Source organism: Rhinolophus sinicus, chromosome 3 (genome assembly GCF_057876585.1).
Source record: "Rhinolophus sinicus isolate RSI-liver-muscle chromosome 3, RSI-T2T, whole genome shotgun sequence".
In the NCBI taxonomy this organism is placed as follows: domain Eukaryota; kingdom Metazoa; phylum Chordata; class Mammalia; order Chiroptera; family Rhinolophidae; genus Rhinolophus; species Rhinolophus sinicus.
The window spans coordinates 46,436,781-46,508,869 of NC_142503.1; the positions used below are offsets into that span (position 1 = coordinate 46,436,781).

The following is a 72,089-nucleotide window of genomic DNA, read 5'->3' on the forward strand; positions in this document are numbered from 1 at the left end:
GAGTGAAAAGGCAGGTGATAAACAAGCATAGCCTAATTCCATTTATGTCACATTGCACACATACCCATTTCCATCAGAAATGTTTGGAAGGATATTCATCAAAATGTTCATGGTGGTTTTCTTTGGATGGTAGGATTTCAGGTGATTACTACTTTGTTCTTTGTACCTGGAGGAAGGCGCAAGGGATCTTCCTGCATCCTCTTTCATGGCAGCACTAATCCCATTCATAAGGACTTTGTCCTCATGACCTAATCACTCCCAAAGATACCACCTCCTAATACCATAACCTTGGGGGTAAGGCATAAACATCTGAATTTTGGGGGGAGACAAATATTCAGACCATAGCACACATCAATAGGGACTTGGATAGTAAAATGTGATATATTCATATACTGAACTGTTACTATATATGTGTATATATATATATATATATATATATATATATATATCTGTGGCAAATCTCAAAATATAACTCCAAGTCAAAAATCAAGTTCAGACGTCCTTTATGTGTATATTAAAAGCACAAAACATGATATATGATATAAAAAGGACTCAATGGAAGCACCCCACATTCCTATGAGCAGATACCCCAGAGCATGAGGGGAGGGGCGTGTGTGAAGCAAATAGGGCTGAAGAGGGTGGTGGGATCTGGCTACGTGCTTCAAATGTGACCGAAATGTTTTATTTCCTTTATAAAAAGAAGATCTAAAGCAAATGTGACAAAATTTTAACAACTATGAATCTTGGCTGGTGGGAGCTGGGGTGTTTGTTATTTTTTTTTGTCCAGCTCTGTATTTTAAATTTTTCTCAAGAAGAAGCAAGAAGAGGAAGAGATAGAAGACCAGTCATGGAAAACATAAATACGCAGCCATATGCAATTATTGATGTATAACCACATACCTCTTGGCTCCAAAAGAAAAAATTTATAAGGAGGGTGTGGAGAAAATGATTTTTTTAAAGCACCATTTATCCTCTCTGTTTTGATGAATATAAGGGGTCAGTAACTTGCCTGTAAAAGGACAGGCAACCCCTGAATCTCAGTGGCTTAACACAACAAAAAATGTTTTCATTCATGAGAAGTCCACTGCAAATCCAGGTGACTCTCCAGGCAGCAATCCTCCAAGTGGCAATTCAGATTGAATTCTGTGACTCCACTATCTGGGCCCAAGGCCTCCATTGTAGCTGCAGCCGGGGAAGAGGAAAACTGGAGAACCACACAGGGGGTTCACTGCCTCGGCCCAGAAATTAGACAGACATTTCCATTCACATTTTATTGGCCAGGCACATGTTCCTGCCCAACTACAAGGAGTTCTTTTAAATGAGAATAAAGCTAAGTGTTTCTTTATGTTGCTATTGTTCTTTAAAAGTGGTCATATGTAGCTTTGTCTAAACATCTGAAATCAGATTTGCAGTCTGCTTTTAATTGTTTTTTAAAATGGGTTAAATGGTCTTGTGATAATTTCTGGGTCTGTTTAATACGCTCATTCTTATGCAAATAAATTACTCAGTAAACTACTTTATTTGCCTAAGAAATCATTTCACTATCTCAGACAGTGGCAATGTGTAGGTCTGAAACTGTGGGAAGAAGGCATATGACTCCACGTTTTCTTTTACTTCCACATAATACTTGTACATAAATTCCTGGTAGTCCCAAAGAGTAAAAGTTCATCCCAGCCAGCACATTCCCCAATTTCTGCCTCCACCTAATGCCACAGAGTCACTCTTGGCTTTGTTTTTTATTACTAATTTTCAAGTTGAAGTGTTATTAAAACATTCTGCATATACCTGCAAGGCACCCTGCCCTGGAGTGGCTGAAATCCCTGGTTTATTTAAAGAACCCAAGTTTCACATATGGTTCCATGTCCTGGGCAGAGCAAACAGAAGGACCTCCCTACCTGGAAAAAGTAGGAGCTCCCCAGAATCTGAGCACCCTTCAGGGAACACAGTGCCAGGTGAGCAGAGGGTCTTGCCTGCAGTATTTGTCTTTTAAGGAACGACCAGAACACTCTTCCTGGGAGGAAGCACAGTTGAGATGCCCTATATGGAGAGCCTGCCTGCCACCCACTAGAGAGGACGGATGAACACTGAACTTGTCTTCACCTTTCAGACCAGGGTTCCTCTCTGCCTCATCTCTCCCATCTTGGAATCGGCCCTTCCCTGGCCCTTATCCAGGCTCTCCTCCTTGCATCTGCCCCTCTGCAAGTGTTTCTGGGCCAGTCTTCCAGCCTCCAGTTTGTCCCACACCCAAAGTCCTCTGCCCCCTGCTCTCCTGGGATTCCATAAACTTCCCTCAAAATTGCAGCGGCTCCCCCTACAGGACAAAGGAGGAAACTCAGTGGGGCCCGACAGCCTTCTCCAATGGGATCCAAACCATCATACCTATTTTCTGCACGTTACCCTGCACAGGTCTTCAGTCACACTGGGTCTATTATTGGGTGGAGGGTAGAGAGGGTGAGCAGGACTGCTGTTTGACTCCAACCCCATTTTCACAAAGAGCCTCAAATTTAGACTTCTGACATTATATATACACAGTCCCAGGGATAAACTGTCAGAGGTTCCCATGCAACTTTATCTTAGGTCCTGTTACCGGTCCACATTGCCTGTGGGGAACTTAAATCAATATATTTTTAATAAAATCTGTAATTTTTTATGAATGGTACAATTATCTACTGTGTTTTTGTATTAAAATAATTTAACTGTTCAATGTAAACATATTTTTTTAATTTTTCAATTACAGTTGACATTTAGTATTATTTTATATTAGTTTCAGGTGTACAGCATAGTGGTTAGACATTTATATAATTTAAGAAGTGATCCCCCTGACTAGTCTAGTATCCACATGACATTATAGTTATTACAATATTATTGACTACATTCCCTGTGCTGTACTTTACATCCCTGTGACTATTTTGAACTACCAATTTGTACTTCTAATGTAAACATATTTTAAAATGACCACAAAGTTTGTCATTCTCTTGAGCATTTATTTTTCTTATCATTTTCTTCCTTCTTTCCTTTTTGTGTGTATGTGGGGGGTTGAATTAATTTCTTAGTATACAGATTTTTTTTTTTTTTTTTTTTTTAATGGCCTGGCTTTCCTTATCTCTGCCCTGGGTATGGCTTTCTCCTCTTCTCCGCCAAAATATCACCAAGCTCCCCAACCCAGAATTCTCTCCTTCCTGCCGAGCTCAAGCAACGCTCCTCCAAGGCTCGGCTCTCACCTCCCACCTTCTCGGCCCTCCTGCAACCCCTGACACTTCATGAGCTGCAACACATAGTGTCAGCCCTTGTTTGGGCTTGGCATAAACTACCTTGACTTCATATTATCTTTTTGCTTGTGCAGTCCTGTCTTGTCCACTAAACTGGAAGCAGGATTGTGTCTTATCCTTACTTCTTGCATCCATAGCATCCCCAATGTGCCCTGAAATCAGGGACCCCACAATAAGTGCCCCATAAACCCTTACTCAGGCTGCTGAGGATCCAGCTCATGGTGTCTGTTTGTGGACTCCCCTTAAGGGACGTCCTTCAGAGTGGACATTCTTAACCACAGGTCCCTGGACAGGCTTCAGGGTGCTCCAGGAAGCCTCTGAAATTGTGCAAAATCTTCTGCACATGTGCAGTTTTATGGTGAGAGGGTTTATGTCTCTTATCAGAGTCTCAAAGGGGCCTGTGGCCTCAGAAACATGGTGACCTCCTGCTATGAGATGCTCCAGTACGAAGCAGAGTAATGAATGAAAGAACTCATCTGCAAAATAGGAATAATGATGATGGGTGCCTGCATGTGAGGGGTGCTCAGGAAATGGCAATGATTAGTGACCCTGACCTTACGCCAGAAATGCCTCTCAGGAAGGGGTGTCTCCTACCCCCAGGGGTGGGCCTTAGGTCAGGGAATCATCAAAATCACCTGGGAATTTTAAAAATACAGGTTTCTGCTCTCCATTCTAAGACCAAAGGAATGACAATCTCCTGGAGAGGACCTGGAGATCTGCACATCTTTATCAAGCCTCGTCCCTGGTGTTCTGATAAATAGTCAGGTCTGGGAGTCGTTGCCCTGAGTGTTGTTCTGTGCTCCCCAGCCTCTCACCCTACTGTACCCTCTGCGCCCCACTCCATGAGGTATTCTCACCCCTGCCTTTGCTCATTCTGGGAGGTACACATGTTTAAGGAAACTGCCTGAGCCTCTGAGGGAACAGTGGGCTGCAAAAATCTTTCAGAACAAAGAATTAAGTATCTTTATAATTATATCCAGGCCTATATGTAGGCCATGGCTCATATGGCCTCATGAACTTCAAATAAATACCTTTTCTGGTCCTTGTTTGAACAGGTGTAACAATATTGGGGAGACTAGATGTATCCAGGCAGGAAGGCAGCTCCCCCAGCTGTCAGAAAGCACACTGCCCTTTCATTCCTCACAAGAGGAAAAGCTAATTATACTGTCATAGAGCAAAATAAACGTCCAACTTCTACCCCGGAGCTCATTGAGCCACTCAGGATAGACTTACCTCTGGGCTGCTTGCTGGCAGGATTCAGGGTTTAGAGGCCACTGCGGTGGGGCTCTTCTGGGCTGACAAGGCCCAGAATGTCTACACTCTCACACAAACTCACCCACACACACTCTCATAAACACGGACGTACATTCTCTCATACACTTGCACACACTCCCACACACTAATGTACAACTCTCTCACACACACTTCTGCAACACTCACACACACTCACATACTCTCACACACATTCACAAAACTATCTCACACACCCACACACGCCCCTCCTTTGACCCCATAGTGCCACCACCCAACTATGAGAGTTTACTCCGTGGAGCTCAGACTTCCAGTTCCCTGTCCAAATGCTTGGGACTTTCCTGATTTTAGCGCGTAAAATCTCACATCTGGGAACACCCCTCTCCCCCAAAGTCCTGGGCAAACTGTGATGGCTGGTCACCCTAAAACACACTAATGTAGGGAGAGGCCCGGAACACTTCCTCTGCCACACAGTGTCCTGTGAAGGAGGTTCTCCAGGCTCTTCTGACAGGCCCTCATGTTTCCTGGCTCAGCAGAGCTGACACATCCAGACAAGTACGCACAGTGGCAGCAGGCATCTACATATTTCAGGAAAAGGATATAACTTGACTGGTGAGAGACCCTGCCTGCAGTGGGCCTGGCTGCACATTAGAATCACCTGGGAGACTCTGAACCTTGATGCCCAGGCCCCACTCTATAAAGTGTGGTTTAATTGGCTGGGATGGTCCTGGCCCTTGACAGGTGTCCCTTGCTAGTGTATCCGCGACTAGCACAGGCCCTGGGAAGAAGACATTAACAGCTATTGGGGGAAAAAGAAAATGAATGGGGATGCGCTTTTATTCTTTGTGTTGTACCAGAGTGTTCCCATCACATCCAAAAGAAGGTATTCTTTTCTCAAGTCATGTAATTAGGTGAATGGAGAATATTGATTTCCTGTTGCCGTTGTAATTACCACAAATCTAGTGGTTTAAAGAATGCAAGATTTTAAACTGACAGTTCTGGAGGTCAGAAGTCTAAAAGGGGGTTCACTGGGCTAAAATCAAGGTGTTGGCAGGGCTGTGTTTCTTCTGGAGCTCCAGGGGAGGATCCACTCCCTTGCCTTTTCCATTTTCTGGAGGCTCCCAGCATTCTTTGGTTCTTAGCCTCTTCCTCCATCTTCAATGCCAACAGTTGAGCATTTTCAAATCTTTCTGTGACTCAAACTCTCTTGCCCCCCTTCTGTCATTAGGAAAAGGACCCTTGTTTTATAAGGACCCCTGTGATTACACTGGGCCCCACCCAGACAATCTAGGACAACCTCCCATCTCAAGATCCTCTCCTTAATCACATCTTCAAAGTCTCTTTTGCGATGTAAGGTAATGCGTTCACAGGTTCTGGGATTAGGCAGTGAGCATCTCTAGAAGGCCATTAATTTGCCTGCTACAGAGGGAGATGTTCATCGGTTTTAACCTTTTTCCTTTCCAAAAGTTTGTCTTTATCCTTTGACACCTGCTCCCACTTGACTGGTAGCAAATGCTGGCAGAAGGCTGAAAAAAAATAGTGAGCAAATTAGCATTGACAGAATATTCCGAAACTGGCAATCAGGGAAGTCAGTAGTTTCCTTTCTGTGTGTGTGTGAACTTGTTTACTTGTGATGGTGATTTTATAGTACATGCCTTAGCAGGGTCACGGTGTTTTCTTGTAAAATTGTTCCTAGCACATTGGAGGGGACTAACCTGTGACATGGTGCCCTGCAGAGATGATGGTGACTTTGCAGGCCCTCTGACCTTGGACAAATCTGAGGATGGCCCCTGAGGGCAGCCGGGCTTAGAATTTTACAAGACCACTCCTCCCTAGAGATGGGTGCCCTTGGCAACCCGAGCAGGAAGTGGGTGGGGAGGAAGGCTTGAATATGCAGCCAGCTCCTACGTTCTTCAAATGAGTGGAGAACTCAAATCTGGAGTTTGGAAGGGAAACTGGAACTCAGTGGGAGGTCTGTAAGGGTGGAGGATGGGGGGGTGCTTCCAGGCTTTCAAAACACAAAACAGGTGGTTTTCAGTGGTGCTGGCTGGCTAGGGGAGACGTGGGGAGGGGAGGAGTGAATACAAAGTAGGCAGGCTTCTGGAAGGTTGGGGCTGGCACCCGAAGCCTGGGCTGACTGCCTGAGAGGAGTGACAGGTGAGGGCTCTGAACCTCCCTGCATGCCACTCAGGGAAATCCTGAGACTGCCAAGAGTGGCAGGGAGAAACCTCAACACTGGACTGGGAAATGCTTTTCTCAGGCACAGAGGCCATGGGGTGAGGGGGACACAAAAGTGGGAGTCCAGCCAAGCTGGCCTCCCCGAAGAAAACCAGGGAGCAGAATGGTGGGTACTAACTTCCTCTGATGAAGCTGCAGTGATGTGTGTGACAAGGAACCTGAAGCCACGAGCCAGCCAGAGGCAGGATCAGCCAAGTCTGACAAGCTTTAATTATTTTAGGGTAAGAAATCCGTGCTTTGTAAACATGCCAGATGTCTATGCCTTTGTATATTTTGATTTTTTGTTTGTTTTATTTTTTGTTGTTGTTGATGATGTTGTTTTAGTAAAACTCTAAATAAGGAAAGGGTAATGGGTTGTTTTCCTTGCCTGGGAAGGCCCCGCTGGAGAATCCAAGACTCCTTGTGCAGCTGAGGCCCCTGGTCAGGTGAATCATAAACAGGTGATAAATCCCAACCCCAAAAGTGGCTGCTCTTGCGTCTCCCAGGGAGACTACCTCTTCCACACTTTGTGTGAATGAGGGAAATGGTGATTTTAGGGGCCCATTAGGGATGGGGACAGGAAGACCAGGCATCAAAATGCACACCTTAGCCATGCCCCACCCTGCTCACACAGAAGACTGGATGGCAATGCTTTTTAAAGTAGTTTGGTAGATAATGCAAAATGCCTCCTGGCTCACCAAAGGGGAGCCAATTTTCCCTGTACCCTCTCTACCCCTTATTCAAATGACAAAATAAATAGACGTCTCCAGTCTTCACAACAGACCTGCCTGACATCGATTAACTCTAACCTCTGGGAAGTGGCAACCTCAAAGAAGCTCCAAGATGTTTTCATCCTAAAGATTTTAATGTGTTCTCTAAATGAGTATTCTAATGGCCCTTTTCCTGACAACGGGTTCAAGATGGTAAATGGTGACACTGTTAAGTGATCCTACAAGCAAGGGATAAATCTGTGCACAGAATAAGGTCCAAGGGCCCCAATTCCCTGCCTATTCCATTAGACATTCACAATCTCTCAGTCAAGCATGGAGCAAATGGGTGTCCCAGGACTGGCTACTGACTGATATGGCCCAGAGCTCTCATTCCAAGCTCTTGTCCAGGGGGAGTGGCAGCTGAGAGAAGGAGCAGATAATTTATTCAGGAGCCTGAAGCTGAGAAATAGATTTGGTAAGCAAATATTTCAAAGCCCACTGGAGAACTCCCATAAAACACAGACCCTCTGCAGCAACTGGGGAGTGATTTAAATCCACTTGGAATTTCTAGGGGGAAGGAGTAAGACTTATCAACTCTGTTCAGAGTCTCATGAATAATTTCATCTGACATGGGACACTGAACCAGCAGAAATGTGGGATGCACAAAGGAAAATAGGTTTCCAACTAATCTTTGTGACTCCAGTCTTATTCCTAAGTGGGGAACCAGGGTGGGTGAGGGAAGCCCAGACAGGAAGTTCACCATTTTTAGACACATTACATTTTGTCCTTGTGCAAGAAGTGTTGGATGGGAAACACATTTTTTGGCAGCCAAAACCTCGCTGGCTGGATTGGCTAAGGGAAAGGCCAGGCACCCGCATACTACCAGGATGTGGAAGTCACTTGTAACTCCCTCTGTAGACTCTAGTAGAGGCAACCAAAGGGGGGACTTAAAATTAAATAAACACCTCAGCACGGATCTCCAATGGTGGTGGCTGTGTATTCTTGTTGCCTTAAACCCCAGGCTGCGACCCCCCCCCCCACCCATCTCCTACCTCCACTCTGCAGATCCACTGCCCTCCCTCCGTAGATCATCAGGTTGTCAACGAAGCAGTCAGCCCCGCGACGGGAAAGGGTTTCCCACTTGCTGTGGATAAACAGCCTTAGATGGGCGGGTAGAGGGGGCGGTGCAGAATTGCCTGAACCGTCTTGAAGATCGCAGAAGGTCTCGGTCGTGTAGGAATCACCATAGCCCCCCTCCGAGAGCAGCTTTTCCTGTCCCCCCACCAGCGCGGCGCACCCGCGCGCGACCCAGGCGCCCACGGTGGAGGTGGCAGCAGCGGTGGCCCTGGCTGTCCTGGGCCCATGAGCGGCCGCGCCGTTTTGCCCCCGCTGGCCGCAGGAGGGCAGGAGAGAAGGACTAAGGAAACTGGCCAGCCGAGGAGCTGGCCGGGCGCAGATGAGGTCCCAGGGCGCTGGAGCCCCGGCGGGAGGAGGGCCCGGGAGCCGCCCGGAGACACCCATCACCGAGGCCCGCGGCGCCTCGGGAACCGAAACGCTGGAAGTGGCCGCATCCTCCCGCCGCTGCCCGTGCCTGCGCGCGGGACTCTCGGGAGTGACATGGTTGTGTCGGCCTAGAGGCCCTGCTGCCCCAAGAGCCGGGGGACAATCATTGCAGCTTCCGAGAGAAAGGCCGCTCTGGGAAGAAAGGTGACCGGCTACTCCCTGCGTCCCTTCTTTCCTAAGATCCGAACCCAGCTTCCTAGCATCTGGCGACCGGGTATTATCCCCTGTTTGCACATACTGAGATCTGGAGGTGGTGTAAGCCTAAAGGACATCATTTAGAACATAAATCATAAGTAGGCTAATTCTGAACTCTGTGATTCAGAAAGTTTAAATTCAGGAGCCAGCTTTTTTTTTTTTTTTTTTTTTTTTTTGTCTAGTTGGCTGGAAACTGGTTCTTTTTCAATTTCCCTTCCACACCGGGACCCCCATTTCAGCACAGACTTCCACACTTTCCTTCATTCCACCCCAAGAAGTTGCGATAAACCCGGTTTTGTCTTCCCTTCATCAGATCATCTCCAATTCTACTTTTTTTCCCATTTCCAAATTTAATTCCTGATGCATTTGAATCAAAACTAGCCATAAATTCTAGTCCGGAAAGCTCCAATATAAACGGAAATAGCACAGGAAAAGGAGAAAGGGGGAGAAATAAGCCTACCAAATATTAAATTGCATCTTTGTGGGTTTTTTTTTTTTTTTTTTACAAAGAGTAGGCATGAACTTGTCTAATAAAATAGTCTCATCTTTTGAAAAACTTTATAATAACATGGCTCCCATCGACTTGTTTCACTGATGATATTCATTTTGACATTTCAAAAGCCTTACAGGCCATGTAAAATTTTTATGGTCATTAAAACTAGACCTGGTTTCAAAAGGATTGTGAAACATTTCTGTTCTGACGTTAATACAACAGTCAAGTTAGAAAACCTAAAAAGCACCAATAGGGGGGAAATAATAAAGTGAAGGTCAGTGGAATTTATTAAATAGTCCTCAAAAAAAGGTCTTTGTTTTCCTTTTCCTTCCCTCCTCCTGCTGGTAGATGGTGTTCAACTGGGAAGAGTGCTTGGATGGGTCCACCATCCCTGGTCCTTTGTGCTGTGATCTGGGAGATGCATGTCCAGATTACAGCATGGCCTTGCTCACCTTGGATGAACTCACACAACTGGTCCAATTGGGCAGACGGCATTGATCTAAGCATGGCAGCATTGCAAAGTAGGACGGTGCTGCTCCTGGAAACTGCAGCCCAGGACTCCAAGGCACGGGCACCCGGGTGGTGGCTTCTTCACTCTAGGACTCCAGTGCCTCCCAGTCCTCAGCGTCTGCTTTTCTAGCCTGGCAGTGGACCAGGCCCCTGATTTTCCACTTTCCTTTCGGTTGGCTTTGTTTCTGGCAGTGTGGCCAGTTTATTAACATCTCCACCAGAGAGTGGGCAGGAACACAGGGAGCTTGGAACTCCAGCCTTGCTCTTAGTAGTCTTTCCAGTACTGGGCTTAGTGGGAAAAGAGCCGTGCTGTTGGCTAAAATGAGATTTTGGGATTATCTGTGGATTTAATCTGGCCTTCTTACATCTACCATTTCTAGTAATTAGAGATTACTAGATACATTCAGAAGTTGCATTAGCCTTAAAGAATTTGTAGAAAATCTAAATAGGCTTAAATACCATCTTGGAATCCAGAATGTTAAGCACTATGCTCCAGTTAATTAACATTTTTAAGGTCTTTCCCCTGCTGGGGGTAAATTCACTCCTATGTAACAATTTACTGAACACATTTTAAATATGTTTTGCAGGAAAGATGAGCTGAGTAGAAAAGCAGTTGATGCACTACTGGTGCATTAAAAGAGAAAAGGCCAGACAGTGCTGGCGACTTGAAACTTCTCTTTTCCCCAAAGATATATGCTGATCCTGGAGGTGGTGAGAAGAGCTTTTATGATGAATAAGTGTGAAAGACCCGAGGGTGGAGGGCAGTTCATGGAGTCATGTCCTCTCTGTGAGCAGAGTGTGCTAACTCTCCTACTGGCGAATACTCCGGACACAGACTATCCATCAGGAGAAGTGGGCGATACTGAGAGAGGGAACATGGCCCTTCCTCGTGCCCAGAATGCTCCTTTCAGAGAGCTTGAGGGGAGGCAGTGGCATACCTGTGATTATTCTCTTACTAGTTGGAGACCTACATTAGCACTGACATGAAAATGTTATCCTATTATTGCAGGATGGTTGAGAATATAATAGGACCTTGTGCTCTGTAGTGTCTGACTGTTTTCAAAGCCATATTATATATGTTCTCTCATGGAATCATCATAATAACTGTGAGATAAGAAGGACAAATATTATCATCTCCGTTTCTTTTTGATGGGGCGACCTAGTCACAGTCAGAAAGCTAGTAAGAGCAGAGCAGAATTAGCACCCAGGCCTTCTGACCACCCCCCCCTCCACATACCATTAAAGTTCTGTAATAACACATCATCGTTTCTTTTTTGATTACATTAGCACGCCTGCTGTATGTTCTTTAAATGGCTGCTACACTCAAGCAAGCTAGTTTTACACTGGTTTAATTATATAAATTATACTTATAAAAATTGCATTTTTAACACTCTCTTTTGCATTTCCATTATTGTAATTCAGGCTGTTTGTGGTATTCTCTCCCTCCCTGATAATCAGCAAGGCTTTAATCTAGTCATGTTGGCAATTTTCCCAAAGCTGCCTAAATTCGCTTTTAAAATATCACCCAGTATTCACTTTATCCCACTGATCTTCTTCTCCATCCCTATAATCCAAGTGCACACTGAGATATTCCCCAAAGAAATGGATCAAGATCACAACTTACCAAAAAGACCCTGGCACAAATAAAATGTTGAGTATATATAATAACTATAAATTTTTATATCTATAGATATTTTTAGAAAGATGATAAAAAATTCTCTGACAGACCCCACATGGTGATCGTCCAATTCATGCTTGAAAAAGCATTCCAACTTTTTCCATCAGCACCATTCATATCTTAGAAGACCGGCTTTGCAGGGGCCTCCCAAAGTATTTCCTTAAACTTCTGCCAACCTGGGGAGAGAGGGAGTAGAGATATTACATAAATGTCAGCATCAAGTTCTTGTATAGAGTTGCATGATGGCCATATATGGTGAAAGGTAGCTTTTCCCCTGTGACTATATTCGTGGAATATGTTAAAATGCATATGTCTCCATTTCTGCTCCCAAGAAGCTGGTGTACAGATGTTAAGTATTGGGGTGGTAGAAATGCTGTTGTCTACAGTTTACATGATGTCTAATAGGCCTCTAGAATGTGCTTAAAAGGCTGTGTTCAGAATTAGGCTCCTAACCTTCTTTGACGTAATTGTCTTTCTTTGGAGCCACATCTTAAAGGAAAGGATGACAATTTGGAAAGGGAATTAATTTTCTCAACCAGACTTATTATTTTTTCCCCTTGCACTTTATAGTAATCCTTTAAACTCAAATAAAAGTCAGCTAATTATGGATTTCTACCTGAATAATGCTGCCATTGGAGTGGCTGCACGTCACTGTTTCTGGTTTCTAACCTTCTGTCAGGCCAATTCTGTCTGATTTCACTCATGTGCTGCTGCTTTTTTATAATCTGAACATTATTTCCACTCAAATGTTTTCAGCTTTGCAGAAAACCAAGAATTTGAAAGGGGGTGGAGAGCCCCTTACAGCTGTTATTTGGACCATTATCACTTTGAGTTCTTCTGATTTCTGCTGTAAAAAGAATACCCTGAGAGAAACATTTGAAAAAGTTAAAAGCTAACTTTAGTTTAACAGCTAAATTTTCTACTTCACATTTTTAAAAATAAGACTTAGGCAGTCTCTCTGGTAATTAAAATATGATTTCCCCTTTACTTCCTATGTTCAATAAACTCTCTTACAATATATTTTAAAATGTAAAACATTGAGTATAGGGCATTAAACAAAGAAGTTAAAAGGCTTTAAGGAGATTTTTAAAAATCCAGTTTCCTAATATGTAAAATGGAACTTGGAAAGACTTCATGGTGTTTAATATGTTTTTTCCCTATCTTCTAAATGCAATAATCTCTAACCACCATTATTAGAGATTTATATTCACTATAATTTATGTCAACTTATATCTGGGACTCTCTTTTTTTTTTTTTTTTACAACTTTTGGCAGCCAACTGCTGGTGGAAACTAGAATGTTTCACATTAGTCAGCAGCCCTCTTAAATTATTTCTATGAAATAATTTACTGTGGATTACAAATTCTTATATGGCATTTAAAGTTAATGATTAGGCAGAGATATATATCAAAAATATGATTAGTCACATATGTACCTGACTTGCATGGTTTTAACTCTGCATGTTTTATAAGAATTACTTTTTAAAAATATGTTTTAGGGCTCATGTATTTTTCCACTAAATTTCTTTTTCCATTTTTAAAGGAAAAGAAAGATAGAAAGATAGATGCACACACTCTTATAAACTCTCTCCTCTAACTAAACATCCATAAAATTATTTTCTATTTCATGATGGCCATTTAGAGCACAGGTATTGGTGTGTGGTCTGAAACGACAAGAACTGACAGTAAAGATCTCTTGCCGCATCATTTGAAGTCAAGATGTAGAAATCCTAACAAAATAGGAGATTTTCGATGAAAGTTGTGATGTCTCATTTTCACTGCAAGGAATTAGTAAGGAAGTGATGTGCCGCCAACAGAGGAAGAAATGAAATGAAACCCAGAGCTCCTCATTCAAATCTTGGAATGAGCTACTTCCTAACTTATTTAAATTTCTCTCCACAGTTATGGTTAAGGCTTTTAGATTTTTGTTGCTGCTGTTGTTGTTCCATTTCATTTATCACCCAGGAAAGTAAGATGTAGAAGGATAGCCCTGATAGTTGAAATTTTTATTTGCCTGGTAGCGTCCCCCAGAGCATTTCTTTTGTATCTCAAACAGATATTTCTTTTTCTCTTCCCTTCCCCTCTCTTCCTACTTAACAGTGGTTGTCTTCACCCAACTATTTATGATTCATTTCATGAAAGGCTAGGTTTTCTCTGAGGGTACTAAAAAGTCTTAAAGGAGTTTTAGAGACTAGCAGCCACAGGGAACTATCTTCCTTTGTGCTGTAAAATAAAGTCATTGTCAATAGCCTGCAACCTGCAATAAACTATTAAAAAAGGAATTTATGATGGCTGGTTATTATCCTCCTGAAATAATGTTGTTACAAGTCTGCCCTTGTCAGTCATCTGCAGGAGTCACAAGCTGAATCTCAAACAAAGGGAGGGTCTGGATCCACACAGAGGCTCATGGCCAATTACCCAGGGATGGCCTGGCCTGATAGACCTTTAAGCTCTTCATCACCTTCTCAAAACAACAACAGAGGAAGAGCCACACTGTATTCTATCTGGAGTGCACAAAAAAGGCACCTGTTTGTGAGGTGGAATTTGAAATGGGAATTAGAAAAATATTTGCATGGCTGATAACAGCAAATTACATGGTAGTGCCTTGGGGTGTTGGGGGAATAGCAGGTAGGACTTTACAAAGACAATTGGAAGCATCCTGCACACACTTAAAGCTGCATATCAACTCTTTTCCTTGTTTATAACATTAATGTACATCTTCCCTGTTCCTCTTTGCCCTGCGAGCAATTTCTTTTGCTGAATCCGGGTTTATCTGACATGCCCCTTGGGGAGTCTTCTTGGGTGTCAGCAAGGAGGAGAAGAGAGAGAGCCTACTATCTTGTTGCTGAGTGTGATGTGGGAGCGGAAGGACGTGGCGAATGGAGGAAGGAATAGAATTATTCCTCAGTGGCTGGATTAATCTAAAATTCAGGAACCGGAATAGGTCTGCTGGTGTTGCAGATCACCAAAGACAGCGGATCCCCCAGAGAGAGAGAGAGAGAGAGAGAGAGAGAGAGAGAGAGAGAGAGAGAGAGAGAGAGAGAGAGAGAGAGCTAGAGAATGAAGAATAATGAGACTGTGTGTGGCTGGGGAAGGATTCAAGATTACACCAGGAGAAGGAAGGAGGCGGAGGATTAAAGAGGAAGCGATAGCCTGAAAATAGTTTGACTGGATTTTAAGAGCGGACGATACAAAGTTCCATGTTCTAAACCATTATAAGGTAAATCAAGAAAGTAATAGAATCTTGCTGGTAAAATAACGCTTTCTTTATTTAAAAAAAAATTATGTTGTGCCTGCAATTGTGAAAAAAAAAAGTTCTCCAAGATTTGGGGAAATATTGCTTAATAGTAAATACTGCTAAAGCAAAAAAAAAGAAAAAAAGAAAAATGGTTTTAAAATGAGACAAAATGAGAAACTAAGAACGGTCACTTTTTGGACATTAATTTACATAAGCATGTTCTAACATATTGTGCCGTTCACTACTTGTTTCAGAAAGTTATCAGAAGCATATGTTGAGTATGTTCTGAAAACCAACTTGCTTAGTTCTGTGAAACAACGTCTGGAGTTAGTGCCTATGGAAACATAATAGCACACACACGACTTTAATCTCATTATTTTGAAAACTTGGAAAAGTTTTTTTATCATCTGAAATGGTTGATTTTATTATATTGTTTACCTAGAAAAATACTAATGATTTTATTTAGGGAAAAAATTATGCAGTTTTAGAAAACAAAGTCAAAATCTAGAATTAAAATTGTCACTTAATACAAAGCTGTGATTTGTCTCAATATAAGTGGCATCACTTTGTTATTGCCTCGTAGGATTACCTCTGTAGTTTTTCACAAGAGCTTTCTAAAACTCATCTCGAAAGGAAAATCTAAAATCTACTAAAATATTTGAAAAGTAAAGACCTAATAGAAATAAATATAGTGAAATGATAAATGCTATCAGCCAAAGTAAGGCTAATTTATATTTACAACATGTTTCACTTTTTTATGCAAAATTTCAGAGCAGCCACTACCCACTAACACTTATGAATGATGGTCTATGTAGCCGTGCCTGAATTGACTTAATCACCGCATAAGTGCAAAGCTGGAACATTTGCAGCAACATTTATCAAGGGTCACTTTTAAGTGATTGAAACTATCAGTGATAACCTTTTAGTAGACAATCTACTTTTGGTCAAAATATTACTGTAGAAGTCATCCCCCTTTGAAGTGCCATGTATTACATCTGCAATCATGCTGTCAAGATAAAATGTATTTAAGACATAAGGAAGAGAATTTCTTAATTAAATGCAGAAAAAAATACACAGTGTTCTTTTTTTGTAACATGGTCCTATTCCATGATTATCTGTAAATAGCCAGAGTGAAGGAGATTCAACTCAGTGGCCTTCTGGTCAAAAGATGGAAACTCTTACATGTTTAGCCATTAGAAACTTATGAGAACTTGTCACTATACTGGAAAAATAAAATCCAATAGAAAGTATGATTTTCTAAAATATTTTTCTAATTATCACCTTATGTCTCTGTGGTTCTGCAAATACAAATAGAAAGCTAAGTCCTTTAGTTCTTCCCAACTTCAAGTTTAGCTACAAAACTCCTAAATGAAAACAAGTTTTCTGGGGTTCTAGATGTCAGAAGTGGTGAAGAACAGAGATGCAAGAATTCTAGAACAGGCTGTGGAGGGTCCCAGAGGCTCGTGGGAGCAATCGGCGGTGCTGAAGAACGCTCCTGGGTCTCAGGTTGCCCACTCCTCACCCTGACGTACTCATTACTCTTTGCTAAAAGACCATTTTGGACGAGTGGAGCTGCTAATGCTGGACTCATTATCACAAGAATCACTGAACTAGCTATCATCAATGTCACCATTACTCCTTGGTAGCAAGAAGGAAAGTGGTCTCTCTGGGAACGGTTTCCAGTTAACTAGGGGCTAAATTGGGAATGGAGTAACTCCTGACTCTCAATCTACAGCTGTTTAATGTGTAAATATTAGAAATTGGTTTAGCCAAGGGATTATAGATTAGAACATATTTTGTTAGATTTATACCTAACTATTTCTTGGTTTTTCTATACCAAAATTTGGGACTCCCCAGAGTCCCGAATTAAACCTGAAGCACTTTTGCCCCATTTGAGCCTCAGAGACTAATGCTGCCCAATAAAAATATAATGTAAACTACACATGTAATTTAAAATTTAATAGTAGCCACATTTTAAAAAGTAAAAAGTGGCAAGTGAAACTCATTTTAATTATAGTGCATTAGTTATTTATTGCCGAGTAACAAATTATCCCAAAACTTAGCTTAAAACACACATTTATTATTTCACAGTTGTTCTGGGGTAGCATGCATGAGCCGCGTGGCTGGATGGTGTGGCTCAGGGTTTCCCCTGAGTTTGCACTCAGCTATCAGCATGGCTCCATCATCTGAAGCATTGATTAGGGCAGGAGGGTCTGCTTCCAAAAAGGTCACTCACATGGCTGCTAGTTAGTGCTGGCTGTTGGCTGAGTTGTCTCAGTTCTTCTCCACATGACTTCTCATCCTGCAGGGCCTCTGTTCTCCATTTGGCATCTTCGGCAGGAGAGCCTGTTCTTTACCTGTGGCTGGGCTCTAAGAGATAGAGATAGAGGTAGAGATAGAGAGCAAGCTAATGAGGGAGAGAAGGAACACTCAGGATAGAAGCTGCATCTTTTAATAATCTAACCTTGGAAGTTACCTCCCATCGCTGCTGCCCTATTCTGTTAGAATTGAGCCATGAAGGCCAGCCTATATTCCAGGGGAGGGAATTACATATGGACATGAATATCAAAACGCTCAGGTCATTGGGGGTCCTCTTAGAGGTGGCCTACCGCAAATATATTTTAATTACGCCAATATATCTAAAGTATTATTTAACATATAATTAATATAAAATTATTAATGAGATATTTTACATTCTTTTTTATACTAAGTCTTCAAGTCCAGTATGTATTTTATACTTACAGCACATATCAATTTGGACTAGCACATTCCAAGCATTTGTAGCCACATGTGGCAAGTGACTACTGTAGCATACCACACATGCTCTGCAGAAACCTGAAGACCCAAAGACCCTAACTAAGGGAATCTTCTTCGCTAGGAACTTAAACGATTTAAGGGATTTATCAGCAAGTGCTTACCACGTGCCAGGAACAGTGCTAAACAACAAATCATAGGAACTAAAGGAACTCAGATTAACAAGTACTTAAATTCTGAATCTAGATCTGTCATGTTGGGCCCATCTCAGAGAGCTCTAACCTGTGATGGGTTCTGGAATAAGCAGAGCTCAGTCTCTCCATAGTCCTTAGAAAGGTGGGTAACCCAGAGTTTGCTCAACTCAGCCAGAGCCTCTGACAATGACCACACACATCATTCACCCCCCCAGGCCCAACCTGAGTCCATGTCTCCAGCCCTGAGCTGGAGCCCACATGTTGGCCTGAAAGCTGATTTGCCTTGGACGTGGAACAAGTTAAATATTTGTTTAGTCAGTACATTGTACTTTCCACTATTCTCCACCAGCAGGGCCTGTAGGGAAAGGAGATGTATCAGGGCACCTTAACTATTTTAGGCTTCTAGGGTGCTTTGGAGGGAGCCCTGCAGAAATGCTGGTACATGTCATGGTTGCACCAAGCTTCATATACATGTGACTAAATTTATGTGTGCAAAGAATGTCCTTAATTTTATTTCAGCAGCTATGAATGGGTTTAGCATCAGAGAGAATTATTTTCAGTCTATTCTCTGTACTAATGCCGATAATGCAAATTTCTTTGATTTGGCAGAACGTACATATGGACTTGAGTTGCATTTTTCTCACAATGTAGGTCCTGAATTGTATTTGTGGTAAGTTAGAAGCATCTAGGGAGAGTATAACCGTGTGTAACCAGGACCTGCCACAGGCGCTTCCTATAGTCTAAAATGGCACTTACGTACTGTTTACTAATGGTGATCGACCTGGCAGTTCAGTTAAAGCATTCCGGGTTTTATCTGGGGGAAATGCAATATCATTTTCATTAGCAGTAGAGGAAAGCAGCTTTTCTACCAGTGTAAATAGTAATCATTTGTTTTAAAGTCAGAAGAAAATCCATGCTTGTCTCAGTGGGAAGAAATCAGTTTTATTCAGATGGTGTCTGGAGAAAATGGTCTTGGATAACTTCTTTATTTTTTTGTCTTTATAAAAACATTGTTTTAAAAAAATAAAACAACTATGTCAAGACAGTTTCAAGTGAAGTGAAGGACTACAAAAAAACTCCTATATCTTTTTTACACATAAAACCCATCTCCAAATTTTTGTCATATATGCATGTGCTGTTTCATCAATGTTACATGAGTTGCATCTTTAACATAAAATGTCTTTGTTCCACAATATGAACACAACAAAAAAAGACACATCTCATTGCTGTGTCTAATAATGTGATTTTGGTTGAGCTGCCATAGACTACGGCTCAACCATAAAACCTGGAAAAACATTCAGGGGGTCTGGAACATAGAAAAATCCCCAAAGCTGTTTGGCTGGAATTTGAAGGGTGAAATTAAAGCTTCTGTTCTGTGTAAATCTGTCCAGAGTTAGTGTTTTACAGCATCAGACACTGTTCTGGGAGCCAAGAACTGACTCTGACTAAAGACCCCTCCAAGAAGAGAAAGCCCCATGCCCTGAAGTCAGGATACCTTAGAGAAAGAAATGAATTTTAAACATTCCATTGTAAATTCAATGTATGCATGTCATCTTTTCACATGTAGAGTGGCTTCATTCTAAAAGTGCACTTTGTTCCTGTTTTGGAAATTCTTAATAAAAACTAAAAGAAAATAGTATTTTAATTGGCCTTTGAGAAGACCAGCATGCTCAAGCTTGGCATATGTGATGGGATACAGGACTGTAGTGCAGTTTTAGAATGCGGATTTAAGTCCACGCATGTACTGTAGCAAATATATATGGATCTATCTACATACACATATACACACACTCTTGCACATAATGTGCATAGGGACAGTGGTAAAAATATCTGTATTTTTTTAATTATAACTTTTATTGTCATTTATGCTAACATATCCCACAAAACAAAGGTTTAGTTGCTGTAGTAGGGCAGGCAGCTATGAAGGCTAGGATATGTGCAGCTCTTCCCAGGAAAAGAGAGACTCGAAGGTGGATAGAATCTTTTGCTTTTTCCATATGAACTTGGATTTCCTTCCTAAAAGTAGAAGTTGAGTACATCCGCTAAACCTCGAAGGTTGAGATCTGCTTTACTACTGGAACTCACACCATTTGGCTGGGGCGGGCTGCAGCCAGCAATCTCCTTGGGCGTCCAGGTCCTGGGAGGGCTTGCGTGGCCTGTTTACCAGGCTTGGTTTGGTGGGAACGATTGGGGGGGGGCTTCCTAGCCCAGGAAAGATCTAGTTTGTTGCCCGCTCCCCCAACGCCAGGGCCAACCGTGCCGCGTGAACCCGGAGACGCGAGCCCTCCGTGGGGTAGGTAAGCCAGCGGTGCCGGTGCCTACCCAGCGGGAGGCGGGAGCAGGCCCTTGCTCTCTGGTTTGCTGGAAGTGCGACATTGATGTGTCCTTCTGGCCGGGGTTCCCGGGTCACAAGAGCAATTTTGCAGCAGGTACCGGCCAGCACTAGGAGACCTGGACTGTGGGGCGCGGCCTCCCCAACCCTCCCAAAAGCCCGCGGGCCAGAACCGGAGGGGGCCGTCGAAGTCCCGGGACTCCTGGCTGGAGGCGCTTATGCCCAGGTCTCCCCACTCAGACTTTCAGATGGGGGGGGGGGCGGGAATCCCTAAAAAGTCCTAAACTCTTCCGGGGCATTCGTAAATTATGCGCAGTGCCCTCAACGCCCCAAGTGCCGCGTCCACGCGGACCTGACGCCTCTTAGAACCAGCCAGCTTCCGCTCAGACCGGAGGGGTTTGATGGCCATCCTAAAGAGGACTTGTGTGGCAAATAGATATATTTTTAAAACCCCAAAGCGAATTTATCGTAAAACTCATGAAGCTTAAGCTTCCGGGTTCTTGACTTGCATTGTCCCTTCCAAGTCCCCGGGAGGGGCGCTAGCAATTCTGGATTGCGAACTGTGTTCTTGATTTTAAAGCCCCCACCCCCCTGCTCACTGTCAGCTGTGGCCCAGCAGTCCCGCCACTGCCTCCGGCCCGGAACCGCTCTCCTTCTGCAACTCTCGCTTTGGTTAAGGGTCTGTTTGGGGCTCGGCGGGCAGGCGTAACTTCTGAGTAACTCCGGAACGCCAAACAGGCTATTATGGGGCACAGAGTCAGATTTATTACGTCATTTTCACACCTCCTTTTTCGGATTCTCTTGCCTATTTGAGTCCACCAAGGGACTAGGCCCACACAGCAGCTTAAGCAAAAGTGTTGCAGTTCCAAGGAAGTATAGATTCGATGGAAATTCTCCTTTTCCTAAGCATCTTTTTTTTCCTTGGTATAATTTCATCTCTTGGCCAACGTTCTGAAATTGAGTATTACATTTCATGGTTTTTCTATGTTGTTGAAACCAGTGTGGCGTGATGAAATACATGCAATATGAAATCTCAAAAACAAAACAAAACAAAACCCCAAACCAAAGTCTCCTCTTTAGGGCAGGCTGATTAAGCAGCTGGAGAGCGAAGGATTTCGGAATCACGAGAAAGGAGCAGGAAGGTCTCCCTTGCTATCATCAGAATGTTCCCCCACCCCAGAACAAATAAATAAAGCTCTGATTGCCCTAAATCTGGGGCCTTACTTGAAAAGGCCTAATTGCTATCTGCAATTCAGATAGCATCACCCATTTCTATGCGAGGAAACAGTTCTGTACTTGGCAAACGCAGGTTTTTAAATTTTCTGACTTTTATACTTACAGGAGGGAGATGGGATAGGTAATCCTTATTTCGCAGTGAAACTCAATGCCTTTCCCCAACTATTCTCTGGCCAAGAAAAGCCTGTGTCAGAAGCCTACAATTACAAAAATTTTAAAATCTACCTACCGTTATAAACTTTATTTTGTATTTAATCCTCAACAGGCTAAGGGCATTTTAATATACAGTGGTAATTAGAAGTCAAATGAGAATAAACAGATATTCAGCAAGTAACATTCGTCCTCTATTTGTGGACAGTGTTGCTTTCATTGGTTTTCCTCAAAACCATACGGGTGGAACGAAAGAAAAATGTGGGTAAGTGTGCATTTTGCCTGGATCTGAACCTTTCCATCTTAAATCTTTGGCTCCAGCACGGTCACGTCTGGTGGACCCAAGCTGGCTTTGCCTGGCTTACTAACCTGGGTTTCTGCGGTATGGACTCAGAACTCCGGTGAATTTCAGCGATTTATGCGGGGCGGATGCTATATCTAACGTCAACTGTGGAGTACCCCGGTGGCTACAGCCAACCAGCGAGCTCCGGAGCCCAGAAATCCTCCTAGCCACTTCCCTCGTCCCAGGCCAACCGGGAAACTTTTAACCTTGAGCTTTATTTCAAGCACACGGTTTTCACAAGCCGCGCCTTCCCTCCGCTTGGCCAGCAGGCCCCAGCGCGTGTCCTCTGCTGCGTGGGGAGGGCTCAGCAGCTGGCAGATCCGTCTGGGCTACAGCTGTAGGGGTCAGGAGCTCCTCTCGGACTCGGTCCTTTCAGAAAACTCTTTTCTTGTCGGATGTGGTTTCCTTTTAATTAATCACTCATGTCTGCGTGTCCGCGGCGCCGCTTCCCCACTCTTGCTCCAGCCGGGCATATGATCTGTATTTGGAAGCGGGAGCTCAGGTCCGGCATCTGGCAGTGGCGCGGGTGTGGACTCCGCCAGCCGCCATCGAAAGACCCCAGTTGGTAATACTCTGGAAAATCAGCCTTCTGGAAGATCCACTTCCCTCTCCCGGACTTTCTAGAGGGTTGGCTACGCAGGGCTCAGGGCTCGCAGTTCCAGGCCTCAGCCTGGGTGGTCCAGGTGTTCTGGGTGGTCTTGAAGACCATATTTCCGTCAGGTTCTCTCCCTTCTCCACCTTTCTCCCTCCCCTCCCCTTGCCCTGGGAGCTGGCATCCGCTGGCACTGCCACCTTCTGTTCCCATCCTCACCCCATTGCTTCAAGGATCCCTTCAGGCCTGGCTTGGCCTGCTCTGGCACTGTGGCTTACTGGATTACGCAGAGCAAACTAGCCAACCTCTCCGAATGTTCAGACTCCCGAGGTTGTAGGCTGAGGCCTGTGCAGTCTCTTCTCCGGAAAGCACTGGCCCCAAACGCCAACATCAAGCTATTCTCAAGACTGTGGGCCACGTTAGCGAGCCTTGATGCAGCGGGTGTGCATTAAACACGTTTTCGTAGTTGCATTTAATTCCCCTGTCACTTCCAAGCCACGAAGGGAGGCCTCCTATGCTGGCCTCAGCTTCAAGGGCCCAGCCGGATGTGGCTGGGACCACCCTGGGACTCGGGTGTCTGCAAATGTGGCGCAGGCCGCCCCACGCCCAGCGAGGTGGGATCAGATATTCCTGTTGGTGAGCTTTCGTAGGGCTGAAGAGACCACATGAGGCTCGGTGTGCAAACTTGAGTAGTGTAACGACCGGAGCTCTGTTGCACCCGACGCCTCAGGCGGCTCAGGTGTCAGGTCCGTGCGCCACCTTCCGCCAAACCGCCGCGGAGCGCAGGGCGCGGGCCTCGGCTGCCCCAACCCCGCCGCAGGCCCCTGTTCTGCAGCAGGCTTCCGAGGCCGCAGGCGCTGGGCGAGGAGACAACTCGCTTTTGTCCAAGCTCCGAGAGGGCTGAGCCCGCAAGCGGGGCCCCGCGCGTGGACTCGGCCTGCATTGGGCCCAGGACTTCCAGCCCACCCGCGTCCTGGCTCCGCCGCTTTCCCAGCAGCCGGGAGCGCTTCCTCCCTCAGTCACGGATCCAGGCCGCTGGTCCAGCTGTCAAAACAGGGGGTGTCTCTTTCATTCTGGCTCACAAAGTCCCAAAGGGGAACAGGGGGCCTTAATGCTTGTGTTTGGACACAAGCAATTATCCCTAATTATTCTTTTTCTTTTGAGCCTGCCCGTCCCGCCGGCGAGCTCGCCGCGGAGCAGGCCCCGTAATCCTCCCCGGTCCGCGGATCGCAGTGGGTTCTGTGCGGCCCGAGGCTCGGGCGCTTTCATGTCACTACGGGTTTAGAGCTGATTCAAACTCATTGCGATGGGGGAATTAACCCCGGGGCCCGGGCTTTCTGGGGCCTCTGATAAGAGATTATACGTGTTGATGGCAAGCTTTTCTTGGCAAAATGTTTTCAAAGGACTTCGAGTTGTTAAATCAAAGCGCCATTGAATTGCTCGGGACCGCCCCCTCCCCCTCCTCTTGCCCTTCCCCCGCTCTCCATCTCTTTTCCCTTCATCCCTCCGCCTCCTACCGCTGGCCAGGACTGCCCACGGTGAGCCGCCAAGCTTTCCCCGGAATTGCAAGTCACTTTCCTTAGTAAGATTTTCTCTCGGTGCCTCACCATGTGAAGATTGTTTTTGTAGGTGCTCCCGCTGCTGGGCACGTTGGTACCGCTTTCCCCACCTACGCTCCCTCACACACACTTGCTCTGGTAAAGAAAACACATCCCAGATGAAAGACTTTTTTTTTTTTTTCCCAAACGTACATGTGTTCTGTAGAAAACGGAGGTGACAGGGTGGGATAACAAGGAGTAAAGGAAGGGTGGTTTTCTTGCTTTCCCCCTCCGCCCCCCAAAGGTCAGCACACTCAGAGAGGTAGCCTTAGGGGTTAAACGGTGCGACGGCAGAGTTCAGATGTCCCGGGAATCTCACGGTCCTGCCCGGGGGCCATCTGTGCAGCCCAAAGGAAGAAAGCCAGTGGTGGGAGGACCGCATGGGTGACCATTCTGCACTGTGGAAAGTCTCTTTATTCAGGGACTGGGTCTAACTTATAAATGACAAAGCCTTATTGGGTACTCTGCTGGGCCCTGCAAGGGTGGAATGGGGAATACAATTTAGATGCGGGCTGAAAAAGTCCTACAGGGAGTAGATCGACATCTCCCTTTGGAAAAAAAAGCCCAAAGTATTACAAAAGAAAAACACACACACAAGTTCCAAATATGTGAAACTGTGTCCCCTGTCATCTCCTCCCCCTCCCCCATATATCACACACACTGCACTATATCTGTCAATTCCCACAGCAAGACTTCTTGGCCATCCACATCTTCCTCCCTCATCGCATACTTGCCCCCTATCCCTTGGACTGGGACCCTGCCCTCCATCTATTTAACTGGTTTCTGCCAGGAACCGCGGGGTTATGTAGAACAGGGTCTTGTTCTTTGTACCTTGGCCGCTATCTGGGGCCCTGCTGGGAATGGGCTGGTTATTGGGAGAGCTGACTACCTGACTCAATAGCCTCACCCTACACTGGGTTGGACCCTGTGGCTTACGAGCTGCTGCCTGTGTTCACTAGAATTCTGCAGTGCATAAAGCCTCTAGGCTGTTTAGTTCTCCACCCTGTTCTCCCCTTCCTGTTTACTTTTTCCTTCCCACTCTAGCTTTGCTGAGACCCAGTGTGCCTGTGCAGAAGCCTGCCCATGAGCCTGCCCAAGTTATAACAAAACTTGGTGCCAAGTTGGCCCCATTTGGTCTGCTGGTTTCCTGAAGGATCAACTGGTTCCTTGATTTTTTTTTCTGCTTCTTTCATAGTCAATGAGCTATGGGCCCTGTAGGATGCAAAATTTAGTTGTGACTTGTTGTTTTATGCTGCTGTGGCATCTTTGGTCCTATGTCTCCCACTAGCTGGCTAATGTGTAGCTACTTTTGTCCTTTTTAGCTTATATTGTCTATCTACACATGGTGTTTGTAAGCTTAATATAGTCATTGGTAATATTTTATTTAAATTTTCGACTCTGCATTGATACGTGAGACTCACTTATACTTCCCTTTTTCACACTGTTGCCTGGTTTTATTACGTTATACTGAAATTCCATTCCAATTCACAAATATTTACTGAGTGCATCCTACGTTGTAGGCACTCTTAACAGTGAACAAAACAAGTGAAAAAAGGCAAAAATCCCTGCCTTTGTAGAATTTACATTGTAGTGGGGAGACAGACAATAAAAAAAACTTAAGAAATATTAATAAATAAATAAGTGATAAGTGCTATTGTAAAAATAAAGCAAGTATAAAAAGATAGAAAATAAAATGTGTTGGAGGGGATATGGAGGAATTTGAAAACGTTATGCATCATGGGTGGAAATGTCAAATGGTGTAGCTGCTTTGGAAAACAGTCTGGCAATTACTCAAAAGGTTGAACATGGAGTTACCATATGACCCAGCAGTTCTAGGTCATATACCCAAGAAAAATGAAAATATACGTTCACACAAAAACTTGTATACAAATATTCATAAAAGCATTATTCATAATAGCCAAAAGGGGAAACAATCTAAATATCCATCAACTGATGAATGGATAAACAAAATATGGTATATCCATACAAAGGAATATTATTCTAGCATAAAAAGAAATGAAGTAGTAATACCAGCTACAACATGGATGAACCTTGAAAATTTAATACTACTAAGTGAAAGAAGTCAGTCACAAAGGACCGCATAATGTATGACTCCATTTATATATATAAAATGTCCAGAATAGGCAAATCCATAGAGACAAAAAGTAGATTAGTAGTTGCCAGAAGTTTGGGGAGGGGAATTTAGAGGAAATGGACAATGACTGCAGGGGTTTCTTTTGGGGGTGATGAAAATGTTCTAAAATTGATTGCAGTGATGGTTGCACAACTCTGATGTACTAAACATCATTGAATTGTATACTTTCATGGTGAATTGCATGGTATGTGAATTATATCTCAATAAAGCTCACAAAACAATAAAGCAGGGTATGGTGATTAATAGTGTGACATTGGTGGTGGGGGTTGCTTGCAATTTTTGATAGAGAAGACCTGTTTGAGAAGATGACACTTTGGCAAAAACTTGAAGTAAGGGCATTACCCATGTGGATATCTGGAAAAAAGCATTACAGGCAGAAGATACAGCGATAGCAAAAGCTCTAAGGTAGGGGCCTGGCTATTCCAAGAACAGTGGGTAGACTCATGTGGCTGCAGTGGAATGATGGAGGAGGAGTGGGGTTAAAGATAAGGTCAGAGATGAAAGGGAAGTGGGGTGTTGGGGAGGGTGTGTGTGTGGGTGTTATAAGCCTTCTGCCTTGTGGGCCTGTGGAGGTCTCAATAGAGGAAGCACATAACCTGACTGACTTTTTAAGGCTTTCTGGACTGCAGAAGAGTTAAAGATGATGCAGGAAGACGAGTCAGGAGGCTATTACGGAAGTCCAGGTGAGAGGCAGGAGCTCAGAGCAGGCGGTAGCAGAAGTAGTGATAAGTGGTCAGATTTTAGTTACATTTTGAAGTATAGCTAACAGAATTTCCTGATGGAAAATAGGAGATGTGGAAAATAGGAGAAAAAGAGTTTTAGACTGTAAGGTTTTAGGGTTGAGTTACTAGGAAGATGACATCTAACAATTGAGATGAACAACACTGAAGTGGGATAGGTTGGTGGGAGAAGGTCAGAATTTCAGTTTCGGACATGTTAAGTTTGAGATTTCTATTGGATATCCAAGTGGAGATGTCTACTAGGCATCTGGATATATGAGTTTGGGACACAGGGGGAAGGTGTAATCTGAAAATAGAAATTTGGCAATTGTTGCATATTGATGGCATGTAAAGCCACGTGACTAACTGGAACAATGAAGGAATGAGCGTAGATAGAGAGAAGAAAAGGATAAAGGGCTGAGCGCTGGTGGCACTCCAACATCAAGAAGTCAGGGAGAAGAGGAAGAACCAGTTAAGGAGACTGAGGAGTGAACAGTGACATAGGAGGAAACCGAGAGAGTGAAATATCTTGGAAGCCAAGTGAAGAAAGGGTATCAAGGAAAAGGCAGTGATTGACTGTTTTGAAACGCTGCCGAGAGATCAAGTACAAGTGCATTGAATTTAGCAATTTGAAATACTTGAAGAGGGTGTTTTCCGTGGAGTGGTGCACGGGAAAAACATGGTGGAAATCTCCATTTCAAAGAGAATGGAAGGAAAGGAACTGGAGTGTAGACAGCACTTTCAAGGAACTTTGCCATAAAAATGAGCAGAGAAACTGGGTGGAGCTCATGGGGTAAGTGCGGTCAAGAGAAAGTTTCTTTCAAGATGAAAGAAATAACCGTATGTTTACATGTTAATAGAAATGATGGTTGGGAAGAGAAAAAGAGAAGGTGGCGGGGAACAATTGTGGGAGAGATGTCCTTCACTAGTTAGCCCTTAGGTAAGTAAGAGGAAATGAAACCAGTGTCAAAATGGAGAGACTGACTTCAGATGGGAGCATGGAGAGTTCATTTATAGTAAAAGGTAAAAAGACAGGGCCCATAAGATGGGTGGAGGGCAAAGTTCATAGTAGGAATTTATGCAAATTCTCTTCTGATTGCTTCCGTTTTCTCACTGAGGTGGAAAGCAAGGTCTTCAGTGAGTGAGGATGTGCAAAGAGGTGTTGGAAATACGGGAAAAGAAAAGTTACAAAATAGTCAAGTATGAGAGTAAGAGACAAATGCATTAGGAAATACAGTATGTCTGCCAGGGAGCATTCAGGGCTCACTTGAGGTTTGTGATCCTGAACTTAAGATGAGCCAGTCACATTGGCTGTGTGTGTTTCTTTTGCAGGCTCAGTGTAGATGGAAAGTTGGCTTTAACGAGGATCATGATTTTGCCAAGTGAGTAGAACTAAGGAGAAAAGGGCAGCGGCACTGAGGAATTTCAGCTGGGTAAAGTGGGAAAAGAGAAGAATATCAGGGCATGAGAAGCAATGAAAAATGTGGCAGGATCAGTGGAATGAAGGTCTTGGGAAGTCAAAGGGTTTGTTGAATTCAGAGTACCAGAAAGAATGATCTGGAAAGATATGAGGAGGTGGTGGTTAAAGAGGGGATGCATGAAGTGGAGACTGTGGAGGGTCCCAGTGATGGGAGCCGGTACCTAGAGGACTAGATCACCGGCAGAGAGGAACTCAAGGATCCATGAGTTCAGGTGATTTTAAGGGTCATCTCAGTGTGTATTGGAATCCCCAAGAATGAAGAGATAGGCAAGGAAATTATATAGATTGAAGTCAAAATAACAGCTGTATTGCTAATAAATGCTGTATTGGAGGATGTGGCTTGGATGTGTGACAATCATAGATCTTTCAGCATTAAACCCTAGAAAGAGAATGATCCATGCCTTCTGCCACAGGCAGCACTGAATTACCACGTACTCCCCACATGGAGCTTGCACTGTAAAATGTGTGGCCGAGAGTGCAGATCAGAAAGCAGGTTCTCTGTGGGCAGGCTGGCTCCCCAGAGGAGGGCAGGAGGCCTGCTCTGCCCTAAATTCACCAATAGACAAGTCACTCTGGCAGAAGGAAGTTGCACTGTCACACTGACTCATGTCTCTCCACATGCCTACACGCTATCCAGATTGTTGGACGAAGCAAATAATTCTGATACCAATAAATATAAACAAACAAAAACTGGACATTTTGAAAATTAAACCTTTGGGAAGCAGAATTAAACATTATATGTTGAATACAAAGAATAATATATGAAACATCATATTTATCCCAAAATTCAAGAATATTATAGAGAAATATACTAAATATAGTGATATAAATGTATATTAATGAGTCACTAAGAATATGATCATCTTCATAGAGCTTCACATAAAAAAGTAAAGGACAACAGAAAAGAAGGATGTTAGTATCCAAAATTATGCAAAGATACATTTGAAATGTTCACTTGAAAATCCAGAACAAAACTGGCGTCAATAACATTAAATATCATTTTGGATATGACAAGATGAATACATATTTCAAATAATCAGTCAAAAATATTTTTGGTAGATGACTGCATAAAAAGACAAAGGAATTAACTGGAAACTGCGTAGGAGTGAAGAGTTAACAGAGGATAATGTCAATTCTCCCAAAATTAATATGTAGTTTTCACATAATTTAAGTAAAAAAGTCCAACACAATTTTCCTTGAAACTCTATGAAATTTTAATAGGATTGCTAAGAAATATAAATGGGAATGAATAGCAAAGAATATTTTGATACATAGGAGTAATGGGGGCTGTCCACTCTGAAAATATAGTTTAAAATAAGATCTCAATACTGAAGTAACACTAAACATAGATATCAATTCAATAGCATAGAAAGCCCTGAAATAAATCTTATCATACATAAGAATCTAATATGTGATAAAGACGTTTCTTTTTTAAAGAAAAGTAGAATTTAATAAACCCTGTTGGGACAACTGATTACTATATTGGGGGGAATTATGTATGTGTTCCCATCATATCTCCCCCCACCACCACCAGTTTTAAGTGTAACTAAAGAATTAAACTAAAAAGAAAGAAAAATCACAGAAAAAGTAAAGAAAATGTGAAAGAATTCTTCTTAGCTCTTTGGTGTAGTGAACACACTATATGCTTGGAAGCAACAGAAGAAATCACAGAGAAAACAAATCAATGAATTTAACTCTATAAAAAAGTTTACACTTCTATATAAACAAAATAATTAAAATAAGAAGACATGGGAAGTACATCTGTAACACACACACACACACACACACACACACACACACACACACATCTCCCAACCAGAAATAGTTAAGATACATAATTATATAAAGAATTCCCTCAGAGTGGAAAAATAACTTACAGTATATTCATACTGTGGAATTCAATTTAGCCATTAAAATGAATGAACTAGATCTTACAGTTTGTCAAAATGGATAAATCTCAGCAATATAATATTGAGTTTAAAAAGAACAAGTTGCAGAATGCTAAGTTTATTATTTTAAAACTTACAAATCAATACTGTGTGTGTGTGTACATGTATGATGACAAAAGACTAAAATATTAAAATGTGGAAAGGAAAGATATACTGTAAGTGGTTATTGCTGGAAGAGCGGGTGGGAGTTGGGATCCAGAAAGTTTCTAAAGGAGTTCTAACTTTTCTCTATGTATGAAATACTCCGTAATAATAATAATAAAAAAAAAAGGATTCATGAATTTCTAAGGAAAAAAACCCCTAAAACTCCAAAATATTTATGTGAAACAACATAAACAAACAATTCACATGAAAAAAATTCACATATAGAAAGACGTAGAGCCTCCTTAGTAATCGAAGAAGACTAAAATGAGATACCAATTATATTTATTAAATTAGTAAAAAACATTTTTTTTTGTAAAAGAAAAAACATTGTCCCATGTACCATGTTTCCCCAAAAATAAGACCGGGTCTTATATTAAGTTTTGCTCCAAAAGACGCATTAGGGCTTATGTTCAGGGGATGTCCTCCTGAAATATCATACTAGGGCTTATTTTTTGGTTAGGTCTTATTTTTCAGGGAAACACAGTAGTGCAAAAGTTAGTATGATGTTATAAAACTTATGCAATATATAGAATTTTAAAATTTTGGAGTGGAAGGTATGGCCATCTAGTGCAAGAACTTCAAGCAATGTTTGAGGTTTTTGTCTTTTTCTTTTCTTTATAGTTAAGACCACACTCATCATCACTCCTGAACTTGAGGAACAAATTTCTCTTTTAAAGAACTTCAAACTTCCTGGAAACAAAGAGTCGTGAAAGTAGCTAAGGACAAAATCTGCCCTAAATGTTTCCCAAATAACCAACTCTTAATCCTTAAATGTCCCTCAAATAAAACTCCTAATTCTCAAATATCCACCAAATCCTCAAACTTTTCTCAAAACATTCAAGACAATTCATAATCCTGCAAATCAAATCCAGACTCTTGTGGAAACCCCTCCCACCTACTCCAGAGCCTGAGAGAGCACACACACACACCCCAGCATTTACTTGTGGTTTTTTTGTTTTTAAGGACTTGTCAGTCAAGAGAGAGTTCCTCTTTTGTGCCAGAGCATGCCTCTTTTATACTGGGACATACTCTACCCCCTACCCTCCCCCCCAGTGACTGTCATCAACACTTGGCTTTTTCCATTTGTGTTTTTTTTGTGTGTTTTTTTTTTAAAGAAAATGGTGGGGGGCATCAGTGGAATAGAGATGTTGAAGCAGCGGGAGGCATTTTTATTTTTGTTTTTGTGTTTTCACAAGGGAGCCCTAAATATATTGAATTTCTGGCTCATCTCAGCTCCTAAATCTATTTCTTTGGGATGCCATTCTTCTGTGAGGCTCTTTACCCTCCTCCCACTCCTCCAAAAGTGGCTAAAAAGAGAGACAGCAAATAAAAAGTTACACTTCCTTTAGAATCTAAATATTTGAGTTCATGAGTAAACGGAGACATGTTTGTGTGACAGTTCTCACTAATTCAGGCCTCACAGCGATTTCAAACTAAAATAGAAGGGTTGGCAGATTGCAGGTTCAGAAATGTCTAGAAGAGAATGCCCAGAGCCTATATATTAACAGAGGAGAAGTCAGGATACCAGGCTTAGTACAAAGGAGTTAGCTGGAACTAAGGCAAGCTGAAGCTGAGCCAAGAGCTCAAAGCAGGTAATTCACTTGGGCAAAACCTTTTCAGCTCAGGAAGGGACGTGGAAGGCAGCAATGGAATAATAAGAGCCCACTCTCCTAGAGGCTGCACCGCGTGCCAAACACTATTCTAAGCACTTTATATGGGTTCACTCATTTAGTCTTCCTAAAAATTTATGATAAAGATATCATCATCACTCCTATTTTATAGACAAAGAAACCAAGGTGCAGAGAAATTACACAACTTGCTCAAGACCACACAGCTAGGAAGCAGCAGAACTGGACTTTCACCAGGCATTTTACTTCGAAGCCGTGTTATTAGCTCCTATGCTATAGTACCAGATACTTGGTCAGAAACCAGGTGGAAAGAGAGGAAAAGAGAGCTACGTTGAATGTTCTTGGTGAATTATTCCCAGGTGTCTTTCAGTTTAGAGTAATGATTCAACACTTAGAGCACTTACTCCAGGGGTGTCCAAACTGTTTTCAACGTTTTTCACCAAGGGCCATAAGCGGTAAAATACACAAACAGCCGGGCCACTCACTTGAGGTGAAGTACGTATTGCCTCACCTGGTTTATTTAAGTAAACTAAATGTATTTTTGGAATTTGCTGCGGGCCAATTAACAATGGATCGCAGGCCGCAGTTGGCCCACGGGCCGCAGTTTGGACGCCCCTGACTTACTCTGTGCCTTCAGTTGTAAGGAACTCCCGAGCTACACAGCCGAGTAAAACTTGTGCTTTGCTCTCAGGGTCTGCTCCCCATCTCACACTCTGGTGAGATGGAAGGCTCAGTTGAACTCAGGGGATATGGTGGAGTAATGGCCTATGAGTTCCAACTGTTAAATATTTAGGAATATTTTAAAAATCATAAACATTTTTATTTTAGAACAGGTTTAGATATATAGAAAAATTGTAAAGATAGTACAGAGAGTTCTATGCACTCTGCATCTAGTTTCCCCTATTACAGATATCTCATAGTAGTGTGGTACATTTGTTACAATTAACGAACCAATATTGATATATCATTATTAAACAAAGTCCATACTCTATTCAGATTTCCTTAGTTTTTACCGAATGTCCTTTTTCTATTGCAGGATCCCATTCAGGATACCACATTACATTTAGTTGTCATTTCTCCTTAGGCTCCTCTTGGTTATGACAGTTGTTTTAAACTTTACTTGGTTTTGATGACCTCAACAATTTTGAAGAGCATTGGTCAGAATTTCTCTCAGTTTTTTTCCTCATGATTAGCCTGGGGTTTTATGTTTTTTTGGAAGACGAACACAGAGTTAAAGTGCAATTTTCATCCCATCAGATCAAGGGTACATGCAATCAACATGGTTTGTCACTGTTGATGTTGACTTTGATCACCTTGCTGAGCTAGTGCTTGTCAGTTTTCCCCTCTGTAAAGTTATTCTCCCCCTCTCCCACATTGTACTCTTTGGAAGGAAGTCATGATGCACAGCCCACAGTTAAAGAAAATATTCAGGAATTTTGTTAGCCAGTTGTTAAAATTTGGTAGTTTGAAATCAACCAGGGTGGGAGTATCTACACCATGGAAATTGGCAAATTCTACAACTCTGGGGCTCTTTTCGGAGAGCTAGGCTACCAGGACACCATTAGATGTGTAGCTTGGGCTGCATCTCAGGAGATGATAGGTGGGCAGGTGGAAAGGCATTTAGATCAAGGGGCTCACTGCATGGAAGTGAAGAAGACTCAGAGGCAGGAGGGGACTGGGATTAAAGAAGACTCAGAGACATGGATTGGGATTGAAGAAGCTTGGCACAGGCATACAACCACCTGGGACCTTGACAGAAGCTATTATCCAAATGGTTTTAATATAAAAAGACTAAGACCTGATGGACCTACCTTTGGGTTCTCCTTTTCATAGTAGTAGTAATAATTACCATTTATTGAGCACCTCCTATGTATAAGGTGATATATAGCTATAAATTCAATCCTCACAAATTTACAAGGTGGGTATTATCATCCTTATTTACAGATAAACAAACTGAGGGGTTAAGTGACTTATCCAAATTACAACCTGCAAGCAGCAAAACTGGGGTTTAAACCTCCTGCGTAACTCCAAAGCCTGTGTCTACCAGCCCACATTCTTCTCTGTTTCATTTATTTCCTCCTTCCGCCAAGTATTAGAACTGTCTCAAGAGGGTGGTACAGTGATTGATGGTGCATTTCCAGGAGTTGCTCAGTGACGAGAGCACGCTGCCATTTGCTGTTCAGGACACTCCCTCATGGTTCCTGCTCACAGAAGTGCATGAGCGCTGGGACAGGTGCCTCTCTATAGACTTTTGAGGTTTCATTGCAAGTCAGGCGAAGCCCACTGCCATTTCACTATTTAGCCTTCCAGACCAAAGTCTTCCTCCTTAATCATTTTCTTTAGTTTTCCTGTGAATGTATTATGAAGGGAGCAGAAATTACGACACCTTTTTGCTTTGTAGCTCCCTCTCTGTGGTGTCTTTTTGGTTTAACTTGATACATGACTTCCTTCTTTTTGAAGGTGATTTTTAAGAAACAGACTTATAAAAACTCAATGCCAGAATTAATCACTAAGGTTTTGGTTATTTCTACAAAACTGTATAATCTATATGTGTTTTGAACAAATATATATAAAAATACAATATATTTCATTTAAAAATTCAGACAAAAAAATGGCAAATGAAACGTTACTTGACCTGTTTCCATTTGAGTCATTCAGGGAGTTTCAAGATACGTTAGGGTAAATAATCTTAAAGAAGCTTTAAAAGGTTAGAGGGACCTACTTGAATCATAAAGAATATTATATTGCCTTAGTAAATTTCAGTTAGCGTTTTCAACTAAGATTTCATTGGACTTATTAAAACTAGGCAATAGGTATTTAGGAACTGTTCTTAAATGATGGTAATGGTATTTTTACTGTCTTCTGACATCACCGAGACTGGTTTTAACAATACAACTAGAGGTGAGAAATGGTGCAAGAGTTTCATTCAAGAGAATTTGCTTTATTTGGTCCACTTCCCCTCCCTCCCTCTCTCTCCCCACCCCTCCTGCAGCTGCTTCTTTTACTCAGTGATCTGGCCTGAGACGTTTGGACCAGGGACAGACACCTCACCCAATGGGGAATCAATTTATAGACCAGCTGAGCCAATCCTCCTCCCAAGAGCATTTACATTTGGAGACAGAGAGACTGAGTCAGCCTGTTGATGGATGGTGATAGACCGAAGGTCATATGGAGTCAGAGCTGGAGTCAGTCCTTCTGCCAGTTGAAGTCATGAGGTGGTCAACCACAGGAAGCAGTGGAGGGAGGTGGGAGAACAGAGCCAAGGCAGAGACCCAAGGCAAGAAAAGGAGGGAGGAGCCCCAGTTCTTTATTTCCTAGTCCAGACCCCTATGGCTAGATGATGCCGGTTTTCTAGTTCTGAATGCCTGTGAGACTGCTTTTATTCATTTTACTAAGTTCTCTATATAGGTTTCTCTCACTTACAATCCAACTGATTCCAGACAAAGATAATTCTAAACACCAAATGTCAAGTTGAGGCTACAAAATACTTCCCACTCCTTCAGCATTACACCAAGTCACTCAGATTTCAGTGGTCCCTGGGGCAACATAGAGATGAATCCAGCTGATAAGTAGGATATAGGAAATGGGTATATGAAGAGCATTACCAAGTGTATAGCTTACAAATGCCCAACTTCCACTTTGACATTTTCTGATTGCATTTCCCATTAGTCTTTTTCACCTCAACCTCTGTGGGCCAATGAGTATGTTCTGCCAAGATCAGGGCTCAGCACCCTCAACATAGCCCCTGCCAGTCATGAGTGGCATCATTCCAACATGATAGTCCCCTCCTTTGCTGCTGACAGATGATGCCAGAGCTTTATAGGGATGCCCACCTGAGACAAAGGTTCATTCATTCAATAAATACTTATTGACTACCTGCTATGGCTAAGTGCTATGCACAGTGCTAGGGATACAGTAGCTAAACAGTGAGGAACTAAACAGTAAATTTCTAATCCGCATGGAATTATATTCTGGGGGGTTGGGAGGGGCTTGTGAAGAACACTAAGAAGAACATAAAATGGGCAGTCTTAGAGAATGACTCGTGATGGTAGGGCTGGATGATGAACCTACCTAGGTGGACGTGTCAAGACAGGCTTCTCCAAAGATGGAGAAAAAGTCAATCATGGAAAAATGAAAGAACAGGAGAAAAGGCATGCACCAAGGCCCTACTGTGGGACAGAGCTGGGAGACATCAAGGAACTAAAAGAAGGCAGGGTGGCTGGAGCACAATGATAGAGAGAGAGCGCACGACCTGAGATGAGGTAGATGTGGCCAGATCTCATATGCCATGATGAGGAGTCTGGATTTTAGATTAAGTATTTGTCAACTTTTTTATCATAGGATGATAATAATTACCCTTTCATTATACTGTATTATATTTTCTAAGGGCCTCAGGTTTTGACAAACATTTGTCCATTCTAATTAATCAGACATTACAGCAAATTATTTCTTACGCTTATAAAATTTAGGGTATATAACTCAGAATGTAATTTGGGGTAATATAATCCCAGCTTTTAAAGGCAAAGAAACAAGTTTTACTGATGTAGTACTTTTTATTCATGTGGTGGCTGCAAATTCTGTGATAGTCTTCCTGTTTCCGCTCCCTTTAAATCCGGGCTGGCCTGAGACCACTTTGACCAATGGAACGCAGCACGAGTGACGTGATGTAAGTTTTGGGCTGAACCTTGAAGAGAACTGGCAGTTTCTGCTTAGAGGTCTTTTGGAGCTGTGAACGTCCATGTGAGACGTTGAATTACCTGTCATTCTAGAGAAACTACATGGCGAAGCTTTGAAACTACGTGCAGAAGGAGAAGGGCCTGGCTGAGCCCAGCCTCTCGCTTCCCCATCAAGGTACCAGGCATGGGATGGAGCCATCTTGGAGCCTCCAGAACAGACTGACTGCCCCAGGACCCCAGTTAATGCCCTGTGAATAGAATTGCCCCCCAAGTCTTGCTTAAATTCCACACAATGTAAGATACAATAAAACTATTGTTTAAGTCAATAGTTATCGTCTAAGTTTTGGGGTAGTTTGTTGCACAGCAACAGATATCAGCATAGTTAGCATCTGCATTCTTAACATGAATGACTAAATGTGTAATTTGTATTCAGCTTTTTAAAAAACTGAAAATAGTCCATATACTTTCCTTATCAGTGGGAACCTCAGACTGGGAACCACCAGTTCATGGTCTCTCCCATATGCACCCTTCGTGCCATGCTCTCCCAAATAATTTCCTTCTTCTGCTGATGTGTTAGTCTTATCTGGATTATTTATGCCCATGTGATTGGTTGGACTCCCACTATCACTGTCCCATTCCACCCCCTCCTCTCCTGTCCCACAGCTGCTGGTTCTGTCAGGCGTCCCAGTCATGCACCTGGACAACTGCAACACCTTCTAACTGTGGGGGCAGTAACTCGCTTCTGTTCACTGCTGTGGTTCAGCATCTAGTGATTGGCATAAGTAGTGCTCAAAAGACATTTGCTGAATGAATGAATGAATGAAATTTTCACTCCAATCTTCAACCTGCCTTCTGCATCCCCATTCTGCATCCCTATCTTGCACGCTGCTGTCAGGATTATTGCTCTAAAACAGATATCCAGTTATATCACTTATCAATCTAAAAATCCTCTGATGATTGATTGGTCCCTATTGCCAAAAAACCAAAACCCTCAAATATTGCCTTCAGCTGTAGTAATTAAAACAGCATGGTACTGGCATAAAAACAGATACATAGATCAATGGAACAGAATAGAGAGCCCAGAAATAAATCCATGCCTATATGGTAATTTAATCTATGACAATGGAAGCAAGAATTTACATCAGGGTAAAGACAGTCTATTCAATAAATGGTGCTGGGAAACCTGGACAGACACGTGCAAAAAATGAAGCTGGGCCACCTCCTTACACCATATACAAGAATAAATTCAAAATGGATTAAAGACTTAAATGTAAGATCTGAAACCATAAAACGCCTAGAAGAAAATATAGGAAGAAAGTTTACAGACTTACCCGGAGTAAGATTTTTACTAATATAGTCCCTCAGGCAAGGGAAGTAAGAGAAAAAATAAACATATGGGATTACATCATACTAAAAAGTTTTTTCACAGCAAAGGAAACCATCAATAAAACAAAAAGGCATCCTACTGAATGGGGGAAGATATTTGTCAACGATACATCTGATTAAGGGTTAATATCCACAATTTATAAAAAAACTCATTCAACTCAACACCAAAAAAACAAACAATCCAATTGAAAAATGGGCAGAGGACATGGAGAGACATTTTTCTAAAGAGGACACACAGATGGCAAACAGACATATGAAAAAATGCTCAACCTCACTAATCATTAGAGAAATGAAAATAAAAACCACAATGAGATACCACTTCACACAGTCAAAATGGCTATCATCAATAAATCAAAAAATAAGTGCTGGCGAGGATGTGGAGAAAAGGGATCCCTCGTGCACTGCTGGTGGGATTGCAGATTGGTGCAGCCACTATGGGTATCAGTATGGAGGTTCCTCAAAAAGCTGGAAATGGAACTTTTACCTTATGACCCAGCTATTCCACTCCTAGGTATCTATCCAGAGAAATCCAAGACGCTAATTCAAAAAAATCTATGCACCCCTATGTTTATTGCAGCACTGTACACAATAGCCCAGACATGGAAACAACCAAAATGCCCATCAGTAGACGACTGGATTAAGAAACTGTGGTACATTTATACAATAGAGTATTACTCAGCCATAAAGAAGAATGAAATCTTATCATTTACAACAATATGGATGGACCTAGAGAACAGTGAAATAAGTGAAATAAGTCAGACAGAGAAGGACAAATACCATATGATTTCACTTTTATGTGGAATCTAAAGAATAGAATAAATGAACAGGCTAATCAGACACAGTCTCAGAGATATAGAGAAAAAACTGAGGGTTGCTAGACGGGAGAGAGGTGGGGATGAGGGTGAGGGAGAGGGGATAAGAAAGCACAATTGGTAACCACGAAATTGCCACGGATATACGAATGACAGTTTGGGGAGTATAATCAGTAATGTAAAGATTTTGTAGGGTATCTGATGGACAATTATCTTATTAGGGAGACCACTTCACGGACAGTGTAGGTGCCTGACCACTGCAGTGCACACTTGAAGCTGAAGCTGAATAGTGATGGGTGTCGACTGTATATATATATATATATATATATATATATATATATATATATATATATATATATAGTCACGGGCTGTGGAGTGCAGTGCAGGGAATTTGGTCAGTGGAACTGTGGCTGCTATGTGCGATGTCGGAGGGGTGGTAGATTGGGAGAGAGGGGTCGTCACTTTGTGAGGGGTGTAAATGTCCAGCTATTACATTGTTTTGTACACCTGAAACAGAAAAAAAAAAGTACTGCCTTCACAGGTCTTCAGAATTTGTTCCCAATCTGCCTTTAGGCTCATTTCCCAAATACTAGGCCCAGCCTCTTTGAAACACCATTTCCTGAGATACCACGTACTCCCTCTGCTCAAGCTTTGTTCTCCCCATTGGGATTTGCCCACCAGCCATCTTCTCAGTCAGGCTAAATATTCCACATTCTTCAAACCACAACTCAAATGTCACCTCCCTTGCATATTCTGATACCACCTTCTCCAGCTAGACACACACCACCCCTTCTGAGCTTAACACACATTATTCATATTGCTGTTATGGCCCACCCCGTGCATTACCTATTAGTGTGCGTATATCTGTCTCTCCCAAGGGACGGCATACTCCCTGAGGGCACAGGGATGGCATCATATTCATCTTTGTATCCCCATTTCTTAACATGGAGGCATGTGTGAAATTAATAATGAAAGCTAAAATTTACTGAGTGCTTGGCAATGTGCCACATATTTTACACAATTAGCTCTTTAGTCCTCAAAATAATCATAGGAGTTAGATCATACTGTGGCTCCTATTTTATAGTTGAGGAGACTGAAGCTTGGAGAAGTTAAGTGAATTGCCTGCAGTTGCACAGGTAGCAAGCTATAGCAGAGCCCAGAATTGAACACAGGCAGCCTGACTCCATAGCCTGTGAGTAGAACCACTACACATGCTGTGTTTCAGAGTAACCACTGACTGTTTATTAGAATCTCCTGAGGAACAAACACCGCTGCCTGGGCCCTGCCCCACAACCACTGAACCACTGGACCCCTGAAGCACTGAACTTGGGCATAGGAATTTTTTCAATTTTTCAAAAGCCCTTCAGGATCAAGAATCCTGATGATAAGTATCACCTGGAGCATTTGTTAAATATCTATATTACCATGCCTATCTTCCAGAAAATTCTACCTCAGTAGACTAGGGTTGAGGCCCAGCAATTTGTGGTTTAAGAAGTACCCCAGGTTAATTGTCATCTTAAGAGACATTTGGGAACTACTGCTAAAGGTCAGGCTTTCAAAGACATCTCAACAGGTCTTTAAACATTAACCCATCAACAATGGTATACAGACTATGTGAAAGACTTTGGGGTCTGCTGTCATGTGGATGAGCCTTGAGATTTCATAGGAATCACTGCTTTTGAGGGGGACTGGGCGGCAGTAGCTGACAGCACCGCACAAGTACACGTCTCTAAAACTATCCACTGATAATGCCTAACATAAAAAAACAGTATTTGGGCAGTACACAGAGTAGCAAAGCAGATAATGCAGTGAGATGCTCAGATTGCCTTGATTTCTTTACGTATAGACTTACAAAGGGCCTGCTGTGAGGTGGCCATTTTGCCTGTCGCTGCCCCCTACAGAACTCACCCTATGTTCTCCTGTGTTACCAGGGACTCTCTGGAAGCTTGGCCGGCTCATTTCTGAGCTATTTCATGGTCATTATTTTGACCAATTTCATTTTATGCTTTCCAACAGTTGTACTTTCTGGCCTTTCCCAAGATTCAGAAGGAAATGCCTGATCTTTCACAAGCAACGCATACATTTTAACTCCTTTTGCTTCTTTCTTCTCCTTCCCCCTAAGAAAAGTCCTGAATCTATTTGTGAACAAATGTTCCAGTTCTAGAATTTACCCTGCTGGAATAATCTTCCTAATGGGAAATCTAATGGGGCCTCCCACTGACAGAGGAGACCACCCCATCTGCAGCGAGGGACGACAGACACTCCCAGCCCAGATGGAGAGACATGCAGCAGATCAGGGCTTGATGTATATTCATTGCTTATTTAATATTCGAGCATCTTTTTCTAAAGATATTTCTATTGAACTCACTTGTGGTGTCACCATCTGGAAAATATCAAGCCTCACCCCACTGAGGTAAACCCCTATTGCGTATTTTTCCCTTTAATGTGAGCCCAGTGGGCATGGAGTGTGTATCTCTATGTTTAGCACAGTTCCTCGCCAGGGCTGCTCTCAAACACATGATACTCTCTAAATAAATGTGTTGCATAGACCCATTAACAACCCATCCTAATTGATGCTAATGGAAAGTTTAAATGGGTCTCTAAGGAGCTTCCATGACTTCTTGATGTGAGGTCTTTTTTACATTTAAAAGTGGTAGATTAAGGTTTTAAGGGAGAGTAAGCTGTCCAAAAACTCATTTATTTCGTTACAACCAGTTTTTAAATCTGGCCAAATGTTCTTCTAAAGTCTAGAATCAGACCTGTGTCTAAACCTACAAATAAAAGGTTTAGTTAACTCTTAAGGACACAGGTAAATGGGGCAAACAGTGTGTTACAGACAACCCAACCAATGGAAATTGAAAAGCCGTCTGTTAGACAAGAGGAATAGGTTTAGGTGAAAATTTATATTTGAGTGGGGAGAGCGCTCATAGTTTGCTCAACAGGCTTATTGTGTTTTGAAAAGTGTTAAAGAAATTAATTTCTGTTCTTTGGGTGTTCATAAACAGCTCATGTAGGGAAGTTTTTCCGACATGGTCTAGTTGGCATATGAAAAATGAGTCTTGATTTTTAAGTTTGTTGAAGATAAGGCAAAAGTGGATAAAATTTATTCATTTGAAAATGTATGAAACACTTGCTATGTGCCAGGTAATATGGTTACTAGAGAGAATAAGGGGCCTTCCTCACAGGACACAAAGCCCAGTACACTGAGGTCACCTCAGGTAGAGATGATACGGGGCAATAAACTCATCTTCCTCCATGTCTAATAACTATTGCGTAGAGGTATTGGATACAGGGATTCTAGGTGAAAAGGACAAAAGTGAGGCTGAGTTAGGAGGAGGAAAGGAGGCAAACCTGTTCTACTTTGGACCTGAACTACCACGGAGAGGAAATCAGAAATCAGGAAGCTATTATGAAGCAGCTGACTCTCGCAGGAATGATTCCCTTGAAGGCATTCTCTTCCCTGTCCCTCCGTGTGGCCTTGAATTCCTAAGGTAAACCCTCACGTGAGAACAACAAACAGGTCTGCTTACTCAGAGCTCCTGGCGGACAGGGGTCCGGGTACGCAGCTGTTACCTGATGTCCTTACACTTTCCTTCTCGTTGTACCTCTTGTTCCCACAGACTTCACTGCTGTACCTTTCCAGCTCCCCGTGTGGGGCTAACGAGCACATCATCTCATGCTCGTTATTTTTGTCATTTGCGTCAGCATGATGCTCTTCTTCTGGCGCATCATGAACCATTTGGTGGTTCATCTGGCATAGTACTGGGCAACAATTTACCATACAGCATAAAATCCTATCAAAAAGCATTCTGTTGTCATAAGGACTGAGACGATGTTAAAATCCAGATGTGATATGCTGTCATTTATTTGTCATATATACATTTGGTGACTAAATTCTGATGGTTTGCCTGCTGTCCCTAAGATAATTAGATACAGCAAACGAAAAGTATTGTTCTAGCACAGTTGGTCCTAGCACAGATTCTGTATATTGCTGAATATTGATGTAAAATAATGTTTCTCAAATAGGTAGTGGCACTCGGGAGTTTACCGTCGGCATTTCTCCTTTCCTTTAGCCAAAAGAACTTTTGCTGGAAAACAGCAGGTGAAATGAGATTTTCACCAGGAGGCTTTTTGGAGAGGTAACCCACTTTCTGTTCATGTGCACGCGACACTGAACAAACAATTTGGGGTTTGTATGTGTCAGGGAAGATGCAGAGTGTCTGGACAGAGAGCGGTCTGAGCCACTCTTGCTCCTGCATTCAAGGACCTGGCAGGTGTGTGTGTGTGTGTGTGTGTGTGTGTGTGTGTGTGTGTGTGTGGCGGGGGGGCGGGGGGTGTCTGATAAGTCTGCAGGTCATGACCTCACAGTGTGAAAATACTGGAACAAGTACATAATACTTTTGTACAAGTACACTGGAGGGTCTAGGAGGAGTTACTAAAGCTACATGAGAGAGATTAGGGAAGAATCAAAAATGAGGCTTTTATTAACCTTAATATAACCTCCTATTAACCTCATGTCCTGCAACTCTGCTACACTCACGTATTAGTTTCAGGAATTTTTATCGATTCTTTGGGGTTTTATACATAGATAATATGTCATCTGCAAACAAAAATAGTTTTATTTCTTCCTTCCCAATCTGTATACCTTTTATTTCTTTTTCTTGTCTTTTCACATTAGGTAGGACTCCCAGTATGATACTGCAAAGGGGTGGTAAGAGGGTTGTCCTTGCTTTGTTCCTGACCTTAGTGGCAAAGATTTGACTTTCTTACCATTCCATTATATATGATGTTAGCTGTAGGTTTTTTGTACACTTTTAAAAATCAAGTTTATGAAATTTCACTCTATTCCTATTTCGCTGAAAGATTTTATCATTAATGAGTATTGGAATTTGTCAAATGTTTTTTCTGCATCTGTTGCCCTGATCATGTGGTTTTTCTTCTTTAGCCTGTTGATGTGATGAAATATATTGATTGATTTTCATATGCTGAATAAGCCTTGCATACCTGGAATAAATCCCACTGGATCATGGTGTATAATTCTTCTTATACATTGTTGGATTCGATTTGTTAATATTTTGTTGAGGATTTTTGCATCTACGTTCATAAGAGATATTAGTCTGTTGTTTTTCTTTTCTATAATGTCTTTGTCTGGTTTTGGTATTATGGATAAGGCTGGCCTCAAAATGAGTTAGGAAGTATTCTCTCTGCTTCTATCTTCTGGAAGAGATTGTGGAGAATCGGTATCATTTCTTCCTTAAATATTTGGTAGACTTCACCAGTGAAACATCTGAGCCTGGTGCTTTCTTTTCTAGAATGTTATTAATTATTCATTCCATTTCTTTAATAGATACAGGCTTAGGTAGATAATCTATTTCCCTTTGTGTAAGTTTTGGTGTTTGTACCTTTCAAGGAATTGGTCTATTTTATCTAGGTCATCAAATTTGTGGGCATGGAATTGTTTGTCATATTCCTTGATTATCCTTTAAATGTTCATGGGATCAGCAGTGATCATGCCTCTTTCATTCTTAAGTTTTTTCTTGGTCAGTCTGGCCAGAGGTTGGTCAATATTATTGATTTTCCCCTTAAAGAACCAGCCTTTGGTTTTGTTGATTTTCTCTATTGTTTGTCTGTTTCAGATTTAACTTACATCTACTCTAATTTTTAGTATTATTTTTGTCTCCTTTTTAAGGCTTAGATTGTTCTTCTTTCTATTATTTCCTTTAAAATGAGTCTTTGGGACCCTTCAGCTGGGAATGCTAGTCTGAATCCTGTGAGAAGCAGACAGCAAGATGGAACTAAACATCTGATTAGAGAAAATATCTGTGTGAGGAGATGGGGAAGGAGCCCGAGAAGGCTGGGAGAAGTCATCAGACTCTGTGCAAGTTTGACCTGGGCTAAAGAAGAGAGGAAAGGAAGGCTGGGTTCAGCCTACGGAAGTTTCAGCAAGGCTGTCAGGGAGTCTTCAAGTCAAAGATGGCTGTCCGAAAGTTCTGTGTCTCCTAGAAAAGGACCTGCCTAATTTTCTACTAGGCTCTTTCAATGGTTGCAAGCATCCTGTGGGAAACACAGCCTTAGTGCAAATGCAGTGATGGATTTCAGAGCATACTAGTTGGGGCCCTGGTCAGTTATGTATTCTGCAGTGGGAGGTCTGAGAGGTGCATTTTCATGGCCACCTCACCAAGTTTTGAAAAAGGGAGAGAAGGCAGAAGCCTCCAGAAGCATACAAGAATTCAGTACATTTGAAATAAGTAATCCTGTTACTAGAGATTAGACTAAGTGGTGGGCAGGACAAGAGATTAGTGTGACTAACCCTTAAAGGTCAGCCAGGGAGGGCTGTGATCTAGTGACAGGCATTGTGGGCCATGGTGACATTTTGCATTGTATCTTGAAAGGAAAGAAGAGCTATCGAGAGAGATTTTAAGCAAAAGAGTGACAAGACTAGATGAGATCAGTTATAGGGAGAGGATTCTGGTGGCAGTGTGGAAGACAGAGCAGTGGGTGGGGAGTGGAGATGGGGGGACTATGGAGAGGGGGCCTTTGTCTAATGAGAGAGCATGAGGGCCTAAACCAGGCAAGAGGTGATGCAGAGGGCCCAGATCCACTAGCTCTTGAAGAGACAGGATTGACATGACACAGGCGTGGGATAGGAAACGTATAAAATGATCCCAGACATCTGATTCAGGGGATGCAGGGATTGGGGAGAAATTCACAGAGAAAGGGAATTTCAAGAGGAGAAGCCGGTGTGGAGGGAGAAATCAAGAGTTTGGTCAGTTTGGATTAGGTAGCTTCTGAGGTTTGTCTGTCTACCTGGCATTTGTTTACATGGGGGACTCAGAACAGTTGCCTGAACTAAAGACAGAGGTTGAGAGTCACAGATGTTTACGTAAGTGCGTTTTGAGGCCATGAGTATGCCTGAGATCCGAATCATAGGATGTAGTTTTAGAAGAGATGCACAGCCAAGTGCTGGACTCCAGGAAACTCAACAGCAGAGATGGGTGGAAGAAGGAAGAGACTGAAGAGTGTGGAAGCTGACGTTTTTCTCATGGGCTGCAAGCAGAGCTGCCTGCCCTTTGCTCCCAAGAGTCACTATCGTGATCTTCCAAGGATGCTTGCTATACAAGCATCCGTGAAAGAATAATCCAGAACAAAAGGGCAGTTATTACCTCATTCACAAGACATGCAGAAAAGTGAGACACTCCTGGGGAATTGTCTCCCAACAGCAGCCGAAGTCCACATTAGGCCATCCAATGGCTCCCTATACCTACAGAATAAAGTCAAGTCTCTCAAACCAACTGTCCACCTCTGCCAGCCTCATTCCTCACACTCCCTGCCTCACATGAGCCAGAAACAACTCACAGGCTCTCAGACAATCATTATTAACTCTTGCCTCCAGGTCTCTCCTTGGGTCATCTTCTTTGCCTGAATGTCCCCTCCCTTCCCTAGAAATCAATCATCTCATGTACTATGAAGGACCTTCTGAGGCTCTCATGCATTCTCTGGGTGTTGCTGGGTTAACGTTTGTCTATGGGAACATGGGGCCAGCAATCCTTACTCTTTATTGAACTAATATTTACCACTTGCAACTGTTTTTTTTTATTTTCCTAAATGGACCTGCTCTTTATGGGATGAAGCCACAGCATGTTGCAGTGAAATGAGTCTCCAGGATTTTCTTAGCAACTCCTGTGGCAGAGTCAGGTAAACACCTGCTTTCTATTTTCACTCCTGGTTTTGGTTTGCTTCTCGGTTGGAGCAGCTCCATTCAGGTTCCATGTCTCGTTGTTCTCACTATACCAAAGTCAAAATCAAAAGCATATTTTCACTTACAAAATAGCCATTCATACCACAGCCTTATAAATCTCTGACTGGAGTGCTACAGCCTGCCTGGGAGCACCAGAAGTAAGGTTTAGAATGGTGGCCCAGAGCCTGCTTGAGCAATGCCATCTATTTCCACTTCTCCTCCCAAACAGTTGAATAGAATGTGCCACAAGAATAGCGCAGCTTTGAATAAGACAGCTTTGAGAAATGCTGTGAGAAAACTATTAATTCACTCCAGAAGTGAACTCTTGTGGTCATTTGACCATATTTTGAGAATCATCAGTTTCAAAAGAATTCTTAGGAATGGCGCCCAAGCAACAATGACTTCATCTAACTCCTTTCTTTCATTGCCCCTGTTTGTTTTTTTTTCATTGTTGTTAATTTGGTTTTTTGCTTTTTTTGTTTTTTATTCTTCTGTGAAATGAAATTAATAGCATGAGTTGCCAACCTGGCTCTGAGTAAAGAGAACTAATGAGAAATGATAACATTAGGCTTGTAGTGCACCGTCGAAACTTGAATGAAAAATGCTGTATGAGATCATGCCCAAGTGGGTGAATTAAAATGGTACAATTTTTCCATTTGGCATTTTCTTTTTGGTTGTGCAAGTATCACCTTCTGGGGTATCTGCCCAGCTGACAATGCCCTTTCTTACTGAGGCCCCTGATGAGCTCTATAGAATTGGGCTTCTGGCAACCATATTTATGGGACATAATTCTGATTCCCATCTCCCACCCTACAGGGATCTTCTTGATTCCCTCACGTATCCAAAGCACCTGCAACAGTGCCTGGAACACAGGAAGTATTCAATAAATATTTGCTGATTTAATGATCCTGGGATGGAGACGAACAGAGAGATTCCTCCTGTGCAAGAGGCTAGAACTGTAACTTGTGGACTCGGGAGCTGTGGGCAACATCACCCCATCATGGAGACTGAGGAGCAGGGGATGGTGGAGACCAAGGAGACTTGGAGAGAGATCTGGAGAGCAAGAACTTGGGCTAGCTCCCACTGATTGTCTGCTTTCTGCTGTCAGGCCTTTCCAAGGCCAAGCTGCAAACCACTAACTTTGAGTATGTTCCTTTGTCTGCTCTTCAACTCCTTAACCAAAGGCAACATAGAAAACTTGGAAGTTGATTGGCAAAAGTCTAGGTGTGATTAACAGAAAACTGGGTCACTCATTACCAGCAGCTCTGGAGCTGAGACGGGCTAGGATGTCTGGGAAATTCTCAGTGAGCTGGCCACAACCCATCCTTTTCTCTCCCACCAGTCTGAACTCAAAAGAGTGTCCTGACAGTGACCAGCAACATGAGGACACTGGTTTAACATAGTTGGGAGCTTGAAATGGTTAAACAATAAAACCTCAGTTCCACAGAGATAGTTGATGACATATAGGAAATACTACAGAGCCCACACTAGCGCTCTAAAAACATGGTCTCAAGTGGAAAAACTTTTTCTTTCATCACAAAGCAGAGGCAACTAAACATCCTTCCTCAGTGCCATAGCCCCATGGAGACACTAAGATCACAGCACACGCGGAACAGAAAGTTGGACAAGAAGCGGCAATACCACACATAGAGATGGTGGTCCTGCAAATCAGTAATTGGTGGCCAGCTACTCTGCAAAGTATATCAGAAGTGGAGGGAATTTTCTAAGTTCTGGACAATTAAGAATGAATTTATCAAAATACAGCTGATGAAGTTTTGCTATTTCAACTCTGAACTTTGAGCATTTACAAGATGACCCACAGTTTTCTGTAGTTAGTTACTATTAAATATGGCATGAAAAGGAAGCACACACTCGTGTAGAACACAAAAAATTCAGATGGCAAAAGAAAGTTCCAGACAGAATCAAGACCAAGACATTTCCCTTAGCCACGCCTGGCTCAGAATTTCACCAGTACTAGTGAGGAGCCATACTAGTGGCTGGTTTTGCTAAGTTCTGCTGCAAGAGCAAGCCACTCGGCCATCTAGGGACCTACAGCAGCCAAGGTTTACGTCTCACTGCTGGAACCTGTCTGCTGCAGCTCCATTGCGTCTTCCCTACACAGGGCCAGACTACAGGAGCAGTCCTCTCTGAGACATGCTGTCCTCATGCAGAAGGAAGAGAGGGCAAACCAAACCATGGCTTTTGAAAGCTTCTGCTCACAGTGGCACCACCACTTCCCAACCACATTGGCCAACACAAGTCACATGGCCAAACCTGCCTACAATGGGGCAGGAAGTTCAATCTCCCAGGGACAACCATCAGGGAGAGGCTGAGTCAGGAGGAGCAGTGAATCTTTTGACAATAATACAACAGCAGGGATTAAGTGTATTTCCAGAACACTCTCTATTAATGGCAGTCTGACCTATATAATTATGCTTCAGTTAATTATATAGTAAACAGTTTATGATCTCAATCCATAACGTGGGCTTGGTCATTTCTAATTACTCCTTTTGTGGCTTCCAAAAATGTGGGTATTAAAGACTGCCTCGGGCATTAGTAAAAACCACTGGATGGACCGTATGAACCCCAATTGGCAACTGCAGGCAGGATTCTGACAGTGGGAAAATGACTTCATTGGGATTTCTCAGAGGCATGTTTTTCAAAATGTAGGTCTTATTCCACCTACAGCAGAATGACCTGGAATGCATGTTTAACATATAAATTTCTCGGCTCCATCCTAGATATAATGAATCTAAATCTCTAGGGGTGGTGCCTGGGAATCTGCATTTAACCAGCATTCCAGGTGATTCTGGAACCCGCCCTTACCTGGGCTCATCCCTGTTAGAGAACATTACACTGGACACCCAGGTCATCAGTTGCTGTCCTGTTGTGTGGCTGCCCATGTGCTGTGGGTCCAGCCAGGACTTGGAAATTCCTGCGAAGTCAGGGAGAAGGAGGTACTTTTCAAGGAATGGTTTCTAGTGAGGGCCTCTATCCTTCCTTCAAATACGTTTCAGTTTATATAGTTCACTATTTTTCTCATAAATCAACATCTGTGAATCATTTTGTTGTCTATTTTTAGAAATTAAATGAAACTACATTGAACAATGTTTCTCATAAAAAAGACCTCTTATAATAGTTACAATTGTTCTAAAAAGTATATTTTTACTGTTTTTCCTCGATAATGTACATTTGGAACAAAATCTGTGATGAAAGCTTAACTGTAAGTTTCCAAACCTTATTTTTGGGAGGTTTTCACTTGTTGTTAAATATTTCAGTTATTGATCGCTAAAATGAAAAGTAAAATTTAAAACTTTCTATTCTGACTGGGTTCTATGATTTTTCCAGGGCTGCTTTAAAGAGAAAGACAGCGTGTTCCATGGGGGATCATTTCATTTGAGTTCTGTTGCAATGACCTCTGCTGCTGCCTGGGTCATTACATTCAATACTTATGCTTCCAACTAAAAGTTTCCTGGCCTCGTTGCACCTTAACTGTCCTGGTCTATCACCCTGGTGACATAAGTTGCCCAGAGGCTGCCAGCTCACTTTAGGGCAGTTCAGCGGCAAGGAGTTTTGTCAGACTGCTCTGCTTCCCCGTGGATTCTAAGGCCATCACTGGGTTTCCAAAGAGAAGACATTTAGGTACAAACCCTTTCAAGTCCTATTCTGTTGTGTAACCCACACCTCACATATGAATTACTTTCTAAACTTGGTTGAGCAAGACAGTTCATGACATTAAGATCTCAAACGTGATTTTCCAGTTATTTCTTTCTGAAGTCATGTCTATAGTCAAAGTGAGGAGGAAACAATTTACCACAAAATTCATTTGAGAGGAAGGAAGACAGAGTGGAAGGGAAAGATGAAAGGGGGAGAGGAGGAAAGATTTTTTACTAATTGAATACTTTATTGAACAATACCAAACAAATGTATTCAAATGCTTTCTAAAAACCAATATTAAAGGTCTTTCTACTCAGGCTAATAAAGGTAGATATGCTAGTTTAACATAACTGTCTGATTTTATAAAGCACTTATATCTTTTAGTCCACAAGTGTATTATTAAATGATAGAGAACGTCTAATACACCATTTTTTATAAAACTAGGAAATAAATTTCTAAGAAAGGAAGATTTTATAGACTCCATTTTTTATACCCAACCCCAACAAAGGAAGGGGGAGGGAGGGAGGGAGGGAGGAAGGAAGGAAAAAGAATTTCTGCTTTGTCCATTTTCCCTCCGTTTTGATTCTGCTTGTGCTGACCTGGCCTCATAGCTCCTCTCTGCTGAATCCAAACATTCACATTTCTGTGTCTCTCCAATGATGGGCTCTCTTTCCCAAGGCTCCTAAATTCTACAAGTTAAGCACAGCCAGATACATGTCATAAGATGAAAACCAGCACGCCTACGATACTTCTGGATCTCCAGGAAGTTGGCACAGAAAAGGACAGAGGGTGGCTTGAAGTCTAAACCCACGTGTCATTGTCATGAAATTGTTGTGAAGCTCATTCACTGAAAAGGATCCGCTCCCTTTTATACTGACCTCAAAGCAACAGCTCATTAATGTGGCATCACGATGAGCCATGCGAGTGGCAGACACCGTGCCAACTTGGGGCACTGTTTTATATTCAGCTAATGCACACTTAATTTAGTTTCTTGGGATTAGAATGTTTCAATATTGTCTTATAAAAATATTCCATTCTGGTTCTCACGTAGTGCATTGGTTTAGAAAAGCTGCAAAGTTTTAGCTGCCAGTTTCTCTTGCATTCCTGTTTTTGTCTGTAATTTCTAAAGACTAGTAAGTAGACATGGCACTTTACAAATACACAAAGACAAGGGCCTGGCCTTCGGTCAGAAAAACACAACCCAAATGAAAATAATCCAAGCAGAAGCAGTAACAGACAGTTTGGAGGGGGGAGGGCATTGGCTTTGGAAAGTGAAGTTTAAAGTATTTCTGTTTTTGTTTTTGTTTTGAGATGGGAGTGATTTGAAGGGAGGGGTTGGGCTGAGGCCTGAGGTTGTTCTGTGTTTAATCTACACAGGCTCTGGTTTCGGGAGGTCACTCAATTCAAAAGCAAAGTTGTTCAAACTGACCCCTCCCCTAAAGAAACTGCTTTCTATGGCAGACAGCTCCTTTTTTTCCAATGGCTTTGTGGCTGACCTCAGCTCCCCAGACAAGTGTAGGCTTAAATAAGATAATTGCTTTCTAAGGCAATGTGCCTCCCTTGTAGAAAATCTTCTTGAACACAGAGCACACCTCTATGGGAAGGAGACCACACCTGAAGTCACATCCCTAATTGTTTGTTTTATTTGCCTTCATCAGAAAGCTCTACCCAAGGCACCAATCAAAAGTCAGGCATTTAACTTCCTAGAAACAAGCCAGCTACCTGGCACTGTGGCATAGTCAGTTAATCCAAGACACATTTTTATGCAAACCTCAAGTTATAACCCACATATGGTGGCAGATCATTATCCTAAGACTCTAAATTGAACCAGTTATATAGTTGGAGGTGGATCTATCATAATCTGGAAAACTTTTATTTTTACTGGTCTATTTTAACAAGTGTAGGGAGGAAATAAAACTCAAAAAGCATAAACTGTTTTACATCCTGAATTGAACTTTGATAAAAATGGAAATACTCCAAAATAAAGAAATATTGGCAAAGGAGGAGGGAAAGATGCAAACAGAAATAAATGAAAAAATGTGGAAATAAAAAAGTTCTGGTACTGCTTTGACATTTCCTGATTTAATTAAGAGAAAATGGCAGGATACACAATTATGTAGTGATATGATCCCTAACGAGAGAGAGAGAGAGAGAGAGAGAGAGAGAGAGAGAGAGAGAGAGAGAGAGAGAGAGAGAGAGAAAGACTAAAATGAAATGGATCAAAATAGACTCCAATGATTATTCCTGGAAGTTGGGATTACAGGTAACTTTCCTTTTCTCTGTGGCCTTTTTGTATTTTCCAAATGCCCTACAATGAGCATGCTTTTTCTTTAACATAAAAAAATCAGCAAAATATTTTTAAAAATTATTTCTGATTCAAAATGCAATGCTCTTTCACTCTGAGTCTGAGCACATGAGCTGATAGACTTCAGGGTTGATAAAGGCGGAGTTTCTGTGTGTGCTAGATCACCCCAGCTGAGAGGACCAAGAAGCACACTATCCCACACATTTTGTATGCTGCTCACATATAGGTATAAAGACTTTTCCATCCTAAACATCTTTGAACAGTTCCGATGCCCCAGGCTGCAGTAATAGATGACAAAATGAAGTATTCTTTAGTGCTGACCTACTGCAAATTATTACCATTACCATCAGTGGACACTGTCTGCAAGGTCAATTCCAATTGTCAGCGATGGTTGCTTTACACCTTATGTGTGCTACCTAATGTGAGCTTAACACAGTGACAGCTGGTGTGCTGTGTGGAGGCCAGTCTTACCTGGCTGTGGGCTCTAATTGTTTCAGGAGCCGTGATCTCTCAATTCTGGGCCATTCCAATGCCTGGAAAAGCTAGACCTGGGAGAGTATGCAGAAATTTGCTCTGGCCATCTGGCTCTATCCACATCATGCAGTTGGTTGCACAATGTCTTCTCTGTAGAACTTTCTATTTCCTTGACATTTATCCTTTGGATCTCTGTGTGGATAAAAGATACCCTCAGAAGTAGACCCTGGATAGATATCCTGGCCCACTGCCTACGTCTATTCTATTTGTTCCCCTACTTGAAAACCCTTAAATTGGAGGTTTTAGGGGAATAAGATCCTTTCCACACAAAGGCAAATGTCTCAAATAGGGTTATGAGCTGTCAGTCCTTCACACCTGAGCATAAACCCATTTAATCGGATTGCTTCCGTTCTGAAATCTAGTCAGCTAGATTGAGAAATGGAAATTTTGATGAACTATAAAGAGAGCAAAGTGGTAGGCAGGGATGGAAGGCTCCAGCTTGAAGATTAAGGCAACGGGTGGGCACTTTGACCCTGAGGCCTCCACCCTCCGCAAACCTTCTCTCCTCCCTCTAACTTTGCTTTCCTCCACCAACTCCATCAACTCTGCGGGCAATCCAACCTCCCAAGCTGCATTCACCCTCCACTATCCTCCCGCTGGAGCTAAGTCCTCTCTGCCTGCTGGATCCCACCTCGGCTGCCTTCCCACTGACCTCACTTTAGCTCCCTCTCTCTCTGTCTCCAGCACCTTCAACCTTTCTCACTGGCTACTTTAATCTGTTCTGTCATCCAAACAAAAACTACTCTCCCTAAACCCACATCCCACCCCAGCTTTGCTTCTGGGAAGAGCTGCCTGCACTCCTTGATTCCCATGTCCTCACCTTCCACTCTCTCCTCAATCTTCCTTTGTCTTCTGCTCGCCTCCCCACCATGAAACTGCTCTTGCCCAAACCTCCAGTGACACTGTGATGAAAACAATGGAAACTTCAATTCTTCGCTTATATGATCTCCCCAAAGCCCTTGACTCTAGTGACCTTTTTCCACTTTCTTGACTCTTTTCCTTGGCTCCTTTCCTACTCTCCCTGGGTGACTCAATTCCCTCTTGCTATCCACATGCTCATAACTCTCATGTCTGTACTGTCAGCCCAGACAACCCTCCTAAGCTGCATGCCTCATGCCCTCTGTCTACAGGACAACCTACATCTCACAGACATGTCAAGCAACATTTCCAAAATGGAACCCATCACATTCTCCCTTCCCCACCAGCCTGATGTCTCATATCCCTGGGACTTTGTCCCTGCAGACTCCTCTGCTTGGGGGCTATTCCTCTTCCCCTTGACCCTCTGGCCCCTTCACCTGCCTAATTGTTATTCATCCTCCAGGTCTCATGTCAGATGTCACTTCCCCTGGGAAGCCTTCCTTGATACCTCAAGTCTGAGTCAGGTGCTCCTATGATTTTTGAAAGTTCCCACTTGTGATTCTTTATTAAATCATTTATCTTTCCCAGTAATTTATTTGCTCCTTGAGGGCAAGGAGCTCTCAGTCATGTTCATTATATCCCTTGGCCCAGCATGATGTCTGGCACATAGGATGCTCAATAAAAAAAATTTATTTGAAAAAATAAAACAGCTCATTTCCAACACTCAGGCTGCCAGGAAAGAGGGGCGGGGGTTTCCTTCCCCTGTCTCGCCACCCTTCCCCCATAGTCCCCCTCATCCAGGTTCCATGACCCCGTGAGCCCCCTTTACCTCATTATTTGACCTAATCATGGGCTGTGCAGCCTGACAGGGGCCAATCCCAGCGCTCTTTCCACCACGAATAACGAGTTTTTTTCTAGGAGAAAATGTATTCTTAAATTTAACATGGACTTTAAAATAAACTTTCGTAATATTTTTTTTTTTAAGTTGAAGACTATCTCTACCACATGTAAATATGGATTACTCAGCACAAATACATTCTAGGTTGGTTCTTCCAAGTAAAATAAATAACCTTGCCACAGGGTAATTCTTTAAAGCAATTTGGTTTATGTCTTAGTTTTTGTTTTCCTTTTTTGGAATCTAACTTTGCTAAAGAAAAATGTTCAATTCCAATATGGTCATTTCGAAAACGCATTTTTAAAGTTCCAAAGGCTCAATAGTTTTTCCTTTTGCTCTGGCTGGTTATGAAGATTTTATAAGTCCAAACACTTATTCTTTGATGCTTTAATTAATGCTTGTGGCTAAATGATGAAAAAAAAGAAAATATTTTAATGAGTTTAAATAAGTGACTCATATGATTTCCCTAACTGAAGCCACAGCACACAACACCCTGCACTGTAGGGCATCTGTTTGTCTCTTTCAAAAAGTTTAGTACCAGACTTGAACAGCAAATTTGAAATTAACAGAGCTACACTCACCACCATGTTGGCAAAAGGTTTGTTCTGGGTCCTTTCTTCCTCGGCCACTATATCAAAGGATGACAGCTGTTTGTGAGATCCTGTTAAGTTGCAGCACAGAGGATTCCACAGGGAACAGGGGGCAGAGGAGGTCTGATGGAGGGGCTACAGCTAATGAAACCTTGTGCCTAGCAAGTGCTCGATAAATATCTGTCCACTGGCAGAGCCAAGCCTTGGATGGGGGTGTGGGGGTGGGAGGGTGTGGGGGACAGGTTGGGTCAGTTCTAGGTGGCGGAAGATCCAGGAACCCACCCAGGGCCAAGGGCAGAGACAAGGAGGTACCATTGCCAGACAATGAGCGCATCAGACTGGTTGCTGCAAAGTGGTTATAGGGCAAGGGGTCCAGTGGGAGAAAAACACAGCAACCTTGGGACTTTCAGGAGAAATCCCCCAGCTGGTAAAGCAGGGTCCTTAATCTTTGCTGACAATTTCAGAAAATTGTCTGTTCAGGCCCACAGGCAGAGATGCTGCCTGTTTGGCCAGGCGAGCCTTGTCACTGGCTGCCAGGAAGTTTGACTCCCTTCCTCTGGGCCCTGGAAGGAGCACAGATTATCTCCCATCACTGCCCCTTCATTCACGCAGTTGTCCGTTGAGACAGTGGTTCTCATACTGTATAGGAATCACCTAGAGAGCTTGTCAACTCAGATTCCCCGGCCCCACTCTCAGAGATCCCCATCTCTGCAGGTTTAGCACGAGGCCTGAGGATTTTGATTTCTCACAAGCTCTCTCTCTCAAGTGAGACTAATACTGCTGGTCCCTGAACAATACTGAGGAGCACTGACTTAAATATTGATGGGACACTCCATACACCCTCAGTACCGTACAGGGTGCTGGAGAAAGAAGAATGAGGGGAACAGGATCCCTTTCTTCATGATCAGTAGATGGTAGTGGTTAAAGAGAAACCTCTGATTAGGGTCCATAGGATAGAGGCTGGAAACCCCAGGACACAGAGAAGTAGGTCCCAACCTCCGACTTACATGCCCCACCACTGTCTACCCCAGAGACAAAAGGAAGTTGAAAAGCAAGCCCTTGTGAAATGAGCACGAAAAGTGAAGGAGAAACAAAAAGTGTTCACACAGCATTCCCAAGGTTGGGGCTCACAGGCCGTGGTTACCTGATCAGTGTGATGAGGCACTTTCTTGGAAGTTCTACTGGGGGGAAGAGCATTCATGGGATACCAAGGGCAAATCTTAACCGACAGTTGCACACAGAGCCAAATGATGTGTCTATTCGCTGACCACTTAGCTCGCCATTTCCTTTACACTTCTCTTATTATTCCCACAGTGAATACCTTTCTTTGGCTGAAGAGACGCCATGATGTCCCCATCATTGGTTTCATTAGCTGTACCCCCTCCATCCAACCTCCTCTGCCCCCTGTTCCCTGTGGAATCCTGTCTGGGTAACCACCTGACCCGCAGCAGGGCCCTCAGTCACCGAAACTCAGAAAGCAATAGCTGAGGCCCCTTAGCAGTCTTTCTCTAACAATTTCCAAAAGTATTTAGTAAAATAACCCTATCAGAACATCAACACAAAAATGAGACAAAGCAGTATTCTACTGGTAGGAAAAAATGTGTTTTGAAGTTAAAATGATGTTAAATTGTAGGCTAAGCAGTGAGTATAATAAGGCTATTTTTTTTATCCCCCAAATTGAAATTAGATGGATAAGAGCAGTCAGGTCTGCCTTTGTGTCCATTTTATTTCTGGAATGGTGGGTTGCACAATACTGAGGGGGGAAAATCCTCATTCACATAAGTAGTTGCACATGGTAATAGCGTGTGTGTGTGTGTGTGTGTTTTAAAGATAACTTTCCTTGCAACTTGGGGATACTCTTCCATTAGACAGATGGCAGGACAGCTTTGTCCAAGGTTTACTCACAGAGAGGTGTTTATGCGGCGTTATAATGAACGTGTTGGCAGTCTTCAGTGTGTTAAAATTTGGCATATGTAATATTTGATTGTATCTATTTTTTATAAAGTTGGAAAAATATGTTAATGCAATTTAAATCAAATGTCTGTGGAAACTCTAGAAACCTTTGCAACCCTCAGGGCTCTACAAAACACAGCCCTGTACAGATGAGAGATCAAGACTAGAGAATGAAGTCACTTACTCAGGTCCCATGGCTTTTTGGTGTCAGAGCTGGCTGCATCTCGTGTCACCTGACTCCAGGTTTTTCTTCTGTGTTTCACGGCTATCTGAGCCCCCCCGTGTAAATTCCAAGTGCCTTTTGCTCAGGGCTGAATCTTCCAGAGCGGGAGCTCTGTTTATCCTACTTAAATGAATTACAGAGTGGAATTTCCCCAGAGCCATCGCTCATCTTCAGCTGGAGGGTGCCGGGCAGGGAGAGCTAGGCAGGAATGAAGATCCTGCTCAGCGACTCTGCCTCTTCCTGGTGTCTGACCATGGGCTGGCACACACAGTCCTCTTCAAATAATACGGCTTTCCTTTCAGCAGCCAGGATTTGGCACGCTCTCCGATCTCTGCTCAGCTTTTCTTTCATCAGGCCTCGTCCCAGAAAGCTCTTGCTCACTTAGATGAGCTGCATCTGGCATGTGCTCAATGTAGCCAACAAAGATATTATTCTAGCCATGTGGGGGGCAGAGAGATGGGGCAGAGAAATGGTGGGGAATTGGAGGAAAAGTAAATCTATCCAGGCATCTACAGATTGCCTCAGATATTGAAGGCTGCCTCTCACAGCTCCTTTTTCCTAGCAGAACGCTGTTTCGAGACCAGCACTCCGAAGAGGAAGCCTTAACAGGGTGAGGGCAGACGGTTCTTGGAGAACATGGAACTGCTCTAGCAGGGTTACTGCTTAATGAAGAAAGGTGGTGAAACCTTCTCTCTACCTCAGCAGTTTGTTTTTCCTTTTTACCTCAGAGAACTGGCAGCAGTTCTTCCTGCAGAACTTGCTGCGGCCTGGTGATGGGGTATCTCCCTCTGCTCAGAGGTGAAACTCTGCCACCTCCACACAACTTTGGGGATTAAACAGGTTTCCAGGAAGCCTGTCATCAGAAGAGAGAAATTCAGTCATGCAGGCCCCAAACAGCTCACCCTCAGGTCTCCCAGGAACTTGCCGTGCTTGAATTTTTCAAACTATTTTTGCAAGGTGGAATTTAATTAAAAATATACATATTGCATGGCAATATATATTTTAACTTAAAAAATATATTGCATAGCTATATATATAAGACGGCCCTGTCAGTAAAACTGAAAGAGCTGGAACACAGGCTTAGCTGACACTGAACCCTCTTACTGCCCTACTTTATGAAGAAAATGGGCCCAGCACTGTGATTTATTTTTTACTTCCTGTTAGAGTCAAATGGATTGCTTAGTATTTTTGTCTCTCACAAAGAAAAGTAATAAATCTAAGAAGGCTGCAAGCTGTTATGTTCAGGCCTAACCTTTCTCACATAATCACCCTACAGAAGATACTGCTGGTTGCTTCCCTAGTATCCATTCTGTTCTTCTTTGTCAGAAGAAATGGTTGGCAATGTGCTCAGGTGAAAATACTCATAGTCCCAGACTCTCCTATACATGGAAGCAGCCGTGCCACCCTGTTCTGACCAATGATATGTCAGCAAAGTCTGCAGGGTGAGTCTTCTGGTGAAAATGGACTCAGATAGTATGGGAATTTTGCATGCCCCTTTTTCTGTCTTCTTCTTGGTTGGAATGTGAATATGATGGCTGGAGGCAGAGCAGTAACCTTGCAACCATGAGGATAAAGTCCTCACAGAAAGAATGGTGGAACAAGAGCTAAAAGCAGTGCAGGTCCTTGATGACCACCTTGAACAGGTGCAACAGCCTTTCACTGCCCACCTCAACTTTTTCTCAGCTGAGCAAAATAAAACCCATTTGGTTAAGACTTTGTATTTGGGTTTCTGTTAAAGGCAGCTAAAGGCATTTCTAACCGCTACCCTTTCAAAACACAAACTTTACACCATCACTGTAGGCCAAGGAATGGTCTGTCCAACTGGTAGAACAAAGCTCTCTTTTCTCATTTCATAACATGAGGAAACTGGAGCAGTGGGAAAGTATAAAGTGAGAAACTTTATACTCACTTTGGCTGAACCGAATTCCACCTCTCAGTCCTCGACTTCCTAAACCTCTCTGCAGCATTTGGACCATTGGCTACTTCCTTCTTGATATTTTCACCTTCTTTTCTTCTTTGACATGAATTCTCCATGCTTTCCCCTCATCTTTTTGGGCCATTTTCTAGTCTTTCATGGGTCCCTCTTCTTCTGCCTGCCCTTTAAGTGCATATATTCCCCAGGCTTTCTCCTTTTCTTCGCATCCCACTCTCCATTGCATGGCAATCTCATGTCTGACACCCATGGCATCCACCATAACTCCTAGAACTGGATTAAAATGGTATCTATGGACTTTGGGAAAAGAAAGATGTCTATAATGTATTGCTAAGAGAAAAAAGAAAGCAGCTCACAGGATAAGATGTGCTGTTTGATTCCATTTCTGTAAAGTAGAAGGAAGAAAGAATGTGTGCATAGATAAAAGCCTATATAAACAAGATGTTAACAGTGGATGGGTGGTAGAGTTTAAAATCCTTAATTCAAATGTAAAATTAATACTTTAATCCCTAAGAATTGAGGGGAAGTAGAAATTGCTTCAATGGATTTCCAGTCATTTCCAAATTTCCCATTTTTACTCTACAGGTACTTTTTCATCCTTTAGACAGTCACTTTTTTTTCATTCGGTGAATTTTTATTATGTGACTGCTCTGTGCCAGGTACGTGAGAAGCATTGTAAAAACACCCCAAGTGCAAAGAGCTCTCACTTGAAACAAACTGGGTATGTATTCTCTCACTTGTAAATCAACGGAGAAAGGGCATCATTTGCATACTCCCATTGAAGGGATTTTCCGCAATACATGTTACACAGCAGCTCCCCTGGCATCTTTCCTGACTGACACCTGGCATTGCACCCAAGCCCAGGCTGATTGCTCCTTCATGGCCCCTACAGACTCTCCTGGACTGGGGGCATGGCCCCCAGAATCTGCTGGGCCTTCTCCTCTGGGCACTCTAGGGGTGACAGCCCCAGGGTGTTTGCCAGCTTTTCCGATTAACTCTAATCACTCTGAAGCAAAAAGTTTAGACAAATTATTTTTAAAAACCCAAAAGACAGAAACAGCAGGTAGCTCCATCCTCCAGACACATGTAAGACATCGCTGTCCTACAACCTTGCTGCTTTAAGAGCCTTGACCTCTGACCGTTATTTCCTTTCCCCTTGTCCAGCTCCAACTCCATAAAACTTTGCACTTATGAAAATACTCAGGTGATATATGACAACTCTTGCCTGTGCTCAGAACTGGATGTGATGGTGAACAGGCTCAAACCTCTTTACTTCCACCACCAAACCTACAAACCCAATTGCAGCTGGGCCTGTGCTTTCTCCCTCCCCGCCTGAGACAGTGAAGGAAGCTGCCTTCCCCCCAGTTCCGACCATTCCGGTGCTTGTTTGCTGGAGTCCAGCTTCTCACCTCTTCACTAGTCTCTCTCCACTGACCAATCTCTTTCTCTCCTGTATCTTCAACCTCTCTTTCTCTATACTAGTTCTGTTTTCATCAGCACTTAAACACACTGAAAGTCTCTTCCAAACATACTGAATGGATTGATTGTGTTATAAATTTTGGATGAGGATGGAGCTCCCTGCTGTTCGGGCTGCATCTCTTGCATCTTAAAAAAAAAAGAAAGAGCTGGGCCTTCTGGGGGTTGTCAGCCCATTAGCAGATTGCTTATTTACTGAACATTCTGCAATATTTTTTCAATTCTGAGTTCCCCTTCAGTTCCTGGCACTGGAGCACTCCTTTGGTGGTTAAGCGCTCTGGCTTCTCTGGGAAGGCCTCTGGATGCCTCACGTGCGGAGCGTTGCTCCTCTCCTGTACTGAGCAGTTGCCGGGTGGGCAGAATGGATGGCAATAGAAGCTGCCAGCAGGCGCAGTGGACAGCACACCAGCTACTCCATCCTTGGACATGAGTCCTGAGGACATGGTGGCTCCATACGCCACCAATCCTTCCATGGCGGCGGCGGTGGGGTGGGGGAGCAGAGCCTGTGTGTATCTAGTTCGCTTTAAATGAGGGCCACTTAAATGTGTTTTATGTCTAAAGAACTAGAATACATCCTTGGTGCGTAAGCTGGAATATTTGGAAAACCGGCTGAAAAATTCATGAAAGTTATTTCCATTTTTCTGAATCTGCATGCCCGTTAGCATTTTTAAAATCCCATCCTTTGGAAATAAAGGGCTGATTTTTCACTTGAATCTATATGAGGGAAATCTGATACATTTCCCCCAAATCTCCTTCATTTACCTAGAAAGAGAGCTGCAGCAGGGCTGGAATTCAAAGCTTTGAACTGTGTAAAACAGCCGTCCCTGAGGAGGGCTTCATTCACGTGACTCTTCTGGGGGCTTTCAGGGGAGCATGAGTGAGAATTTGGGTTAGAGGTTGGCCACGCCACAGGGTTTTTGAAGCATCTAGTATGACCTCAGTTTCCCCAGGGCCTGTTTGCAAGTCTTACCTTAAAACTAGAAACTCTCATAGGTGTCGCATCTCCATACCTGCCATCATCTCCCAGTTCCATAGCGACCAACCGAGACTGAGGTAACCACAGCATGAGGCTGCTGGCTTCTGTGGGACCTTTTGTGAATTCGGTTTCTGAGGTTGGCCTTATACTCACTGGGGCGCAGAGATTGTCAAAAGTGTTAACGCTCATTCCCCAGCTCCCCCATCCCCACAGCCCCATGCCCTCCCCACTGTACCAGATCTCCTGAGCACCACATTCCTTCCCCCACTAAAGGGCGCCAACCCCACAGTCCCAGCAAATCATGCCTGAGCTGGTCTGCTAATGCATTCAGTTGTGTTGAAAGTCAAAACAGAGGTCTGAGAAAACAATTAGCCTTGAAAGACACCAGGAGAGTTCCGAGAGAAGACCCCTGCAGTCTGTTACAGATAGAGGTGACAGCTTTGGACAGCACGCTTATTTATCCATGTCTCAGGTGAGTGTGTGCATGTGTGTCTGTGTGTGATCTTTCTGCCTTTGCCCAGATGTGAGTATGAGCTTTGTTGATAACAAGTGATTTTGACTTTGAGGGTATCGTGTGTGCATAACCTCTGATGTATGTTTGTCCAGGCTGAAAGGACACACATTGGTGTCTGGTCACACACATTATCTTGGCCTTTTCCTGCAGCAGCTCTCTTGGCTGGGGAGGGAGAACAGTTCCTTGAATGTTGTTCTATGTCTTTCCCGTGTGCTCTCCCGGTCACTGCCCTCTGGACCATCCCACTCCCTTTATGCGTTCTCCCTTCTGGATCAAACTGCCAAAGTCCACTTGTGTTTTGACTCTAGCAGCTGGGTTGACTTGCTTCACATTTTGATAGTAAGAAAGCCTGTTGGTTTTAGCACTCCCTACCACCTGTTTCCCAAACGAAACTTTCTAGGTGCAGAAGAAAAAAAAAAAGAATCAGATCCTTTGGCTACGTAAGTAGACGTGACATTCAAACCCAGAGCTAAATGGAATTTCTTGAGTGTTTGTAGGCTTGTGCAATGACCTATGAAGTCCACATCACTAGAGTTTTCTAATTAATTACTTGCGTGCACTAACGTTAATGCTTTAAAAAAATGAAAGAAACAAAGAAATGAAATACTTTGCAATCCTAGCTACCTACTGATATCGATTAAGATCCTGGTGAGGTTACTTTCCTCTAAAGGCATGGAGGCCTCTTCTTTGTAAGAAACTGCTGGCAACTGATGATTTTGCAAACAGAATTCAGAAGGGAGGAAACTATTGCGTGATGGCATGACTCTGAGCCAAGCATAGCATTCACTGATTGGCTGTCCCATCAGGTCATTGAGACAGAGGGGCCGCAGTCATCAAATCTGAAAGCAGGGAGTAAGGGGGTTCCAGAGCAGGGGAGACCAACACCGTCACCAGTCTATGCAAGTGACAGCCACCCTAAAATATTAGGTGGTAAGTGGGACGCTCTAGAGCTGAACTAGTAAGAATGTGAGGGAACATAAGCATAGCTGAGAGTGTCGGACATTCCAGAGGAGAGCTGGGGAGGGAAGAGTTTGGGGCAGAACCACAGGTTCTAACCCAGTGCTGCTGGTTTGGATGAGAAGTGGGTTTTCTACTATATAAATTGGCCATCTAAGGCTGGGAGGAAAGAGAGAGAACAGAAAACCTTAGCAATAAAAGGGTTTCTGACCCAGGTGCAGCTCAATCCGGGAGGAGCTACAGAGCTGGGGTGGGGTGGGGCTCCCTGAAATGAAAAACGGCCCAGTGGGCAGAGCCTGGGTGGAACCCAACAAGCCAGTTGTCCCATGAACCAGTTCTTCCTGTCTGCCATGCTGAGGGGATCCTCTTCCTATGTAATGTAGTAAATTCCCCTGTAACCTCAGAACACAGGTAACAGCTTGGCCCTGCTGAGAAATGGCTGGCTTCCTGTTTCCCCCCCAGTATGATTTCCTGTGCATCCAGCAAGGGACCTTGCCCACTCCCCTGCAGAGCTCAGGAGCCGAGCTGAGAAGGAAAAAACAAGGCTGATTCATGTTTGTGATTAACTTCTCACCTAATACTGTAATCCCATACGTAGAACTGGCCCAGCTGTCAGGGTTTGGCTGGGAACTCAGCTCTCAGAGGAAGGGCGGGTGGCCGCAGACTCTGCACCAACCTGGGCTCCAGCCACCCTGCCAACAACACCCTCTGTGGGCTGCGTCTCAGATGTCACCTTCTCCGGTGACCCCTTTTCTATTTCTGCTGTCAGAGCTTTCCCTCCAGAAAACCTATGCCATTTTATTTGCACCTTTTTCGTAGTACTGAACTTTCCTTATCCTTCACTTCCCTTTTTTTCTCCTCTTTAAACCTTCTCAGGTGCCAAGCACAAAGCCAGGTGCTGGTTTAGAGCTCAGGAAATCACAGTGAAATGAACAAGATGGCAAGAGACGACCTCTCCTGTAGAAAAGAAGCCCAAAGCAAATTCCGGCCCCTCATCTGCCACTCAGCTGGCCTGGCGGGGCAGTGCAGATGCGACCTCCCTCTGCTTTTCTCAGCAATAATCCCAGCTCTTTGTTACGATAAACTACTTGCTCCTTGCTCGGCAGTACATTCAGGAACTGGACTGCTGCCAAGGAAAACGCAGGAGCAACGGCAGGTCTATTGAAATAAATTAATGGCCTATGATAAATACGGGAGAAACAGTGCTAGTTAATAAGCGTTTATGTCAACCAAATCACATAGTTATTTAAGAGGAGAAGTTTTTACATAAATATATTTTAAGTAATAAGGCTAACTGGGGAAAAAAAAAAACCAACACCAAGTAATTCACAACCTATTTAGCCAATTAAATGCTAACCTTTCAAAGTTGATATCAATACCTTGGGAAGCTCCGACTGCCTAAAACAGCTCTAGTCTTACTTTCTGAGGCCATCAGATCCAGTCCAGGAGAAACACTAGCTACATTACTGGATAATTATGCTTTTTGGTTTCAAGTCCCAAATGGTATCACCCAACTTGATTACTGGCCTGATTCACCAGACTTGGCTCTGAATTATTTTTGACGTTTCCAAAAATTAAATCCACCGTCAAAAAAACAAATGTTTCCTCAGGCATGCGAAAGAAGGTACTGTTAAGTTCTGGAGTTCCAGAGATTCCAAAACTGTTCTGAGCAAGAAAAATGTCAGTGTCGACCTCACAGGTGACCACTGCAAATGTGCAAGTTCTGATTTCTTTGTTTGAAGATCTGTCATGTCATTTTAGAATCAGAGTCCATGCTTTCTCACTCTGTGCAGTCTGCCATCAGGTTCAGTTTGCACAAAACAGTTGACCCGAATCAAGGAATTTAAACTTTAAATACCAGACCAGCTATGACATTTGCATCAGTGGGAGCCTTTGCAAATCAATATGAAAACCTGAGCAGCCCACACGGGTGTTTCACCAGCTGGCCACCCTGCAGGGGGCACATGGAGTGAAATAACTAAAAGCAGCTTCTTTCCCTCTAACCTGGCATAAATCACTCTGATTCCATTTCGCAGGGGGTGGGTGTGCAGGCGAGACTGGTCAGCCTCAGCAGTAAACGGCTAATCGAGAACCTTGGAGTCTCTGTGTGGTGTGTGGGGTGGGTTTTGCCTTCCTGGCAGTAGAATGCCATGACCCACTTCCAGATGAGAACCTCAAACCCTCCCAGTACTGACTGCTTCATGCAAGGCCCTGAGAGGAAAAGCACAGCTGTGCTACACCTTGGGGCAGAAATTCCTGTTACCCAAGACTTAATTCATGTGGCTCCAGGAGGTCCATCTCTTTTTCTCTCTCTCTCTCTCTCTCTCTCTCTCTCTCTCTCTCTCTCTCTCTCTCTCTCTCTCTCTCTGTCTTCCTCTCCCTCCTAAGAACTGTAAGTGAATAAAAGTGCAGTAATTCACGGTGTAAATTCCCATTTGTTTGTGAAGCTAAAGATCTGTCTCCTCCACCTCCCCCTAAGGCAACGGGAAAAGTAACTCCCACTTTTCCAGCAACCCCAAGACACCCCAACCCCGCAAATCCGTCTGCTCAGTCACCCTCAGTTTCTGGTGTCCCCTTTCTGGACTGAAGGTGATGTGGGAAAGGTCTGAGTCAAGGGCTTTCAGGTTAGTGAGACTGTAGCTGGTACAGGTTCAACCATGTCCTGACTGGAGAACAAACACACGCTAACACTCCCTGGGAAAAAGAGCTTGCTGCTTCTCTTTCCTCACTACAGGGGGATAAATCTTCCCCGAGCTACAGCAAGGGGAAGACTGTGAGGAGGAGAAAGTGGTGGGCTACACCCCAAAGTGGCCTCGGCCCTGGACTGCATGTGGGGACATAAGAGCTCACACATGTTTGAAGCCCCAGTGGCCTCTAACTTAAACTATAATATAACCAGGTACATGGCAGATCTGAGGCAGCAATCCTATTGTTGACTGGTCTTCGGGAGATGTTACTGAAATATTTACCACTGTGCTGGGGTGTGGCCTCAGGGTAGGTAAGAGCACAGGCTGTGAAACCAGGCTGTCTGGGTTTGAATTGGGCCCCACCACTTACTATGTGACTTCTGGCAACTTACTTAACCTTTCTGTGCCTCAATTTCCTCTTCTGTAAAAAGATATAAAAGTAGTACCCTCCGTATAGGGTCACCGAGAGGATTAAATGATTGCATACATACCTAGGCTTAGAACACATACACTGTGCTCTATGGGGGTTAGCTATTGTCACTGGGAGAGATAAGACTCGTCAAGAGTAAGATGCCGGAAGAACAAGGCCATGTATGAGGTTGTGCAGGCAGAGTACGTTAGTTGGAGAAAAATGAGGGATCTGTAGGGTTGAAGTAGGCAGGGTGGACTTCTCAGGAGAAATGGGGTCTGAGTCAGGACCTTCAGGTATGGTCTACTCTGACCCTTTTCTTCTAACTTAAACGAACCTCCAATGAATGTGGGGCTGCCGCCCCTCAGAAGGGTAGAAGCTGTGGCTCCCCACACTGCTGTTCTCCAGCACCCTGGTCTTTTGGCTTCATCTTTGATTCGTTGCTTGTCTACGTGCTGTTGGATCAGGTGAGTGATTTCATTTCAGGTCAACTTTAGGACAGGCCTGTTCTGAGTGAGGAGCTGGGGCTACAAAGGTGAGCGTCAAACAGTATCAAGTATCGCCCTCAAGAAGTTCCCCAATCTGTTGACAGACAAGGAAACGGTTTTATAAGCCAATGTGTTGAGGGCGGTTGCTATGGGAGCACAGAGGAGGAGGGCACAGTCCAGAGCAGAGAGAGGTCTGTTACTCTTCAAGGGTGGCTGGGAGGGGCCAGGGCCAGGGGCCTGAGGAGAGGGATGCTGGGAGAATGGCAGTCCAGACAGAAGGAAGGGCTTGAAGTTCAGTTTGGACCCCCAACACTCTCTGTGAACACTGGCTGGGACTTTCCTTTTGTCTCCTTCTTCCTGCAGCTGCTCCAAAAGCTCCCCAGGATTCACCTGGAACCTAAGCAGAGGGTCTGGAGTTGGCCTGAGCTTACGAGCATCTCTGCTGGGCTGATTGCAGGCGTCCTGACAGGCCTACTCCAGACAGTGGTGCTGGGTGGAGAATGGGGCAGTCAGGGCAGGAGACACAGCACAAGCGGAGACTGTAATAGGACGAGGTATGGGGTTGTGGGTACAGAACCAATGTTAAAATCAGGCCCCTCCTATCAGTTAGCGCTTTCGTCTGGATTAAACTGCTTTGCCCCTCTTGAGTTTTGATGACAAATTGGGCAGACTAAAACGTGGTAGAGTGGTTATGAGAATTGAGTGAGATACATGAGGAATACCTACTAAGCCCCTACTATGTGCACTGCTGGACGGAACTGTCAAGGTCCCACTCCTACTCTCTCATTCTGCTGTCTGTGTTTATGATGATACTGAATGGCACTTAGATCATTTGCTGTCAAAGTAAATCAGGGAACTCAAAACATCCCTCTTGGAAATAGCTTTTAAAAGAAGCCAGTGTTGGTCAACGACTAGGCAATGAAAGTGCTGGTCTTTACCTCGGCAAGAGCCCTGTGGGCTGTCACTGTGTAGACTTTCCCAGGGGGTCCTGCCGTGATGGGAGTGCTGATGCCAGGCCTGGAGGAAGGGCCTGCAGGCTGGAAACTCCATTTCCTGCTTAGATTAAGGAAGTGGCCAATTACAGCTGATTTTGGCCAGGAGAGGGTTTTGTGATGTGGACACCTGCTCAGGAGATGCCATACGCAGACCACTGAGTCATTTCAAGGAAGTCTCAGAACACCCACTGGACAAGAGCATTCATTCACCACCAACCTGTCCCCTTCAATGGCCCAAGTGAAATGCTCCCTGTCCCAGCACCAACCCTAAGCGATCCATATTCCCTATCACCGCAACTTGAATCAGCCTAGCCAGAGATGTTGAGCCTGAAAATAGTCCAAGGAGAAGAGGAGAGAAAGAGAATGAATAAGAATGTTATTTTCATTGGGCTTGTGGCATAGTTTATAACATTTCTAAAGTTTGAGCTACTTAGATTAAAAAATAACAAAAATGAGCAAAGGGAGAAGAAACAAGCCCTTACACGTGGCTGGTTGGGAGTAGAAATGGATGCAACCCCTATGAAAGGCAATTTGGTAATGTCTATCACGATCTCACATTTTGACAAATGAACATTTGATGAAGCAATTCCACTTCTAAGAATTTACCCTTCAGATATTCTAACTTATGCAAAGTGACAAACAAAATGTTACTTATTCAATGCAAAATTATTAACAAAAGATTTTAAACAACCTAAATGTCCATCAATAGGGGACTTAAATTATGGAGTAGAATACTGTGCAGATGTACAGCTGTGTGTGTGTATGCACATGTGTGTATACTTTCTATATATGTAAATATCTCTAAGCAATGCTATTAAGTCAAAAAAGCAAGTTGTAGAACAGCATGTATAGTACATTACCGTGTGTGATATATACCGTATATATAACTCTGGAAGGATCTGAAAGGAATTAATTACATTTATGGCTTTTAGAAAAAAGAACTCTGTAGCAGGGGGACAAGAGCAGAAGGGAGACTCTCACCATTTACTTTTTTATACAATTTGAATTTTGAACCATGTGAATATGTAACCAATACAAAACATTAAATAAAAAATAGTTGTCTTAAAAAATAAATGAACACTTGCTGTCTATTGATGGATGAAAAGATAAACAAAATGTGGTATATACATATAATGGAATATTATTCAGCTTTAGAAAGGGAGGAAATTCTGACATGCTACAATATAGATGAAACTTAAGGACAGTTTACTAAGTGAAATAAGCCAGTTACAAAAAGACAAATACTGTATGATTCCAGTTATATGTGGAACCTAGAGTAGTCTAAATTCACAGAGACAGAAAGTAGAATGGTTGCCATGGGCCGGGGGAAGGGAAATAGGGAGTTAATATTTAATGGGTACAGAGTTTCAGTCTTGCAACATCAAAAGAATTTTGGAGATTGCATGCACAACAATGTGAATATACTTAATGTGCTGAACTGTACACCTAAAAATGGCTAAGATGATAAATTTAACGATATATGTATTTTACCACCACTTGACTAGATTGATGTCATCATCTCACCTATGACTGCTGGGATTGCAGCCAGGTAGCGTGATGTGTTGGAGGATTTCAGGGATCTACTTCTCTGTCTGGCCTGTCCCTTGGCCAGATTTTCTGATTATCTGATTGCAAATCCGGATTACCTGATTGCTCTTTGCTTTTATTTTTCAATCTGAAAAGTAGGTGCACGATTTCCCAACCCTGATACCTTGATTGGATTGTGACATGTTGATGCTTTTCCACTCAGGTTCCGAGCCACTAGGATAAAACCAACCCCCTGGGATTGTCTAACCTCATTTTGTGACCTTCCCTTTACCCAGGCTTTGAAGAAGTCTACCGAGATAGTATTTGTGAAATGCTTCAAGGCCCCTAGAATTTAAATACGGCTTAGTAAAAAGGATCCTTTTGCCTATTTTGGGCAAGCCTGATTGTATGCCTTCTGAACACTGTTTGCGATGGTCATTCATGCACAAAGCAGGGAACAGGAGGCAGAGATCACAGAATCCTCTGGCCAAACTGTGAAGTTGGCTCTGGAGTGCAGAAGCAGTATCAATGTCCTGAGCTTCGCCGCCACCATCAGCTCCATGAGAAAGATGGCAGAGAGGTGGGAAAGACGCACAAAAGCCTCGTGTTCATTCTCTTGATGCTCCTGCCAAATACCGTACAGCATCCTGCCCCAAACTGGCAAACCAAATAGGACATACCATCATCCCCGTGGGCTAAAACTTGTAGGTTACATTATACCTTGAAATTAACATTAAAAACCAAACTGCTTTTTTCTGAAGTGCTTTTCACAAGCCAGCCTAGTGTGGTGGGGAGCTGTCAGAGTCTTACATCTCCCCGCACCAGCACATTATAATAAAGAGCCTCCCAACACCCCCACTCCCAACCCCCCCTCCTCACTGAATGGAGAGGAGTAATTTCTCCTTCCTTGACCTAGATTGACCCGAGTGGGGTTTTTAAGGCTGGTGCCTATTCCCGCTTTGCATACCAAGTCTAAATTCCATTGCCCGGCTTTCCACAGCCGTGATGACTGCACACTACCTTTCCATCTAGCCGACTTCTCACTCATTCCCAGCTTGTCCCCATCCCCGGGGCCTGGATGGGCCCTCTGAATCCTCCCTATACCTCTCCTGCAAAGCCAGGCACCAGTCCAGCTCTCCACCAGCTCAAATCCATCTTTTCCTCCTCTGAATTCCTATGGCATTTGTAGTTAACACCATACAATTTACTGAACCACTTAATTATATCCTCTCAGGTACTGCTTGGTGATTATTTCCTGCTTTTTAGTCTGGCCTTTAGAGTAGATATTGAACCCCAATGGGACAGAAACCATACTTTATGCATTCTTATTATGTCCCTAAAGTGAATAATAATAATAATAATAATAATAATAATAATAATATAATAATAATAGTGGCCATTTATTAAGCATTTACTGTATACCAGACACAGTCCTTTATATATGTTATCTATTTAATACTCACAATACCGCTAGTGAGACATTATCATGTCTGTTTTTCAGATGATAAGACCAATGCTCAGAGACAGTAACAGGGACACATGGCTGATAAAGGTTGGGTCTGGCGTCAGATCAGTGGCCTCCGGAGGCTTTAATCAAACTTTTTGACAGATACGAGAAAATTTTAAAGAAAATACTTCCTTAGGATCATCCCCTTAAGAAAGAAGTGAACTGGAACTACTCTCAATGTTTCTAATAAATGTGAGCTCCACTCTCAAAGGAAGCTCCCGAGAACAAGGTCTTCTGTCTGTTTTGTTTACTGTTTTTCTTTACTGATGTATCCCCAACCTTTAGAACAGTGCCAGGATCACAGTTGGTGCTCAATAAAATATTTGGTGCCAGAACAAATAAAATGTAATCAACAAATCTCTACTGAGTGTCCACCAAGTGTAAAGAATTGCTAATACTATGAGAAAAAATACTGTAAAAATACTCTTATTTGCTTGATTTATCTTCACTCACTACAGAACTTGTAGAAGGCTATTTAGAAGAGAAATGTGATAGAAGCCCAGGTCCCCAACTTGATGCCAAATTTGTCCTTTTAGACTTGGGAGGGCTGGGGGTTTCCTATTCCCCGTCCTTCCGTCCTCCCTCCATGAAAACAAT

The 72,089-nt window shown here is 43.1% G+C and overlaps 1 long non-coding RNA gene across 2 annotated transcripts; it reads right to left on the reverse strand.

The window, feature by feature from the left end:
- Positions 1-1,580: 1,580 nt before the first annotated feature.
- On the reverse strand, positions 1,581-58,254 carry LOC109445685 (uncharacterized). 2 transcript variants are annotated; one of them, XR_012495089.2, is made up of 6 exons: positions 57,985-58,254; positions 55,192-55,276; positions 53,442-53,636; positions 17,359-17,492; positions 11,937-12,062; positions 1,581-6,046 (listed from the first exon to the last, which is right to left on the reverse strand). It is a non-coding gene; the product is annotated as an uncharacterized LOC109445685 (long non-coding RNA). The 2 variants fall into 2 exon arrangements; XR_002137068.3 differs by lacking the exon at positions 55,192-55,276.
- Positions 58,255-72,089: the final 13,835 nt, after the last annotated feature.